Source organism: Oreochromis aureus, linkage group 13 (assembly GCF_013358895.1).
Source record: "Oreochromis aureus strain Israel breed Guangdong linkage group 13, ZZ_aureus, whole genome shotgun sequence".
Taxonomy (NCBI): Eukaryota; Metazoa; Chordata; class Actinopteri; order Cichliformes; family Cichlidae; genus Oreochromis; species Oreochromis aureus.
In genome coordinates this window covers 30,991,463-31,063,551 of record NC_052954.1, presented here as the reverse complement: position 1 = coordinate 31,063,551, position 72,089 = coordinate 30,991,463, and the positions used below count along the sequence as shown (strand labels likewise).

The following is a 72,089-nucleotide window of genomic DNA, read 5'->3' as shown; positions in this document are numbered from 1 at the left end:
GACATAGTGTTCCGGAGATTTGGAGTCAACCATTAGCGGAGCGGGGGTGGCTTACTGGGCTTAAGCCCGGGTCATTTTTTTCAGAAGCATGGGGCACCGTCGTAAATTCCCCTAATTTTGGTATGATCCGAGCTCAGGTACTAGGCGACTGAGCACAGCACGCATGTGAGCGAGGGGAGAAGCTGCTGCCTGCGAGTTTGCTGCAGACAGAGGAGAGCTTAAGTTTGACCAGGTACCAAAGCAAATCATTCGTACTGAACTAATAATGTAAATATGACGGTGTATCACAAAAGATTGATATCAAACTGATCAGTTGGTTGCGTTATTTTGCTCTTCGAGTGAATCAACAAATGGATAAATAAAAAGCCGAACAACAACAATGCTGATTTTTAGAGAGTCTTAGCCTACATTTCATATTTTCAGTTGTTACCCTCCACGGCTAAACAAACTCTCTAAATCGGTTTCAATTGTGTACTGATGAACACAACAATGGACATAAGAAGCTTCTTTCAAAGAAAAACTCAGGTAGATGTTATTTTATATATTATGTTTTGTATGTTGTTCAGTATATCTATGCAAAACAAGAGAAATTTCAATACACAGCAGTATATTCACAGATGAAACCAGATATTTACATACACTTTAGGTAGAAAACATAAAAACTATTTTTACTGTTAAACATTAATTTAGAGTAAACTTTGTTTTAGATAAATAAATGTTGAAATATATCTTTGAATTAGTTTAATGACAGAATAAAGAGAGACAGAGCTGTCTATTTTTATCCCTTTCATCAAATTTAGGAGAACATATACACTAAGTTTATTGTTAATTAATAAGAAAAACTCCAGACATTCCATTCTGAGCTTAAGAAGCTTCTGATAGGTTAGTAGAGTCCATGTGAGTAAATTGGTGGCACAGCTGTGGAAGCATATAAGGCAAAACACAGAGCCTGTTTCTGTGACATGTGAAAATCAAGAGATGTCAACCAAAACACCAGGAACAGAATTGTGGAGCTCCATAAGTGTGGCTCAATTTTGAATACAATTTGGTGCCATTTGCAATTAAGAAATACATATAGTTTTTCTCTTTACTCTTAAAGTTAACAAATATGTTTTTATATTTATCAATCTAAAAAAAAATAAACATTTAGTCTGATTTGATGTTACAATTAAAAAGTGTTTGTGTTTTTATCTGAAGAGTATGTAAATATCTGGTTTCAACTGTATATTTGATGATGTTGGTGTTTGGCTTGATTGTCAGCACAAAGAGGGAGAGAGAGGAGCAGAGAGGAGATGGAGAATGAGGACAGAACAGAGATCGAACAAGAGCAGGTGAGACACACATGTTAGTCAAATGGTTGTTTGCCAAAACTCATCAGAACATGTATCTAGTACCTGTTTTTTTAGATACCATTTGTTACTTTTCAAATTCTATATTTATTAAGTTATGCAGGCTTGTTTGCACAACAAGGCTAAATAATTATATAAACTTTTCAGAATCTAAATAGTGTACTTTGGTAGAATTAAAAAAATAAGTGTAGTGCAGGTCTATGATGATTTTCAGTGCTACTATCATCTAGTTCTGATTCTGGTTCCGTCTTGGTTAAGTCCTAAGTAGTCCTGATTTTGAACTGTTGTAGTCCTGTTTTAATTCGGATCAGTTCTGGGTCTGGTTGAATTGGGATTTAGTCCCTGTGTCTTGATACAGGCCCGACTTTGTTCTGCCTTGCTGCTTAATTAAAAACTAGTTTAAGGTGTCCTGCATATGTGATATTTATTTTTTTCCTATATGAAGTCATTCTTTTTGAACAAAACTCAAAACAGAGCCTAATAATCTTTCAGTCATTTCTACCCTCACTTAATTTCCTTTTCGCTGCTCAGCTCTCACACAGTGGCTCAGTTATGCTCCAATCCCTCCATATTGTTGCCAATCACATGCGAGGATATAGGATAATATCATTATGTGAAAAACAGAGAGGGTGAGAGACGCGACAGTCAAGTGGAGCGTGCGTCTGTCCTCTCAGTAAGTGAGTGAGACAGTAGACAGCGGTGAGGAGGGCTGTGCGAGTGCATCGCAAAAACGCATAAATATGCCTGACACCCGTAAACGAAGCAGCATCTGGCTGCAGTTTAAAGACTTTTTTTGTCTCGGTCTTGGTTTTGGTCTTGGTCTCGTCTCGACTCGGTCTCGGTCTTGGTCTCGTCTCAACTTGGTCTTGGTCTTGGTCTTGTCTTGGTCTCGATACCCTCTGGTCTTGGTCTTTGTCTTGGTCTCGATACCCTCTGGTCTTGGTCTTGTCTTGGTCTCGGATTAGGCGGTCTTGACTACAAGTCTACAGCTAACACAGCGCTTTTTTCCTTCTTATTGTATATGTGTGGTCCTTAATCCCCCTCATGCCACACCTGAGAACATTCCAGAGTCACAGGCCCTCAAAAGTGCAACTACAGTAACAATGATTTGATGTCATTAAGAGGAATGTGCTAGAAGATTTACATAGCATGGATCAGATTACTGGATCACAGATCACAGAATTATAGATTTATAGCTCTTGTGGTGACTTAACTCAATTGGATGTCCTCATAACTATAGAAAAACACTAATCTGTGTGTGTGTGTGTGTGTGTGTGTGTGTGTGTGTGTGTGTGTGTGTGTGTGTGACTTTGTAATGGTGGCTTTCAAAGACAAGTGGACATGAACCAATGGTTAATTTAATAGTGTTTGTGGGAGACAAAGCCGATTTTTTTTCTTCTAAATTGTGCCACTTAGGCACCAGAATCAAAAGGATTATAGTATGAAAGGGATTAAAGTCCTTTTGTGACAACAAATTAAACAACATGCATGAATGTTGGAACACAGTTCTTCGTGTTCATGCAAATGCATAAAAACACACACACATGTAAAAAGCCCCAGGAGTGAACCACATAGCTCCAGTACAGAGTTTGAAACAGACTGGTTCCCTTTCAAAGGACAGATGGCTGACAGGAACACACTCTCCTAAAATCTATCCAGTCCTGCTCTTCATTTCTTTTTTAAAATTAATCTCACTTCAATAGGTTACTCATAGATAACTCCTCAAAGTGTGGCTAAATAGTGTAGCATTTGACACATTGGTTTAAATCATCAAACATCTGGCACTACTTGCTATGGCAACCCCTTTTAAATAAGAGTGCAGCTGAAAGTAGCTTCATAGACAATGCCTAAAAGTCAGGATTTGTGGATCTTTAATATCATCAATCACAGTAATTTGTTTATTATAACTTGACCAGACATGGAACAGTATGAGAATAAAAAGAAATAAATCCTCTCTCTGCAAGTGTTCTTTAATTTTTCAAGTTTGGTCCTCTACGAGAGGCCTGGGAGCTTAAGGTGCCTGTGCACCATCTTTGCTGTATCTAGGACTGTGTTCTGCCAGACAGAGATCTCAGGTGTTGTTCCTGGGATCTGCTGGAACCACTCACTAAGTATGCTTGGTCATTCTCAGCCACACTAAGGGGCGTCTCCCATTTAGACCTTGGGACTTCCAGGCCACACTCAGCATGGATGGCATACTATGCCAGCTACTTGGTTATGTATGTGGTCCATGAATGATCTGCCTTCTATCTCCTTCTTGCACCCTGCTGTTATCTGCTAGATTGTCTCGGGGAATCTTTGTACAAACACATGTGGGGTCTTGCCTGGTGTCATAGACCAGCCTCTATGGATCTTTTGCTCAGAGCTTGTTCCTGTGCTGCCATGATTAGTGCATCTGTACCGTCTTTCAATCTAGCCACTGGTAGGATTTCTTGATATCAGCAACTTCTTCCATCTGTTGGCGGTACATACTGTTCAGGTGCCTCTCCTCCCATGATGGTTCCTCTTCTTGCTCCTCTTGTTTCTCAGGCGTCTGCTGCCTGAGGTATTCTCTAAGCATGTGATCAGTTTGGCCATCTTCCTGATACACTCATGGATTTTGTTGTTGATCCTGGATAGTGGTTTTGTCACTCAATAGTCCTTGGCCTCATTCCTCCTCCTCCCTGCTGTCTTATTGCCAGTGGCTTCTATCTCCTCTTTTGGTCAGTTTATTATCCCAGCAGGGTATCTAATGACCGGCAGGGCATAGGTGTTGATTGCCCAGATCATTTTTGTCACATCAAGCTGACTCCTCAAGACATGCCTAACATTCGGTAGCTATTTGATTAGAACAGCTTTCCTAGTGGCCTCTTCATTGTTAACATTTGCCAGTGCGATATTTGTAGCTATATGTAATTTATATGTAAAACATGATATATGTAAAAATAAATAGGTAAAATAGAAGTTTATGTCATCATGTTTATTGAAACCTAAAACATTTTGTATTTAATTATTACATTTTTTAACCTTGAAATTTTAATAAGTTCAGTGGGTTAGTCAAATATAATACAATTAAAGGCTGACCATTAAGCTACAATGCTTTAGTAGTAATTCTCTGTGGATTTTTCACTTTACATCCTCTACCACAATATTAAATAATGATAAAAATAAAAGGTATTTTTGCAGAATTGCCCATGTTTTTTTTTTTAGTAAAAGCTTAAGTTAGCTCACATGTTTGTTTGTTTTTGTTTGTTTGCTTGCTTTTTTGTCTTTTTTTGCAAATTCATACACAGCTATAACTTGGTTGAACAAGAGAGCTTAGAGCCATTCACTGAACGTGTTGAAATCCATCTAGACGAGTGTATGCAGTCTTGTTTCCTCACCTCAATCCCTTATTCTCTTCATCCCTGAGCATCTGTTTGCATCCCTTCTCTCAGCTTCCTGTCTCGGCTTCTATATTTTTTTTTCTTTTTCGTTTCTGTTCCCTGGTTACCATGTGGGCACAGTGTGAGATGAGTTTGTTTGTCTCCTTTGGCAATATGTTTCCCAGACACAGAAGAAAACTGGAGTAGCGTGCAAACTTACATTTATACACACATCAGTACTCTTTTTTTTTCCACAAACACACATGCACTTTGGTGTCGAAGACTGCAATATGAAAAACTGTTACATACATACTGTTACATATAAGTATACATTATAAATGTTTATGGTGAACATATTAATATTCAAAGCATAAAAACAGGTCACCTAATACTACAAGGGGCCAACCACATCTGAAATCACCATAATATCTGAAATAATTATTTTTTTAAAACTGCTTTAACTAGATCTTACGTATTATATTTTAGAGGGCGTGGTGGAATTAAGGCACGGCAGCTGGGCAGATGTCCGGCATGCACCGGCCTCTGGTGAAGGTGAGGCCGATGTGGCGAGCACGCCAATTTTAAGCTTGGCGCACACCTCGCTCGCCAGCTCCAATTGAGCAGGCTCACCTGGCACCAGGATCTCCGGCTCCTTGCATGGCTCCTCCATCACCACATCACACATCACACCACAACACACACCAACCCCTGAGTCCCCATGTTTTAACTCGGCAGGCATGATTAAGGATGCCGTGCAGGTGCGTCCGCCCTCCCTGCACGGCACCGCAGACCACGTCCCACCACAGAGGGTTTTTTCTTAGTGTTTTATAACTGCAGCAGGTAACACTTAACGTTTTAAACTAAATGTTTCAGAAATACAGACGATTGTAAGTATGATGTGATCTCACTTCAATATCCTGACTGTGCAACTTGTGCAAATTTTGGTGTCTAACCAAATATGTGTTGAGGTGAAAAGAGCTGACATTATTTGCTCATCTTTATTGTTTTTTTGGTGGCAGATGACTCGGGGCAAATTCACCGACAGTCAAACTTAATATAAATACTTTCAGCAAAATACCACAGCCGCCTGTCAGGAATACATATGCATTATCAATACTGGACAAACAGATTCAGAACTACCACTGAAACACAGAAAAATCTGTGTGTAGTGCAGACAACATTCAGAGCAACCCAAACCTTTTCTTCACTTCAGTTTTTTGAAAGAAAAACAATAGATTGTAATTCTCAAGGATGTGACTGAAAGACCTCATCTTGAAAACAATTTTTTACTGCGGGATGAAGCATGCTTTCAATTGGTCCTGTCAGATATAATGAAATTCTTTTCAATATATTTATAATGATGGCAGGCCAGTGCCTATTTAATGAGATAAAAACATTTCAGTTTGACTGTCAGTATGACTTGTGCACCACCTCCTTTTGTGTCTCACAAAACACGAAGAAAGGTGAGTTATCATAAAAAATGAATACTGATTGTGGCATTTTTGATCAACTGAAGGCAGAGTTTACTTGATGAAAACAAATGAACAAATCTGACACATGCCTATACAGTCATCCATTCTTCCACCAATGACATTGTGAGGTTTGCAGATGACACCTCTATAGTGGGTCTTATATCAGATAATGACCAGACCCACTAAAGAGAGGAGGCCCAGCATCTGATCCAAGCAATCTGGTCCCAAACACCATCAAGACCAAAGAGGTCAATGTGACAACAGGAGGTTCAGCAAGGCACAGCAGGAGGTAGAACAGGTGAACAACATCAAGTTCCTGGATATTCACAGCACAGCTGACCTGACCTGGGCCTTGAATACATCTCACCTGGTGAAGAAGACCGAGCAAAAAATGAGTGTATCATTTTTCCTGAGGAACCTCAAGCAGGCCGGGCCTTTCTCATAACTGCTGGCAAACTGCTACAGTTCCACTATAGAAAGCATCCTCTGTCTCAGTATGACAGTCTGACATGGCAGCTGCACAAAACAGGACAGGAAGGACTTTGCCCGAGTAGTGAAAACAACACAGGGGATTGTGGGTCATCCTCTCCCAAACCTCGACTCGGTGTATGCTGACCATATCCAGAAGAAGGGCAGCCGCACTGCTACAGACTCCACCCTCTCAGGAAATAAACCGTTCACCCCTCTGCCTTCTCAAAGACGGTACAGGACTCTAAAAACAAGAACCGCTGAACTGAGGGACAGCTCCTTCCCCATAGCTATGAACTCCAGACAACTGCACTTTACCACACTTAATACAACACTGTTATTTAAAATTGTTTGCCTATTCCATATCCTATTGTTTATGACATTTCCCTATTGTTTACGTTTATTTATTGTGTGTTTTTCTGTGTTCTAAAACTGTATGTTCTACACCGAGAGCACAGAATTCCATCACACAAAGACATAATGATAACAAAGAATTGTGAATCAAATATATGCATTGCTGTGAGAACAGATGGGAGAGGTGCTGTGCTTGTACCAAACACACAGCCACATTTGTATAGTTTCCCACAAATCTAATAGTTGCGTTCATTCAAACAGACCTGATTTTATTGTCAAAGCACGAGTAAAGGCAAATGTGAGCTTTGTTGAGCTTTTATAACAAAGGTAAGGCATTCTGTAAAGGCAGAGAAAATCAAGGTCAATATTGCATTTAGGTAAAAATGATGAAGCTATCAAGTCTCTGTTAAAATTACTTTCTCATCACTTTGTGTTTTCAGATTGATTAAAATTATCACACATTTGCTTTACCATGGAGACCAGTAAAGATTATAGCTCCTGAAGGCTTCTAAATCTGCCCCTAAACTTGAACCGACTGAATTTTCTTATTAATTACTGCTCCAACTGCACATATGTATCCATGGGTTACATACACACACACACACACACAGTGTGATGAGTGATTGATTACAGCTCTAATCAGCAGATGAGCTGCAGCTGCTTCCCTGATTTTAGGAGCAAGCAGACAGATGTTCAAAGAGCGTTAGGGTATTAGGTTTTGACGCTTTCTCCATCCATCTCTTCTAACCTGTTCTCTTATCCTCACTCTCATCTGCTTTCCTTCCTACAGTTGCTTCACCTCTATGTTACCCCCCTTTAATAAGATTCCCCCTATTCAGAAGCAAGGTGATTCTCTTATTTCAACGTTTTCCTGTAGGGCGCTGCAGTCGTGCTGTGCATGAAACATTGCCTCTCTGTTCAGGCTGTCGATTCTGCTTTGGTTTATTATGTCATCTCACCAAAGCAAAGTGTGGCTGTCAGAGTCTCTCTAGTACAGTGCAAGAACATTTTCCTCAAAATAGATCTAAAGTCATTAGTCACTGGACTTTGCAAAGAATGAGCAGTGACAAAAGGCTTATTAAGAAAATACAAATGTACAGCAGTTGCAATTTGTGATAGTCTTTTTTTTTTTGTGCTAAGATGGCATTCTAGTCCCAATTCCTCTAACAAATAAAAACAGGACAGAGGTTGAAATTTAGAGAAATAAAGGTCACCATGACAGCATGATATTGTCAAGCAATGACCTGAAGCATGCACTGCAGTCGTTTGCAGTATGAAGCATCTGTGGTAAGAATGAACAAATCTATGGGTCTGCTTCTCTTCTAGATTGCTTCAGGTAGCCTTAGTATTTGCCTCAAGTGCCAGAGTTTAACTACCTTGTGGTCTTGGATAGCAGTGGGACACTGAAAAAAATGTAGCAGAAGATAAATAGGTGGACCCGCAGTAATGATCTTTGTTCTCCCTACACAAACCATGAATCATATTCATCTTAATTCTCTGTATACTGTTCCCCCTGGCCCAAATCCGACAAAAGATGTGTTTCCCCCAGGGGAGTCAATCCCACCACAGTGGTTTAGAAAAAGGGAAAAAAAAGTCCCAGTCACTCTCAAAATGGATTTTAATAAACAGTTTCTATAAAGTGCTGGTGAATTTGCTGTTTTGGGTTGGGGCAGTTTTTCATTGTGACTATATCAGTGATTTCCCTAAGCAGTTTTGCCTGAAAAATGACAACTTCCTAAAGCCTTAACATAACATAATATCATTTCATACAAGTCTCCAAATTAAATAATGATTTTTTTTCTTGTGTGATATCACAGTTGAGTAAATGCAAGCTGTTTCAACAGGAATTCCACAAATTTGGTATAAGTTTTAGGTTTGGGGATTTCTATCTTAGCCATCTGCTGGTTTGCCTGTATTTTTAAATGCTTATTTCATGCATTTTTGTGTTCTGTTTTTACTTCTGTTGGAACTGAAGAAGGTTTTGTATGAACTTTCTACTCTGAAATCAAATATCTTTTACGTGGTCTGCTTTATTAGCTTTAATTAAATTGAGAAAAAAAATCCCAAATGTCAAAGCCATAAGGATCCAAACTGAATTCTTTGTAGGTTGTAGTTGCACATCACATGGCAATCTCCATGTTGCTTTGAATACCTTCTAGAGGCTCTTTATGCTCAGTTGCCAGGACAACAAAAGTAATGGTAAGCAACTTAACAGTGACTGATTGACCATCCTTTCATGAAATTGGTTCAATCAACAGGAAACCTCTCAAGGGTTCATCTGATCTCTGCTCATCTGCTATAAGCATGCATCCTCAGGATTTTAAAATTTCACACCTCTGCACACATTTTTGTATCGGTGGATGCGAATGAACTCTGTGGGGGCCAATAGGGCACGTACTTCGTGCTCTCTCATCAGGTCTATAAATATGTGTGTGCTTGTCACGTCTTCATAATAAACACAGATTTGTATTTTCTAGTTTGTGTAAACATTTAAATGCAAGTTTGGACATTCACCTGAGTTAAGGCACTGCAGTAACTAGTTGCTGTAATAATAATAATAATGATGATGATAATAATAATAATAAAAATTCCCCTCCCCTCATGGAAGGACAGGCCCCAGCACGGTATGTACCACCAGCAGATAGAGGGAGTGGCTGACATCCAGAAGTTCTACCAGTGGCTGGACAAATCTGGAATGAAAGGCAGTACAGAGGCACTAATCATGGCAGCACAGGAACAAGCTCTAAGTATAAGATCCATAGAGGCTGGGGTCTATCACACCAGACAAGACCCCAGGTGCAGGCTTGTAAAGATGCCTCTGAGACAATCCAGCACATATCAGCAGGATGCAAGATGCTAGCAGGCAGGGCATACATGGAACGCCATAACCAAGTGACCGGCATAGTATACAGAAACATCTGTGCCGAGTATGGACTGGAAATCCCGAGGTCAAAATGGGAGACACCCCCAAGGGTGGTGGAGAATGACCGAGCTAAGATCCTGTAGGACTTAAAGATACAGCCGAACAAAATGGTGATGGCTAACCAGCTGGACATAGTAGTGGACAAACACAGGAAGACAACTGTAGTGATAGATGTAGCGATACCGAATGACGGAAACATCGGGAAGAAGGAACACGAGAAGCTGGAGAAGTACCAACGGCTCAGAGAAGAGCTCAAGAAGATGTGGAGGGTGAAGTTAACAGTAGGTCCCAGTGGTAATCTGCTCCAGCAGATCCCAGTAATAACATCTGAGAGCTCTCTCCAGAAGAGCGCAGTCCTAACACCTGAGATACTGCGCAGGACCCTCAAGTTCCCAGGCCTCTGGTAGAGGACCCGAGCTTGAAGGATAAAGACCACCTGCAGGGGCGAGAGGGGATATATATCACACAAAGGTGAACTCTAATATTATGCCTGTATGGTGTTTTTTTGCACTGACTAAATAACTGCAAACTTTCTCTACCAAATACAGCGATGCCACAAGATAAAAATTTATTTTTTATTCCTGTGGGGTAAAAAAAAGAAAAGAAAATTCAGTATGTTCTCTTTTTTCACTTGGTGGTCAGGTTTAGGAGATAGGTATGTGGACTACAGGGAATAACATACAGTAAGCGTCCTTAGGCATGTGGACTACAACTCTAAATTGCAGTAGTACATAAAATAAGGGGGTGCATGAATGGAAGAAAGCAACTTGTAATATAAGCGTGAGCTACAAAAATGGCAATCTATTTCCATTTAATTAAAAAAAGGCTTTTAATCTGTAACTTTGATCCTTAACCAGACCAAAAACTTGAGTGAACTTCTATTTTCTGTGAAGATAATACAGAATGAGCAGCACAAAACTCACATGATAATGGATAGCTCAAATAAAATGGGGACCGATTACGTTCAGTTAGCTAAAATACGTATTTGAAGCATACTCTTGTGTGTGGGATACCTCAGTAGGCCAGTTGCATTGGGAAATTTGATTGGTAATCCAGTGTCAGTAATGAAAATGAACCATTAAGCTACTGTCAGTGCATGTAGAGCCAGTGTGGTCTGGCTTGAAGAAATCGTATTGACCGAATGGCCCACAATTACGTTGGCACACTGGACAAATGCCCAGTATGCCAGATTACCCACCCAGCCCGGCTCAGAGACATGGCCAAGGTAAGAAAGGCTGAAAGACGACCACCACTGAACAAGACACACAAGCTGAAACGTCAAGACTGGGCCAAGAAATATCTCAAGACTGATTTTTCTAAGGTTTTATGGACTGATGAAATGAGAGTGAGTCTTGATGGGCCAGATGGATGGGCCCGTGGCTGGATTGGTAAAGGGCAGAGAGCTCCAGTCCGACTCAGACGCCAGCAAGGTGGAGGTGGAGTACTGGTTTGGGCTGGTATCATCAAAGATGAGCTTGTGGGGCCTTTTCGGGTTGAGGATGGAGTCAAGCTCAACTCCCAGTCCTACTGCCAGTTTCTGGAAGACACCTTCTTCAAGCAGTGGTACAGGAAGAAGTCTGCATCCTTCAAGAAAAACATGATTTTCATGCAGGACAATGCTCCATCACACGCGTCCAAGTACTCCACAGCGTGGCTGGCAAGAAAGGGTATAAAAGAAGAAAAACTAATGACATGGCCTCCTTGTTCACCTGATCTGAACCCCATTGAGAACCTGTGGTCCATCATCAAATGTGAGATTTACAAGGAGGAAAACAGTACACCCTCTGAACAGTGTCTGGGAGGCTGTGGTTGCTGCTGCACGCAATGTTGATGGTGAACAGATCAAAACACTGACAGAATCCATGGATGGCAGGCTTTTGAGTGTCCTTGCAAAGAAAGGTGGCTATATTGGTCGCTGATTTGTTTTTGTTTTGTTTTTGAATGTCAGAAATGTATATTTGTGAATGTGGAGATGTTATATTGGTTTCACTGGTAAAAATAAATAATTGAAATGGGTATATATTTTTTTTTTTGTTAAGTTGCCTAATAATTATGCACAGTAATAGTCACCTGCACACAGATATCCCCCTAAAATAGCTAAAACTAAAACAAACTAAAACTACTTCCAAAAACATTCAGCTTTGATATTAATGAGTTTTTGGGTTCATTGAGAACATGGTTGTTGTTCAATAATAAAATTATTCCTCAAAAATACAACTTGCCTAATAATTCTGCACTCCCTGTATCATGGTTATGGCAAAAAGGATAGATGTTATATCTTGCATCTCAGTAGAGCATATATGTCTGCTTTTCCTTATTTCTATTTTATGATGTATGTCTCTGTCAAGAGCTTTTTTTTATTGCACTTCAGCCACACATGGACAATTAGCACTGCTTGTTCTAACAACTAAGTGCAGTATGTCTGTGAATATGTAGCGTATGTATGGTTCTGTGTGTGTAGGTGGATGTTGTTTATGTCACTATTTTGGTGGCTTGTTATTACCTCAAACCTCTGATCCAAGAACCACTACACATGGTAGCATAGCAACTTCTGAAAAGCTAAGAAAGAAAAATATTTCATTTAAAGACAAGAATCGAATCTGATGTGTGTTTTTAAACCATTTTTATCAAAGGAGACAAGAAAATCTGTGTTATCAATATATTAATATATATATTTTTTTAGAATCATTTAAGTTCTCAAAAAGAGAAAGTGTGTGTGTGTGGGGGGGGGGGCATCAAATCTGAAGCTATGTAAAATATTTTAACAATACGGCAAATAAAATAGTATTTGCAAATGTTTACTCTGGTTTTTCTGCAAGTGTGCGGTGGATAGAAATGTTTCTGTTATTATAAATAAACAAAAAACCACTATGATGATTTTCCTACAACTGACAAAAAACAAAGAAAAGAAGGTGAATTTTGCAAATTTTCAAACCAATACTTTGTCCTTTTTCGTTTGTCATAGAAATTGAAAACGGCTCATTTCAAATACTGATCACAACACTGACGACAAACACAAGACAGAAAACATCAGGACAAAATGAGAGGCATCAAAAATCATAGGCCAGAAGCAATCTCCCTGACTGAAATCTACATTATTAGACTGCAAATAAGGGGACATGGAATTCTTCACAACTCTTTCACCCCACTTTGCATCTTTTTAACTTTCTCCTTCTCTTAGAAGGATCAAAAAGTATCAGAAGCAGTACAGCCAGTTTCTTTACTTACTCTGCGCATACTTGTGTCATAAAGTGCTGCTTTTTAAAATAAAACGTGTGTATATATGTATGTGTATATTTATATACATTACCAATATTACTCTTTTTTATAGGATTCCTAATTGAGCCCTTCAAGTTTTACCAGTAACTAACTGGTAAAACATTAGTTAGAAGAGGAAATGCAGACATGTGATGTGAGAGAAGATGATGCTAGGGATAGGATGAGATAGAGGTAGATGTGGCAAACCCAAAAGGGAACATCCAACTTCATATTACTGTGTCTGATCTAGGATTGGTTGTATCCTCTGAATACAGAAAGTTATAGCTCAGGGCAGCTGTCCCCAACCTTTTTTGTGGACCGGTTTATGTCCAACAATATTTTCACAGACCAGCCTTTAAGGCGTTGCAGATAAATACAACAAAATAAAACCAGTACCAGTACCAAAAAAAATGAAGTTTTATTCATAACACACGGGAAAAGACCGAGGGAAATAGAGTTAATGATAAAAACAAAAACATATCGATATAAACTGATAAAAACCATAAATTTCACACCCGAGCCTCAACTCTCGCGGCCCGGTACTAAACAACTCACGGACCGGTACTGCTCCGTGGCCCAGAGGTTGGGGACCGCTGGCTTAAGGCATTTTTCTTCTAGCCAGGATACAAAGTGTGACAGATGCCATGTGCCACCTTAAAGGACTCTAGCAGGTACTTCACATAATGGAATAAGACTGGTTTAAGCTGGAGGCGTGTAATGATGTGTACACTCACACAGCTATTTGCATCAAACTCACAAATCACTTGATTTAATCAAAATGTCCTATTTTTTGATGCACACATCCCTCAATATTCACTCCCAATATCTGTGCCAGGAGTATTATTATTATTTTGGAGAGTAATGTCTTCATACTGCTGAGCATTTTGACTCAAACGAACTCTGATTCCTCCTGACAGACTGTTCCTGCTGTTTGTCAGCTGGTGAGAAAGAAAAAGGTCAGCTAACATGGAGCGTATTATCACTCAATTCCACTGTCCTCTCCTCTTTCTCAATCTCAACACCACTGGCCTCGGACAGACAGATACACCGTAAGTGAGGAACCAGTTTACAAAAAAACCAAAAAAACACAGCCGGTGTTGTCCATTGTATTGCATTAGCATTTTGATAACTCAAGGCAAGTCCCTTTGTGTCACCTAGTTTCCTTCCTCTGTGTGTGTGTGTGTGTGTGTGTGTGTGTGTGTGATGGATTGGGTGTTGTAGTCTTAACCTCATCTTGTCTCTCTCCCTGCTTCTTTCTTTTCTACTTGTGCACGTAGTGATGAAAAATGACAAAGTTTATATTTCCCTCTCTGCTAATGAGAGATCTTTGCCTAGAGAGGTTTTCAGAGACATTATGTTGATTTGATTGTTTGTTTGTTTTATACTCTATAAGAGTAGCCAGGAGTGAACAAGCAGAAGTCTGGTTATGATAGTCTGTACTGTTCAAAGGAGTCAGAAGCTGAAAGCATCAGTCCAGGTTTCTAGATTTTTACCCAAATTCTGTGAGTAGAGCTTTTGTTTATCTACATGTGCTTTTATCATGGTTAACTAAGACAGACTATATGTCAGGCAATCAATCAATAAATATAAAAAGCACACTGCAATGTGGAGTAGAAATCCCTGTTAGTTATATTGATATGTAGATTCATAACTGCAGAGATCACTTTCAGATTGAACACTAATAAACTGGACAAAAAGTATTTTTGAAACACAAACATGTCCAATTGCCTCAAATATGTTTCATCAATTTCTCAGTGAGTTTTTTAGATTTAACCCATTATTTTCCTTCTGTACATCTTTTAACCTGTAAATCACTTAATTTGATCTTAATCAGGTTGAAATGTTTGATTTTTGTTCAAGGCCTGTAGTTTATGTTTAAACTACCCTCAGACCACCAAGAAATCTCAATGACTGTCCACTGCCCAGGAGTAATATAAACCACAAACTCCTCCTACTGATGTCCATGAGTACATTTTGTATTGCATTTTTAAGCAAGGATACAGTCTATAATAGAAGCCCTACTTGTATATACTCTGGCTTGCTTTGAAGACTAAAACAGTATTTTTAAATGACACATACAAGTAAACAACATGATAGGAAAATGGCATATGATATAGAGTTATACAAACAGCCAGACAAACCTAAAGATTGCTTCCTATCAAATTCCTCCCGCCCCCCTCTTTGTCTCCATTACACTACTCCACCTTCCTCTATTGAACCTATAATTCGCTGCCGAGGAAGACACATTTCAATTTCCTCACATTTATTTACAATATTGACTTCAGTCACCACTGGAATACTACTGAGCTAATTATCCCTCACATCTTTGAGAGCTACTACTGAGATCAGCTGTAGGTTTTAAAATGAGAGTGCATTGGTGGATTTCACTTGTGAAGTGTATCTCTGTAATAGTAGTACTGGTAGTAGTAGTAGCAGCAATCATCATCATCAAAATAGTAGCAGTTGTTTAAAAAACAAAAACAAAAAACAAATGGATTGTTGAGATAAAATCAATGGTTTCCTTAGGTTGTCTTTGTTGGATTTATATTTTATTATCAGAATCAGAATCAGAATCGTGTTTATTGGCCAAGTATATGTGCAGACAAATACAAGGAATTTGGTTCCGGTAGATGGTGGCTCTCAAGCACAGCAATGTAAAACACACACACACACACACACACACGTCTATATGTACATTACACATGCATACACATACATACACAAAGCTGTGTAAACCAACTATAAATAACTAAACTTATGTACATAAAATACAGAAATGAAATGAGGTGGAATGAATACTACAGAATGTACATAAGGTGCAGTTGCAGTCTGGCAGTGGGGAGCAGTGTGACAGGTCAACTGTTTAGGAGGGAGATGGTGAGGGGAAAGAAACTGTTCCTGTGTCGGGTGGTCTTGGTTTGCAGGCTTCTGTGCCGTCTGCCAGAGGGCAGCAGGTCAAAAAGTCTGTGTCCAGGGTGTGAGGGGTCTGTGATGATTTTCCCTGCCCGTTTCCTGGTTCTTGAGAGGTACAGATCCTGGATGGAGGGCAGGGGGGCACCGATGATCCTTTCTGCTGCCCGTACAGTCCGCTGCAGTCTGCACCTGTCCTGTTTTGTGGCTGCACCATACCAGACTGTGATGGAGGAGCACAGGACAGACTCAATGACCGCAGTATAGAACTGGATCAGCAGCTCCTGTGGAAGACTGTACTTCCCCAGTTGTCTCAGGAAGTACATCCTCTGCTGGGTCTTTTTGAGGATGTCATTTGTCATTTGTATTGGGAAATATATAACCATATATACTTAGAGGTGTTTAATTGAGTGTGTAGTGATAGGATGTGTGATCTTTAAGTGGTCTGCAAAGATTCTGTGTGCATTCCAGAGTGCTCTGGCAGTCACACCCACATCCTGGGAGCATGGGAGAGGTCGCACCTTCTCTTAGTGTTTTATGGTAGGATAAACGTATATATGTCTGTTTTAGTCTAAGTGCCTTTTGTTTAGATGAACTGCTGGACTTCCAGACCAGCAGGTTTAGGGAAGTCATTTATGGGGTCACACTCTGACACACACACACACACACACACACACAGAGAGACAAGGTATTCTTTGTTCACATGTATACCTATGTAAGATGTTATATGTTAATGACCCTATGCATATTCATGTAACCACAATAAAAGGAGTGCTATGAGGAACCTGGCTGAGAGTCTGACGGAGGTCAAGTGGGTGGAACGACACTTGGCTCCAGGCAGGTCTCCCTCATGCATGAGTAACACAGAGAACTTTGCCTACTCGTGTCTTGCTTTTGCTGTGTAGTAGAATTGTCTTGAATGTTCCAGTGAATAGGTTTATGCTACAAACCTATCAGTCTTCATATTGCTTAGCACATTCATAGAGATTTGTACAAAGATCAAGCTAATATCCCTGTAAATATCTGAGGTATAAATGTTCTTTACGTTTTTGGTTCTTTCTTTACAAATTACTTACTTGCCAAGCCTACAGACTAATTAGACTACAGGTAGTTGTGGACACCAACACTGTCACCATGATGAAAATTAAAGTTGGTGAGATTTTTAAGACTTCTAGATACTGAGGCCTATTTTGGCAAAAACCAATGAATAAATAAACTAAACTAAAGACTTATTTGTAGGACATGGTATTAATTGATCTGAATAACTGGACTGCCAGACGTGTCACGACATGTCCTGCAGTCACATTTTCTGGAATTGTCAAAAAATAAACTGCCAGCCCCAAATGGCAAGGAATATTCAAAAGTGTTAAACTGCCATACAGCTTTTGGCTGTAGTTTCCACATGGCTAGAGGTGTTGATAGGGATCAGTGAACTGTGTCATTTCTGATCAGCATTCATGCTGCCTGAATATACATGCTTGTAGTGGTAGAATATGCAGCAGTGTATATCCTCTCTCTCCTGGTGACAGGTGTTGCCTCAGTATGACAGTGGATTTGAGAATGTTGTGGGAAAGTCAACCCTTCATCTCCTATTGCTTTATGAATAAATGCAGCAAGGAATTTAAATCATATTCAGTGATGCATTGTGAATTATGGGTATATACTCACTAAATGATCGCTAAAAACCCCGTAACCACTTCCTTCCACTGCGGCCCGGGCCAAATTTCCTATTAAAATAAGTCTGGTGCCATTTTAATAGCTTGTTAACCATGCTACATTTACTGAAGAGCCCCCCTACAGACTAAAATGAATGTGGTATTGTTGTGCTTTATTTTTCTCATGAACCTTTTCAACTTCGTCTCTACCAGTTTTGATACAGTTCAGCTCAGTTCACTTCTATTTATACACTCCCAAATCACAAGCCTCAAGGCGCTTTATAACAGTATAATCGAGCGAAAACCCCAACAATAAGACAAAACCCATATCAGCAAGCACTTGGTTACAGTGGGAAGGAAAAACCTCCTTTTATCAGGAAGAAAACTGGCATCACCAGGCTCAGGGAGGGGCAGTCATCTGCCACAACTTACTGGGGGTGAAAGAGGGAGACCGGACAAAAGACACACCGTGTAAGAGCGCCAAATTTTATTAATAATTAACAGTACAAGGGAATGACACTAATTTAGTTTTTGATGGTTGGTGTTTTATTCTTTTGTTTACAATTATGATTAGGTTGCTGTAAAATTGTCAATATTTGGTGGCGACTACAAAAGGGAACTTAATGTAATTCAAATTTCTGAATTTATCTATGATTATAAAGAAAAGTGGAAAAACCCATATAAATACAGTTCATACTAATGCAGACATCAATCCAGGTTTGAGCCATCCCGTAAGGTTTCATCCATCCCATAATCCATTCTTAAATAATTCACTGAAATTCAATAAGGAAAGTAAAATGATTACTAAAGTCAGATGTATTTATTCTGTGGAATCTGATCTGTGTCCAGAAATTCTGTGGCCATGCAGTGAAATGATTGTTACAATGTGTCGGTGAAGGGTCTCATTCATCCAGGTCATCATAGTCTAAGGAGCTTGGAAAGAAAAGCATCTGGACTTTAAGTTTCCTTGAAGATGTTTCACCTCTCATCCTCTAGTTGTGGGTCACAATCAACCAAAGTTTTGGGTGAATCTACTGTGAAGTCTTGGGTAACCTAGGTCTAGGCTGAGGTTCACCTGAGGTTCACTTTCAGGTCCACCTGGAACCTTGGCTTATAGTGACCCACACCCGTTTTCACACCTTGGCTCGTGTGATTAGGTAGAGGATCAATAGGGGGTCCATGACCCTCTTGGGGACACTTGCATAGGGCTTAAAATCTGGAACTCTCCACCATTTGAGAACTGAAGAAGCTTCTCAGATGAGATGTGAAATATCTTCAAGGAAACTTAAAGAAGTCCAGATGCTTTTCTCTCCATGCTCCTTAGACTATAGTTGCAATGCCAATTATTCAAAATAGAGTCCTTCTAATTCAACTCAAATTCAACTTGTTTCCACATTTCAATGAGTATATTTGTGTTTCTTTGAAGAGGTAATGTTAAAGTATGTTTTTGCATGTCTTTTGCATTTTTCATGCATGCATACATGATGTAGCATGCCAAGCTAACATATGTGTAGCTTCCTGTGCTATAAAAGGATATGAAGAAAGTATGCCAGAACTTGCCTGGCAAAAACTAAAAGCTACTCTTGATGAATCCCTACCCATTGTTCATAACAGGCCACAAAACCAATTTGAGCCTTCAGTATGGTGCCATGATACATCAGATTAATTTGACGTAACCAATTTAAAATGTCACTGTAGTGGAGTGATGTATGGCACCCATCTTGACATGGTGGGTGAAAACAGTGAAATACACATGTCATTTATCTCACCTTACTGCTGTGCCTTGACCTGCACTTTATGTAGCAGGAAACTCCCCCTGGAAAAGTGAGGATAATGTGTGTTAAAGAGACATGGTTTGGAAACCCTCTGCATATCTGGGAGACCTGCACATTTATGTAGGTTGTTTGCCTTGTTAGGGTTCAATGTTGAGAGAAGAATCCATAAAAACCACAGATCCAGGCGTGTGCAATTTAGACGGCATTTTAATGAACACATGTGTGAGTTCAACAACCCAATCAGTGTTGAACTGAACTTACAATCATGAGACAAGGTTTTATATGGGTACAATAACAAAGCCCCCTCTTTACAAAAATAGACAATAGTACAGCTTACGTCAATCCAAACCACAAAATGTTCCCTGACCTTTAACATTGCTCTAAAAACATTGTCTTCGGTCGGTGCTTCCCCTCTTCGCTGTCGCTCGTCTGGTGCACTTCCTCTAAGTACGCCGGCACACTTCTGCATTTCTGTGTGTATGTGTCTGCAGTGTATGCTACGCACGTGTCATGACCTCTCACTATTTGTCTGTGTGTACGTGCAGAGTTTGCATCTGCTTTCTGAACCTTAGTTGACCTCAACTTAAGCAACCAACCAGGCTAAGGCCATCCTGTGTGTAATGATCTTGACTTATATGTGAAATATATAAACAACTGTTTCAATCTACCACAACTGCTTAAGGCTTAATCCGCAATAAATGCATACTAAACACCCTTGCACTTAAACTTCTGGCTTCAGTTTCACTTCTGCAAAACATGCTCTGCAGACGCGTTTCGTTTCCTGTCTCATTTTGGCACAGAGAGTATTTTCCTGTCTCTGCCCCTCTACACAGAGATCATAAAAGCATTAATAACATTTAAATTATAGATTCAACAGAACCATTTAAAATGGTTCTTCTTTGGACCTGTAATAAAGGCTATAACCATATATTTGAACATCTGAATGCATCTAACTGCAACCTCACTATTAATACTGAAATGTTAATGATGATTATAAAATAGCAGCAACTAATAGCAGGACAATATTTCTATTCCTGACACTCCCACTCTTGACCTCTTGACCACAAGAGGTCACCATACTGGGTGTTGGGTCACTCCTTGGCCCATTCAGCTGCTCCCCTGTCCATCCCAGACATCATGGACATTTAGGATCACTGTTCTTAGCTCTGACCTCTCTTGGCATCCTGTGACTTAACAAATCAGACAACCTCATGTCATCTAGGTGGTCTTAGTTATAAAATGCCCGCTCCCACTTGAGAACACTTCATGCTTAAGTGGTCTCTGCTCCTCTTCTGGGTCCCACTCTAGTGGAAATCTGGCCACCTGCAAAGGAAACAAAACACTTTCTCCCTACTATGCTCTAAGTTACTCTGTTCCTCGATTGTTCTCAAAACATGAACCTAATTTCGTATTTGGTTTTGACTTTTATTCCTATATAATCTTAAACATCACTCATCTCAATCTACAGCTTTCTAACAGTCTTACAGCACTGCTGTCATACGTTTCCTGTTTTTCCTTATCTGATCATCAACATCCTGTGCACAAAACTGTCCCTGCTGCTGCAAGTGCCTCTCATCTAAAGTCACCTCTCACCAGCAAAATCATCATAAAATCATTATAACGGCTTATTCTACTAAAAGGATCAAAGAAAAACAACCACTTTAATCACTAAGTGTAAGCACCTAGTTAATTGCTCCTAGATAAACTTCATCATAGCTAAAACTGAACTCTAACAGTATTTTGAACTCCCATTTTCTGGGTAATAACCTGTTTGAATATATCATTTTATTTCATTTTGCTGCTTTTAATGTAATGACTCCTCTAACTTAAACTTTATCAGACTTAACCAACATATATAAGCTTTCTCCCTTTGCTTCTGTTTTCTGTATTTCTGTATTCTGTAACTGCTTTTTATATAAGAGGACTAAGTTAGAGCTGCATCTGTTATCTCAATATTTTATATGTCACTCAGTTTAGTTACAAGCAAAACTCCTATTCAGTTCCTCTTTCTGTCATTTGTTATTGGGCCAACTCAAATTCAGTTAAAAGCTAAAGGAATTTCAGGCCCTAGGCCTCAAATCAATACTGTCCTGTGTGTTGATGAACTCTGTATGTCTGTAAGCGTGTGCAATCCTTCAAAACTCAGGTCATTCTCACAGTAGATTGGCTAATCATAACGTTAACCAAAAGTTTATGACCCTCAAGAGACGACTCTCTGAGCCACAACTCCGTTAAAGGCACAAAATGCAATGTGTATGAAAAATCATTTCTACATATATAATCTCGAATATTATTCATTTGAGTCCATAACACTTTTAACATCCTCTCATAAAACTCTCCTCTACCCTAAAAATAACAACATTCTAACATTATGTCACTGTTACAACTTATCCTAAAAATCAAAAAGAAATCACACTTTTTCTACTCATAAAATGTTCACTATTTTCCCCAAAGCATATCCTTTATTCCCACAGTTTCCCCTTTAAATTTGGTGTACAACTTCTTTTTAACCCCAGCAATTTATCTTCTAAACAGAATTCAGTTCATTTTACTCCTTTCTTTAGAATTAACAATCTCTGCCTCAGTTTTACCATCTCTAAATTATCAAACAACCCCAATATAAAATCCTAGTAAAACCCCTTTCAAATTAAACACATTAAATCTTAAACCCCTCTCTTTTTTGACACATCTCATGTGGCAAAAAACTCAACATGCTCCACCCAAGCTTAACAAATCAAAAGGAAAAAAGGTTAGTCATTTCATTTCTCAGAACAGCTCAGCAATTCTCCTCTCCGGTGTTTTGCTCCAGCCCTGAAAACCTGTGTTTAAGGAACAAAATCAATTTAATCATCATGTCAAATCTCCTTCCACTCGTTGCTCCATGCAAGGTCTGGATCCTTGGAATTTCCTGAAAACAAAACCTGTAGTTTACATTTCATACTCAACTCTCCCTTTATGATCCCGTCTATGTCATAACAAAAATAAACTTGAACAGAACAGTTATTAATCCTGAGTTACCTCAGTTAATGGTAACTTGAATCTCATCAAACAATGTTTCCTTTTAGCATTTAGCATTCTCCCAACAATATAATGTAATCCCATAATCTAACCCCGTAAAAAGAAATTTTCTCAAAGCAAACATCAGCATCCCAAAATCAGCCTCCCAGATTTAAGTCTCCCACTTGTCCTGCCTATGGCAAAAAGCAAAACAAAGCATCCTCTTTCTTTTCCTCACATGGTAAATTTGTCCACATTTATTCATTCCCACCTTAGTCCAGTCACTCACATTCACTCACATGCATTCACACATGATATTTTTGCTGATCTGCAGCCTCCTGCGCACGTCATCAGATGCTCCACATCAGCAAAATGAGCTCAATCATTTGTTTTATTTCGTTTTCCTTTTTAGGAAAATAGTTCTCTATACTTTTGACTGGATTGAATCGATACAACCCATTTTTAGACAGAGACTTGCCGCCAATCAGTCTCTGATTGTAATCAATTATAATTCTGTAATGCCCACCTGATTTTTTCGTATTTGGTAATTTTGTCAACGCCGTCCGCTCACTCTCTTCCAGGCCTGCTTAGAACAAAAATGAAAAAGAGAGCTGATTATTAGCTCCTCAAAGTACAAAACAAAATCACCTGACAGGTTTTTTCTAAGTGCACTGTTATAAAAACTATGGGCCCTTTTAGACATGTCCATGTTTATCAAAACTCCCTCTATTAAAATGAAAACAACAGCCCCAAAAATCTTAAACCATCTTAAATTTCACCCATTCAACACACCGAAAACCTCGCCAAAAGCTACACCGTTTCAGTACACAACAATAACCCCGGTTAAGCACTTTACCATACTCAGATTCAGCCTAACACCTTACAACAATGTGTCAACACTAATTTATAAACCTCCTAATCAAATTTGCACCTCTGAACAATCTACCCCTCCTTTAAGGCCTCAATCACACACACACAGCAAGCTCCTCTGTCCACATTCACACAAGCTCTCAAACTTTTCCATACTCAGCCATATCTCAACAATTTAACTTGGCAAAAGAAATACATGTTTAAACTTTATCACATTATTTAATTATTTTCATTTTCTTTCTATACTAATCACTTACTTTGATCAATCAGTGCAAGAGCACTCCTGAGTCACTCTTATAAACACTTTTCTTTTGTTTTGTTTTTTTCCATCTCTTTTAAATCTTTCCATCAATTGTATTAACCATTCACACCATTCTCTCACTCATACAAGCAGCAAGCAGATCTTCATTGCATATGCTTATGTTCTTAGCCAGGTTTTTAATCAATATCTGTTCATTAAGCTTCAGGAGCTTGTCTTTATAAGGTTAATGCATTTTCTGTTTGTGTGTGTATGGGTATATGTTATTTTATGTCTATGACTTCACAGTCTCCCAGACTTCTTCCCAACTCTCCAGTTAAGCAGTCAGTTTTCTTTTTTCCCGAGTTACTAACCCACATTTTGATTTCCCACCTTAAATTACCGCCTCCTGGTCTTCAGCCAGGAGCTGGGGCTTGCTTTTCAGGTTCCTGGACACATCATGCTGTGAACAATTCAACCAGAAACTTGCCTTAACTTATCCATAGATGTTAACCTCTAACTTTCTTCCGACTGCTGCTGTGGAGAGCCGGTCCAAGTCTGCTTTACTCCTGAAAATAACAAAACTAAGACATTTTCATTATTATCACCAGTGGTTAAATAACCCATTTCTCTGTCTCTGGTCAGAAACACCAATTATGCCATGTATGTAAGCGTGTTCTTCCTTGCGTTTTATGTTAATTGAGTGTAAACTGCTTCTTCATTAAATTAATTCATTGAGTTCTTCGTTGCCTTGCGATGTATTCATGTTAATGTACACTACGTGTAAGCTGTTTCTTCATTGCATCCTATATATTCATATTTAATTTATGCATTTCACCACTGAGCTTTAGATTCAAACTATCTCACTTCTGATTCATTTCAAAAATAATCTCACATGTAACAATTTGTATGTGTGTTTTCTATTCATTAAGGTAATGACAATTATTTCTTTCATTATTCTTACCTTTTCTAATTTTTACCTCTTTGTTATGCTGTAGTGGACATCCCTAAACAATTCATGAGTTCAGGCTTCAATTTTCAATCCAATTATATCCTATATTCTCGCAGTCAAACTCGTCCAGCTTCATCTCTCACTGGTCCTCTCTGCACAATGTCCTGTTCGGGCTTCAAAGCTCCAGCAAACACAGTCTCAACTCAGCTGTTGTCTTCTTCTCTGTTTCTTTACAGTCTTTCTTTCAGATTAAGTCCCAGCATGGCAAAATATCACTCAATGTCCAGTGCTCTTCCACAATTCTTTATCCCACTGTTCAACTGCCCAGCCTGTATTTTCACAGTACATGTTACATTACTCTTACATGCTGCTGCTGGTCGTCAGTCGTCATCAGGGTTAATGGATCAGTGGCACTGCCGTTTGCCTGCTGTATTCAAGTTCACGATGTTCTATCGGTCTTCATCAGGCGATTGACTGTCCTTTGAACTTCTTCTCCGCTTCAGGGACAAAGTGAGAGATCCGCCGCACAATTTCGAGAGCCAAAACTGGCTTATTCTCCCAATTCTTTTAATCTACTTTTCTGCTGCTGAACTCAAGGTTGCAAAGTTGAAAGACGCCCACCTGTATTGACCATATAATTAGTATTATATTCATTTTTTTTCTTAAAGGCTTCATTTGCTCCCATTTCCTCGTCTGTCTCTCTGTGTTCTTTCTGCACACACTCAGTTCCCATATATGGGCATGCACAGTTCCTGTTCACTATTTCCTGTTGCTGCAGCCCCGATACACAGAGCAATATTTCCTGTTCCTCAAACTAATCTAACTCCTTTGTTTTTGTTTTCTTGAATTAAAACACTTTCAAACTTTAGCACATCCTACTTTTTCATCACCCAAGAAATATATTTCACACTCCTTTATTCCATACACACCTTTAAAAGTTCTCACCTCTTTCAGACGCCATAAATCGTCTCACACGCACTGCCTTTCTCTCACTCAGAGAACTCACGCAGAGTCACTCAAATCAAATACTGACAGCACTCACACAGTTAAAATCACACAAAATACGCTTTCATACGAGTATTTTGGACATGCCTTCCATGATCAGAAAGAGCAAGTCAAAAGAAAAAGAAAAAGAAAACTGAAACCTCTCATCATCCTCACGGCTTCTCCCCACACACACATAACTGAAAAATAAACCACCCCATTTATGGCTCACGAACTATACATCTATCAAAATTCAGTCATTTACTATACATCCACACTAATATATTCACACTGTATTTACACTCTCATAATAAGCAAAACCAACCTCTTATATACAGGCCTTTAGCAAAAAGCTCAGTCCTCTCGAAAACTGAAACCACCCTCTCTGCGCGTCACTGCTGCTCATTTGCATTTACACACACAATCAGTGCACATCCGGCTGTGCATTGGTGACACAGAGACTGATCTTACTCATAGATCTCATATTTTATATTACAGACGTCTTTAATTACAACTGCACAGATTTTTTTTTAGGCCTTGTCGCTCCTACAAATTTCGAAAATTTACCATAACCGACTCGAACGGGCAAACCTCAGGTTTTTGCAATCAATTCACCAGACCAGACTCGAACTGCTCTGTCCAGATTTCTAGCCTAACTTAATTTACCGGTAGCCAAAAAGCGCAAGAATAGGGGACTTGAACCCCTAGCAATTTCGGAGTTTCCCAACCTCTCCCCGTTGTCGACGGTACTATCCCTACTGTCCTAGTAGGCCTAAGGTCAGCGTCCTGCCTTAGTGCAAGCGTTACCAAGGAGAAAATGCGCTTCTTAACAGACGCCGCTGTCGTTCTAGAAAAATTTAGAGTAATTTGAACCAACAATCTACATCCAAACCAGGATTAAGATTGAGGCAGGTCTACCTTTGTGGACATAGGGGACTTGAACCCACGAGATGACCATCACAAGATAGACCCAATGTCCAGCGGGACTTGAACCCACAGAAATGACCAATTTCCTACTTTCTACATTTCTTTGGGACTTGAACCCATTACTTTTACTTATCACTTATCCTTACTTCATCCAGCATGCTCATGAAATTCCCATCAAACTCAAAACAGACCTTCACCAGTAATTACAGTGACCAGGCTTTTAATTTGACATGCCCAATGTGACACCTTTTTGAAATATATTTCAACAGGCAGTGTCTTACCTTTAATGCCCCGGGAATGCCTGCTCACTTTCACCACTGATTACCGTCTGCCCGTCCAATTGCCACGGACCCCGGATCTCACCAAAACCCCACCCAGGGTTATTCCCCTCTCTCACCGGAACGAGCCCCCAAATGTTAGGGTTCAATGTTGAGAGAAGAATCCATAAAACCACAGATCCAGGCGTGCAATTTAGACGGCATTTTAATGAACACATGTGTGAGTTCAACAACCCAATCAGTGTTGAACTGAACTTACAATCATGAGACAAGGTTTTATATGGGTACAATAACAAAGCCCCCTCTTTACAAAAATAGACAATAGTACAGCTTACGTCAATCCAAACCACAAAATGTTCCCTGACCTTTAACATTGCTCTAAAAACATTGTCTTCGGTCGGTGCTTCCCCTCTTCGCTGTCGCTCGTCTGGTGCACTTCCTCTAAGTACGTCGGCACACTTCTGCATTTCTGTGTGTATGTGTCTGCAGTGTATGCTACGTACGTGTCATGACCTCTCACTATTTGTCTGTGTGTACGTGCAGAGTTTGCATCTGCTTTCTGAACCTTAGTTGACCTCAACTTAAGCAACCAACCAGGCTAAGGCCATCCTGTGTGTAATGATCTTGACTTATATGTGAAATATATAAACAACTGTTTCAATCTACCACAACTGCTTAAGGCTTAATCCGCAATAAATGCATACTAAACACCCTTGCACTTAAACTTCTGGCTTCAGTTTCACTTCTGCAAAACATGCTCTGCAGACGCGTTTCGTTTCCTGTCTCATTTTGGCACAGAGAGTATTTTCCTGTCTCTGCCCTCTACACAGAGATCATAAAAGCATTAATAACATTTAAATTATAGATTCAACAGAACCATTTAAAATGGTTCTTCTTTGGACCTGTAATAAAGGCTATAACCATATATTTGAACATCTGAATGCATCTAACTGCAACCTCACTATTAATACTGAAATGTTAATGATGATTATAAAAATAGCAGCAACTAATAGCAGGACAATATTTCTATTCCTGACAGCCTGAACTATCTACTGCTGAAGTGTCATTGAGTTCAGTTTTGTATACAGTTAATTCTTCTCAAAATGTTATTGGTACTCAGCTGTGGCTTAAGTCCAAAAGTACATAAAAGTATTAAATAAAGTACTTGACAATCATTCCCTGAAGACAAACGGCATGCAGCATATTTATTCCATGGATACAGCTGGAAAAGGTCCAGGAAATAAAACTACCTGTGAACTGAAGCAATGAAGCACAACATAAAGACCTTGAACCCAAAAGGCAGTCTATATATTAGCTTAACCTTCCTGTGTATGCAAAATGCCAAAGATAACACAGTGGGACTGGCATAACGTAGGTAACAAGGTTATTTCCAAACCACTACTGGCCGAAAACTTGGCAGTGTGTCCTTAAATTATTATGTGGCTTTATGGACAGGTCTTATTAGAGGTCAACAATTTACTCGTAATACTTTTCCAGTAAATAATAATAATAATAATGATAATAATAATAATAATAATAACAACAATAACAATAATAATAATAACAACAGTAATAATAATAATAATAACAATAATTTTATGTTTATCCTAATCACAGTGGGTTTAAACAAGATGAGAAGATCAATGAAATAAACCCCAACGAGGATGAACATATTTCTTTTTAAAGAGATTTTTCAAAAGTATTAAACCTTCTGCAAATTCTGTCTCCCCCACCCTAATCCTGAATGCTCTATTTTCCAATTACCAAAAGAATTTTTCAGTTTATAGAGTTATGAACTGGTTTTGATCATGGGAAACTTGGTTGTGATTTTGTTTCAAAGGTTTTATTGACAGGATCATTATACTGATCATTTGGCTGAGTGTGTGCAACAGTCACATTTGTGATTCACTTTAAACACTGAGGTTTTGAGTTATGATTGACAAATTCATATTTCCACTGCACCATCTACTTTCATTTCAGGTTAATGTTAACTCTGGACCTTAGTCAAATGGGCCTCACATTTTCTCAACTGGGCAGTATAAAATGCAATCAAGTTTCTGTCTCCCTCTTTCTCTCTCCCTCTCCTCATTCTCATGTCTGCCTGGGCGGAGCTCATTATGGGCTCCCACCTTTGGCCCACACCTGTCCTGATTATCCACCTGCTGCTGCTCATTGACCCAGTTTTCCTGCCACTACTTAAGGCTGCGCCTGAGTCTGTTCTGTCCTCCTTGACAACACATGCTTGTAAACAGCAGAAGCTGTGTTAGCAGCATAATGTGGTTGTTTCTGTTTTGAATGCAGTTTGCACTTTACCATCTTGCTCTCACCCTTTTGTCCAATAAGGATTAAAGTAACATCCACATCCATGCTGTAGAGTGTGCCATTATTTTCTCCATAAATTTTTCCAAGGAATTGAACAACTGGGAACCAGTTCTCCACACAAACTGGTTCTTGATTCCAATTCAAAAGTTGATCTAACTTTTAAAAACCAAAGATATTTTAAAAGTTTTTTTTTAAATTTATTTTATTTATTTATTTATTTTTACATTGTACATGGTACATTGTAAATGCCCTATTCGGGCCTGATAGTCATACCTTCAAAATAAGGACATTAATTTTCTTCAAATTTCAGAAGACTTTTGTCTTGATTCTCTTGTTCGATTGTCTTTTTGTCTTTAGAACTAATGGAAATACTGAGTCTACACCACAGGCCATGTGACACCAAAAATGAAAGATGAAAATGGACAGTCTAACTTGTGGAGAACAAGAGCAAAAGTGGGAAGTCAAGCCAAGAAGAAAAATAGAAACCCCAAATGGTTAACTTGAAGGCAATCCTTTTATTCATTTACACGCTTGGCTAAGCCAAATAATAACAGCTTCTCATATTTTAATTTAAAAAAAAAATCATCTGCTCTCATTTCACAATATTGATGCACTCCACATCAGAATAGCTCATCCCATATTTAGTCTTCTGCAGTACCAACTTCAGTTCAGTATTTTTTTTCTTTCTGGCCTGAAACTAAAAGTTTAAGTAGCTGTTGCTAATGTCTGGGCTGGGTGCATACACACTCATAAATGTGATATCCAGACTCATGCCTTCTATTTCTTTTTGCTTGTAGTGTGGCTTGTATTCATTTATTCTTCATCTATGTTCAGCTTATCTATTTAATTATTTATTGTAACATTTTTTTTCATATTGCCCAAATTTATCTGCCTTTAGTGACTGGTCAATGAATCCATGTGTTTTATCCAGATATCCTGGGTACATTGCAAAATACTGTCCCCAGAAGCTAGGTCAGCAGACTAGCTACTAGATCCACACTTGATTCCCACTATGCTCAATTCAAAGGAAATCATCAGTTAAAAACTGCATTTGTATTTATTCAGGTTAATTTTGTGTAATAAAATTAGAATTAGTTTGCTGATCTGAAACACAAGTGCAAGAAATCAGCAAAAACCTAAATGGTTCCTTTGTAGCATATTATTAAGACAATGCTAAACCGCATACTGCAGCTTTTATAACACCGAGGTTTCAGAGTAAAAGAGAGCAGGTACTATAGCAGCCTGCCTGTAGCTGAGACCTTTCACAAACTCAAAATGCATGCAATGAAAACTACAATAATGACCCAGGACTTTTGAGCAGGTAGAATCCAATATCAGACAAGAATGGAACCATTTCTTTCCAAAAACTCCAGCAACTGGTCTCCTCAGTTCCTAGACATTTATGGACTGGACTGGTTTATGGTCCTGCTCCAACTTTTCGAATGGTGCGTATTGTTATCAAATTCAAAATGACCTTTTTTTTTTTTTTTTTTTTTTTAAACTGGCTAATTCCCAGTTTAAGCATATGATATGAGTTCTATGTTCTAGTGTGAAGAGTTGTTGGACATTTGAAAATCATTGCATTCTTTTTTATAAATGTGCATTTTCATCTTGCAACATCTGAGATTATGAGAAAAATCTCATTTAAAGCCTATTAATGATTCAATTATTTCGTTGACTCTCAGCTGAGCCTTGAAACTCTCCTCAAATCAAGATATATTTTTTTTCCTGCTTCACTGAGATTTGAGCATCCTACATGAGGAAGGACGGCAGCAACAAAAATAGCAAGAGACATCAAAACAGAGGAATCAATTCAGAGATTCAAAGGTGTTCCTACAAAAGAGAAAAGGGCCAATGCAATTAACTGCAAGGCTACATTGGATGTCAAGGTCAATCTAACACTAATTGTATTCAACGTGTATACATTCATACACTCCTCCGTTCTACCAAACGACAAAAACAAAAAAGTTTCCCTTTCTTTCATGTGGCAACATCATCCTTGTTGTTATGCATAATCCACAGAAGTAACAGTTAATCCTTTTGAAAACATTTTTATTTATTTATTTATTTTTAGGGAAAAGTAGCTTGAATAAAAACAGCTCGATGTGATGTTTCTTAGACAGATCAATACTCAGTGGGTGTCAAGCTCTCTGCTCTGGTAAGGAATCACATGAGCTAAAATTCCCTACAGAGAGCAGACAAAAATGCAAACAATTAGTAAAAGAAAACAACTTTGAAGTAACCAAACCATAAAGTCTGCAAGTTGTACAGTAATATTTGTTAATCCTTCTATAATGTCCAAGTCTTGCACATTGCCGATTGCATGGTTTCAATATAGTATACTGAATAGTTTCTATGTACTTTGTACTCTCTTTCTTTCCCCCCTGATACTTAAAAAAAGAAAATCAATTTCATGGTCCCAGGCTTCTGTTTTTGAGTTTGGGATTTTTTTGGTAATTGATATTGAAACTGAAATTTTTGGTAAATAATTGATATGTATTTCTGAATGGGTTTTATTGTTATTTCAAATTTTCCAAACTATAAATTCTTTTTGGATTCCTGTTTTGATTAGTTATTATTCCAGTATGAGTGTTAGTCTTTTTTAGTATAGTTACAGCTTTGTCTTGTTTGTACTTATTTTGGTGAATTCTTGTTTTGTATTCTTTCATTTACAGTTCAGTCTTCCCTGATTCCCTTAGTGTTCTCACCCATGTTAATTACTCTTACAAATGCTATGTTCTTTTTTCTAGTATCCCTTTGGATTCTAGCTTTGGGTGCAGTTTTTTTCTAATACAACTTTTTCAACTTTTGTTTTTTTTAATCTGGCTTAGCCAATCGCCCCCAGGAACAGGCTGGGTCATGACCAACAATAGCTTGGTGGAGGACTACTGGAGCGGCACTGGATAGCATGGAGAGACGATATCAAGGGTAGGAAGGGTTGGCAGCCAAACCTGCATCTTCCGTGAGGAAGAACCCATTCAACATACAGATCAACCCATTAAGACATACCCAAAGGTTTGCAGAGAAAGGAGTGAGGGTGGGAGCACCCCAGTTGGGTGGATCTTAAGATGATGACCTCAGATAATGGACTATCAACAATGGTAAGCGGATATAGCTGCAGTAAAAGCTGTATGAACGAGATCTGAAAATCAGACAGGTGCAGGCAGGCTGGACGTGGTGAGCTCAAGAGGGGATGGAAGTGACAGACTGTTGGCTTAGATACAAACCCCTTGTTGGGCACAGTGGCGACAGGACCTGCAGGGCTGGGATCCAACTCACAGCTTTGGTACAACAAGGTACAGGGCAATAAAAATCCAATCCTCCAAGAAGAGAGAGCAAGCATTGAGGAGGTCACGACCAGCAGAATGGTAGGCATACAGCATCAGAGGCCATTGAGGAAATAGGAAGACAAACTCGGGAAGAGGCTGACCTGTGATGACATTTGACATGCAGAACCTCAGCATATCCGGTTTATGCTCAGAGTCCAGTCCAGGAAACCTGCATATCTGAGGCAAAAGTGAGCACATGCCCTCTCTGCCCAAAGGGTACACTGGAGCATTAAGGAAGAAAAACCTGGACCAGAAGCTGCTGCTGGTCATCTACCACTCCTCAGTGGAGAGCGTGCTCTCCTACTGCCTGGGTGTTTGGTACGTAGGGGGCACTACTGAGATCAGAAAGGCTGCACTGAGGGTAATTAACACTACCAAAACAATCATTGGCTGCCCTCTGCCAGCCCTGGAGGCCATCGACCGGATCCTCATGTCTCAGGAAAACCAGGGCCATCACAGGTGACCCCTCACACCCTGCCCACAACCTGTTTAACCTCTCGCCCTCAGGTCAGTCAGGTCCCACACCTCCAGACTCACAAACAGCTTTTTCCCCTGGGCCATGTGGGCTGTTAATAAACACTATCGCCCCACACCCCACCCACCTCACCAATCTGAACGATGGCATGAGTAACTCTCACATTCAGGCTAGTTGCATACAGACTCCATAGTCAGAGCAAGTCCTTTGCTCTTCTTCAAAGCATTTTGTTTCTAATGTGTGTCTTTCTCTTGTTTTGAATATATTTCTCTTGATTGTATATATTTCTCCTCCCTGTTATTTATTCCTGCTGTCTTACTATTTATATTTTATTCCTTCACAGTTGGCATGGAGTACCCATAATTTGTTTGTACATGTACAATAACAATAAAGGACTATTCTACTGTATTCTATATCCTGACCACTGTCCAATAGCCCTTGGGGAGGACTACTATCACTTGCGCTATAACCAGGTTTATGGTGAATGCCATCTTCAATGTAGTGGCCACCAATAAGCAGGTCTGCAGCCAAAGGACACTCTCCTTTGTAAGTGCTGGAGTGAAGCCTCAGCCAAACTCGAAACCATCAGTCAGACTATTCTCTTTAGACTGAATGGATTTGGGGAAGCAGCTGAAGTTTCCAGAACAAGTAACACCAACTTCCATTCTTCCAAACAGGTCCTTGTAGTTAAGCTTACAGTTCCCTAGGATATGGAAGAAGCAAATTGATGCAAATGGCTGAAATACAAAGAGGAATGAAGAGCTAGAGAACATACTGTGAGCCAAAAGAATTGTAGATGGATTTGGATCAAAAGGTCCAAATTGTGGGCCAATGTTGCTGGGACACAAGTCTGAGCCTGATCACCTATGACTGGGTCACGTGAGTGAGGTGTCTGATGTTGCGAGATCCCAAACACCTGATGACCATCACTGATGAAGTATCCCAGTGCATCTATGGACGTATAGATGTGCTAACCCAGTGTATTGTTGGTACACCTCAGATATATATCACTCCTGTCATTGTTTGCACTCTCCTTATCTTCTTTGTTCTGCACTCCCCTATTGACGGACTAGCTTTCCTTTACCTTTCATTCAGATTTATATTAAAAATAACTTACCAATATCTCAGAAACCTCAATAACTGTGAGAGAGAAACTGTCAGGCTACACTTTAACACTTAAAGTGTAACTTTTCCTATAAATTGCTAAGTTAAAATACAATTTTACTGAGTCATTACTCTGAACTATGCTGTTATCAAAGTTCAGAAAAAGTCTGAGGTGGAAAAAAGAAAACCTGACATTACAATATTAAATTACAGCATCCAGCTCTCCAAACATAGGGATTTTTGTGAGCAAAGAGATGTGTTTACAGCATACTCTGCAAGGACGAGTCACAGCTGTGTTTCAGGAATCTGAATCAGTGGAGTCAAACAGATCGTTGTGCATAAATATTCCCATCTAAAACTTATTTTGATGAGGAATATTAGAATTTCAGAAGGGAAACATTTGCTCCGGATTCTTTAACTCCTCTGTCCAGCTTTCCATTCTCTTGATAAAGGAAAGATATTTATTGTCTGACTCTTTTGTCACTCTCAGCAAACAGCCAATGTCAGCACCTATTACAAATTCCCACAAAGGCATTACCACAGGAAAGGTGATTAATTAAAGCAATTAAGGCAATGACGGTTTCAATTAGGGGAGTTATGAGCTCTGAGTTGAGTAGTGTAGAAGGGGCCTTTGGGCTGGGAAGGTGGCAAAGAGAGAGAGTGAGAGAATATGGCCAGCTGAAAGTAATGAAATGAATGAGGAAAGCCACCTGAGGAAAGATGGGGAGATAGAAAGGGAGGGGAATAGAGACAGAGCGAGAAAAACCAAGAAATTAATTAGTACTGAGTTCATCTGTTACGCTTTCCCTGAAGCTGAGATTGTGATCATTTTATCAAGCAACGTATTTATTTCAACCATAGATTATACATATGTTTGTGTGTTCACACAGTTGAGTATGTTAATCTGCATTCACTGATGTTTTATATAGTTGTCTTTCCTGACTTGTAAATGTATTCTTGTGATAATGTAGCTTCTGATTAACATGCATGGGGACAATAATGCAACCGTGCAAACTGACAAGTGATCACTTTACAAGTTATTGATGTGAGAAAAAGTGATTTACAAACTCATGCACAGTAAAAACTATCGTGCAAAAAAAAAAAAAAAAAATACTAAGAATAATAAATCAAAAACTTAAATGTGATAAAAACAGGACAAAAAAATGATTAACAATAATTTTATGGATTAAAAAGCCAAATAAATGCTATTAAACATACTACTATAATGCTAAAATAGAAACAAGAACAAGAAAATTTAGATTAAAAACAAAATAAAAAATGATAAACAAACATTGTTGCAAAGGTGGCGGAACTGATTAAACAGCTGGTGAAATCACAATACGTTTGTCAAAAATGACAACAACATTTCTGCATTGAGTTTTTTTGAGAGTGAACATACGCTGAGATAAACTCCTTGAGGTGTGACAAATCAGAATTATTAATATGATCAAGGCAAATGTAGTATGCAGTACTTTTTAGATCTCTCTCTCTCCCAGACCTGTAATACTGATTTGTCTGTCCGCTGTTTAGTGGTTTGGATTCTTAGAAAAGGTAATTTCACTCCAAAAGACTTTACCATTAAATATGTTAAATCGACCAAAAAGACAAAAGATGAGGCAGTGGAGGGAACTACAGATGCTGACTAAAACTACAAAGAAACAGTAATAACACAAGGCACAGCTGTACCACTATACGAATGTGATAGATGGGTATAAGTGATTTGGTAGCTAGTATAAAGAGCTTGGAAAAAAAAACAACAACTGGACTTCTTATTCCTCCTAAAGAAGTCCAGTTGGTTTATTTCAAAGCTCCTTAGACTGCCATGATCTGTCAGACACATTTTGTCAGAGAACCTACACAGATGATTGAATGAGTCAGTAATTATAAAGTATAATTCAAAAAGCAGTTGATGTCAGCCAGCTCATGTAAGTGCGACTTCAATGCTTTGAATGCCTTAATGCTATTGCACCGCTCAAGGCTGTCACATAAAGTTAGAATACCACTATAATTACACAAATTAACCAACTGAAAGGTCATCATATGATGTGTTATGAGTGTGTAATGATGCGGAGCATCATTAGAAGAAAAGGATAAAATGTTCTGGAATCTAGATATTAATTAAGCCACCTGATGAGTGCCGTGTGTCAAGTTGCACAATATTATTTTTAGTTTTTTATTTGTATTTACTGTTGTTGTGTTTTGGCGCTATATAAATAAAATTGAATTGAAAAGATTCACAAGATTAGGGATAAATTGATTCTGTTCATAATTTTTATGGACAGGATTTCTAGGCGCAGCCAAGTGGCGGAGGGCTTTCACTTCGGTGGCCTCAGAATCTCATCTCTGCTTTTCGTGGATGATGTGGTTCTGTTGGCTTCATCGGGTGAAGGAACGACACTGGAACGGTTCGCAGCCGAGTGTGAAGCAGCGGGAATGAGGATCAGCACCTCCAAGTCTGAGGCCATGGTTCTCAGCCGGAAAAGGGTGGAGTGCCCACTCCGGGTCGGGGATGAGTTCCTGCCCCAAGTGGAGGAGTTCAAGTATCTCGGGGTCTTGTTCGCGAGTGATGGGAGAAGGGAGCCAGAGATCGACAGACGGATTGGTGCTGCGGCTGCAGTGATGCGGACGCTGCACCGGTCCGTCGTGGTGAAGTGGGAGCTGAGTGTGAAAGCGAAGCTCTCAATTTACCGGTCGATCTACGTCCCTACCCTCACCTATGGCCACGAGCTGTGGGTAGTGACCAAAAGAACGAGATCGTGGATACAAGCAGCGGAAATGAGCTTCCTCCGAAGGGTGGCTGGCCTCTCCCTTAGAGATAGGGTGAGAAGTTCGGCCATCCGGGAGGGGCTCAGAGTAGAGCCGCTGCTCCTCCACATCGAAAGGAGCCAGCTGAGGTGGTTCGGGCATCTGACAAGGATGCCTCCTGGGCGCCTCCTGGGTGAGGTGTTCGGGCATGTCCCACCGGAGGAGGCCCAGGGCAGACCCAGGACACGCTGGAGAGATTATATCTCTCGGCTGTCCTGGGAACGCCTTGGTGTTCCCCCGGATAAGCTAGAGGAGGTGGCTGGGGAGAGGGAGGTCTGGGCTTCTCTGCTTAGGCTGCTGCCCCCGCGACCCGGCCTCGGATAAAGCGGATGAAGATGGATGAATGGATGGATAAAAAATAGTTCTCAGTATATGCTATGGGGCCCTTCACAAGTGATATTTGTTATAAAACCATCTGACTTTTTCTAAAACCCCGTGCATAATGGTACTGATGCCAGAGACATTACAGGTTTTGAAAAAAATTGGGAATGAAGAACTGCTAGACTCTATGAAAAGGCTGCTAGAGTGAGATAAGGATTTCTGTACCATGTGGATTTTTTTTTCCATTTATGGATCAGATGTTTAACGCCTTAAAATACCTTTGGCTGGCTCATTTGGTGGAGCAATTTTTGACTGGCCTGACAAATACTCATTATAACTTTCTCACAACAGCTGGCTGGCCAGCTCCCCACTGCGTCCTGCTCATCATCACAAACACAAAGTCATGAGGGGATGTGACCAATCTCTCTCACACATACACGCATTCACTGACATATTTCCATAAATATACACGCACGCACGCACGCACGCACGCACGCACGCACGCACACACACACACACACACACACACACACACACACACACACACACACACACTAGAAATGTTGTGAGAATGCATACATTCCCACTCATCATCCATCTGTGGAGGTTCTACACTTTCTAGAATGATCAGCTTGAATGACACCCTGACAGATTTTGTCCTAGATTAGCCATATTTTTTTCCCCACCTCTGTTCTGTTCTATAAGTGGTGACGTGACATCACATGCAAATGGGGGAGTGAGAAATTGCCTCATTACTGTTGTAACTTAGAGGGAAAAGCCATAACACCAATTAAAGGTGGATGTTCTGCAATTAAATGAGAGAGGCAGTGTGTGTGTGTGTGTGTGTGTGTGTGTGTGTGTGTGTTCTTGTTTTTCCTACCTGGTGAGGACTTGACCCTAACTACACACCGACCCGTGGGGACCCATTTCACCGTGGGGACCTCAGTCTAGGTCCCCACGGGCACAGGCCTACCAATAGCTCTAAAACAGTATTTAAAGATGGCTGGTGAAGTTTTCTAAGTAGGTCCCCATGTGGTCAATTTCCAGACAAATTGTGTGTCTGTGTGAATTCATGTGACCCTAATGGTGACACAGCGGTATTGCAGTCCCCATTAGGTTTGGTGTTCTGGAACTGTGCGTAGTCATTTGTTCACTCTATAGCGCCCCCTATTGAACAAGACCAGTATTATACTTTGAAAATGTATTGTAAAAGTGTTTCTTTTTAGCAAAGACAGACATTATTACATAAATTTGTTGAGAATAAATGCATCCATACAAACATATTTAATGCTGTGAATTTTATAAAGTAATTGCAAACATGCTCTGTTATTAATTAATGTAAATTTTAATATTACAATATATTTGCAGTTCACTTATATATGAACAGAAATAATGTATTTTAAATATTTTCAAGTCAAATTAATTATGGTAAGTAACTCAGTGAATAATTATATTGTTGCAGTGAAACTATTAAAACACAATTTTTAAAACAGGAAATAAAGTAACGATGATAAATAGGGCATTAAAAAACATTAACAATAAAAATAAAATAAAATACAGAAGTAGCAGTAAAATACATACAGTATGCAGATGAAGGTATGGGGTATTTGATACACTGTTCATAAATTAATTAGAGGAACTCTTTGAAAACATCAGATCTCATTTAGAAATAAACATCATGCTGGATATCCATACTGATATGGAATGGGTAATGAGTTAGGAACAAAAGGATTCTACATCAGTTGATGGAAATGAAAATTATCAACCTAATTCAGTCACCAAGAAATTAAACTGAAAAGCTGATGCAGCAGGCTAGATCAATTTGCTGAAATTGGTCATTGCAGCAACTCAAAATGGTACTCAGTAGTTTGTATAGCCCCCACATGTTTGTATGCATGCCTGATAACTTTGGGGCATGATCCTTATGACATGACACGTGGCGTCAAGGATTGTCTCCTCCCATATCCTGACCAGAGCTTCACTGAACTCCTGAATATTTTGAGGGCAACCCTGCTGATGTAAGATGGAGCAAAACATGATGTCCCAGAGATTTTCTATTGGATTTAGGTCAGGCGAGCGTGGATGCCAGTCAGTGGTATCAATTCCTTCATCCTCTAGGAACTGCCTCCATACTCTTGCCAGGAGGCATTCTCATGCACCACCTAACTACAAATGTCTGCATAAACCTTCATCTCACTGCCAATGTTAAGCTACACTACCACTACAGTTATTCTGTACACATCTTGCTTGCAAGAAGCATGTAAGCATACAGTCGCATTCAAACACTAACAATGCGCTGCTCATTGTGATCACTGTGTACAGTGATTATTCTGCCCTTGCACTTAACCAGGCAGATAGATAACCATCATCTCATTAAGAAAAACCACTCTGTTGTTCCTTTCTGGTTGTTTATTTCCAACTGGATGTAAGGAATGGATTTTGACGAAAGAATGAATGGTAAAACTGGAAACAAGACACAAAATATCATGTGTGAGCTGAACTATGCAAACATTTATACAATTAGAAGATGCTATGACCTGTTACCATGCAAAGGGAAGTAAAACAATCTAACATTAGTGATTAGCTACTGCTAATTAGCATCTAGGCTAATGTCAAATAAAGCACATCATTAGGTGAACTCACTTGCTCAAACTATCACAAGCCACTCATGGCAGTTAGTTCCAAGCACACACTGGTAAAATACAACATTACTACCTCCATCAGGACACCTGTAATGCCTTTTCCTATACACTCATCTGTTGAGTCTTCTGTACTCTCTCTGGACCTCTACTCACGTCTTTGTTCTCTCCAGACCCTGCACATGTGCCATCTACTGTTGGAAGTTCAAAGCCCCCAGGGAATGAAGCCCACACCACCATCACTCTCCATTTTCTGTGGTCATCTATTGAGTTTTATTCAAATATCTTAAAACACACCCTGCCTTCAAAATTCCCTGAATGGGTTATGAGTTGTACACAGCAAATAGTTGGTGCCAGCCTGGAACCAGCTTTCCTGGCTAAAAGCTGATTCTCTAGCAGTGTAAATGCAAACAAAACTAAGTTCCAAGTTTAGCATGAATTGATACGTGAACTGGCTTTGTGGAAAAGGGGTAATGGGCTTTTTACATAAGAATAAAGGGCACCATGAAAGATGATTAATTGGGGTTATCTTTTTAATTCATTTTTTCCCTGTGATTAGTTAATCGCAATGAGGTGTCATAATGTACTCTCTGACCTCTCTCTAGCTACTACTACTACTACTAAATAATAATAATAATAATAATAATAATAATAATAATAATAATAATAACTAGAAAGCTAAAATTTCAGAAGAAATATTAAGTGTGCCCATGCCGCTGCTAATCAGTGTAGTTTGCCATTCATACGGCTACAGAGAGCAAAACTCAGCAGAGCAGCCATTCTCCACCATGAACTATGGTAAAAACAAACACCGCTCACGCTTCACAGATGACAGCTTACAGTTTTGTGTAAAGATGAAGTGACTTCGTACAGCGCCGATTTGCAGACGCTATGCACACAGGTTCATGAGCAGAAGTCCCTTTGTACCACGGCAGACCCGACAATGTTTGCATGAACACGCTATGTAGCATTACTTTATGGACCACAGTCACATATGGTTGGTGTACCCACACAGCCGGCTGTAGCTTTTCAACTCACAGCCCAACACACACCAAAAAAACAGCCGAGAGAGCACAGACTACGCCCGAGAGGCGTGATTGCAGATGCCGCTGAGGTGGGTCCACCTCCCCTGCAGCGGCACTGCAGACCACGCCCCGCCACACACATCAAACACGTAAAATAAATATTTATGCACTTTTGCATTCACTTTTTGTTTTTTGTTATTTTTACACTGTGTTCTGAATGATGAACAATGGTCTACAGCCAATCTTGTGTATTATTATACAAACTTTGGTTGTAAGATTCAGATAACTATTTAATAAAAGCTAAATATTTTATATGAGAGTAAGAAAGAAAAGTATATCTTTGTGTCCACCTTTCTCTGTTAATGGCCTACCTGGCCCCTGGCAAAAGCTTTGCTAGATCCGCCCCTGCACAGTTACCAGCTGTCAGCTACACAGAAAAGGAGCTTGGTGTTATTTGTCTCTCAGAAACCGTTCATAACTTCCTTCAACTCATTCATGTCACCTAAAAGGTAAACCTGTTTCTCCATCACCAGTTCAGCTCTGATGATTCAGTAAGGACATCTCCTGGTTTCCACCAGCTTTTACCGCTGTGGCTCCAACAAACATCAGCTGATACTAGAAATTAAAATCAAATGAATTCTAACAACAGCTGATCAAGCTTAAACATGCTGCTGTTGTTTAGCGCGATAAACAAACAAGAGAGAAAAGCCGATCATTGATCAGTTTCATGACTGAAGTTGCAACAGGCGAGAGAATGACAGGGGAAGCAGCGTAATGACAGAATAAATCCAGCTTTGTGTCTTTTTCCATTCTACCTGAAGTACGGGACAAACTGTGTTCCTTTTCAGCTCAATACCAGACGCATAATATTTTCTCTGAATGCAGGACGATTCCGTTTGTATGGCAACTCTACGAACTAATCCTTATGAATAAAATAAAGTTCAACATCAGTAACTTAGTGCGCACACAGCTGTATAGAAACTCCGTCGTGCTAGCTAGCACGCAGTATGAGTTATTGTAACTGATTGTAAAAAGTCAGCACAACGAAAATAAACTACAACTAAACTCGGTATATATCTGACCCATATAGAGTGCAGTTCATAACTTCTTACCTGAAATTCAGTTCACCTCACACTCCGACTGGCAGCCGACTTGGGTCTCCTTCTCCTGCCTTCGGTTTCCCTGATCCACGGCTGCCCTCTGAGATCCGCGTTAGCCACCACCAAACAACTGAGTTATTTTTCCACATCGACCAGCATCTGGCAGATCCACCACCTTTCACTGTTTATACCGTTACTAAAATGAATAATCAGCCCATATAAATGAAAAATATGTCCAGCTGAGAAAAAGAGTCCTTGCGTTGAGACCCGCGGTCACTGTAAGGCACCCGGGTCGCTTTTCACCCAAGCGCGCTAGCCAGCTAGCCAGCTAGCTGTCAGGCGGAAATGACATCATCAGAACGCTGCTGCTAATATGGGATGTTTTGACAAAACGAACAGATATTTGAAGTTTACACAACTACATTCGCGCCTGAAAATATCTTAAAAGTTTATTTTGTGACCTAGAAACACGAATAAAAGCATTATAAAATCGAAGTGGTGGCCGCCATTGTTTGAGTCATAGAGGCGTGCTATGAATTGTGGGATATGGAGTTTTCCACCAAGCATACACCCTTTCGCTTACCGTAAGTATTCAATGGTTCGCGCAACCTTAAAACTTCCAATGGTTCCTCAAAGCAGTGACGCTGTGCGCACCGTTGATATTGTGGTCACTACGGTAATCCAAATAAGGGTAGACAGGCCTTACTACTCCCGGCATAACACTAGAGAGAGCCAACACACGACAAATGAAGTTTGAAATCTGTTTCTATGGGTCCAAAAGATCAATCTTTCCCATGGGCCTAGAAATGGGCCAAAATTTGCACTAAAATCTAAATATTTAAAAAACTATAAAAGTCATAAACACCAAAAGTCATAGCATACTAGTCCAGATCCAGCCGCACAAAATGATATAACATATGTGAACCTTGTCTTAAAACTGTGAGGCGAGTTACGCGTAACAGTCTCTCATTACATTATCACCAAATCATCCAGATTGTAGCCTGTGCAAGATTTTCTGGAAGACTTCCCATTTAGATATACAATACAGAGCTTGGCAGTGGCTTAAAGTGTCTCTATGTGCTTTAAGTCATGTGCTGAATTATCAAATTAAAATTGAATGTGATAAAATACTCTTTATTATCACCTGTTTTTATCCTCATCTTTCTTTCATCTGCCACGTACTTGCATTTAGTACATACCTGCATCTTGAAATGTAATATGAATATATTTTTAGCCAGAAAGTTTTTTTTGTTTGTTTGTTTTTTAAGTTGGGGTTAGTTCTAATGTTCTTCAAGCTACATGCCAGTGGTAAATGAACATAATGACACAGATCTAAACCATTAAGTTCTGTTGTTCTAATAACAACATAGCAATGTCACTGAAACTTGATATGTAGTCATATGATAACAAAGAGAGGGAAGATGTTCAGAATTGAGGGAATTGTATGACCAGAAGGGAACATAGCAACCAACTACCTTGGAATCCCACATACAAAAAGAAACAAAAGGCCACAAGGAACCATCTTAAAACATACCTTGCCAGGTGGCTAGCACTAACTACAGCCTGACAACTGAGGACGGTGACCTCATCACGTGCTTCAAAAGATTATCTATAGTCCCCATGCCAAAGAACAAGCCCTCATGCCTTAACGACTACCGGCCGATTGCGCTGACTTCTGTGGTTATGAAGGTGTTTGAGAGGCTGTTGAAGAACATTATTTCCTCCTACATCCCCAGCACCACAGACCCGCTCCAGTTTGCATACCGACAAGATCTACAGAAGATGCCATCTCCACGTCCTGCACACCACCCTAAGCCACGTGGACATGAAACGGGTAACTATGTGAGAATGCTGCTTGTAGACTACAGTTCAGCATTCGACACAATAGTGCCCCATAGACTGTTCACAAAGCTGAGGGATCTTGGACTCAACAACAGTTTGTGTGCATAGGTGCTGGATTTCCTTACTGGTAGATCGCAGGTGGTGAAGGTGGGTAAGTGTGTCTTTGACAGCATCACTACCAACACAGGAGTGCCACAGGAGTGCGTACTCTTGCCACTACATACTCCCTCTACACCTCTTGATTGTGTGGCCACTCAAGGCTCAAATACCATCGTGAAGTTTGCTGATGATGCTGTGGTGTTGGGCCTCATCTCCAACAACGATGAGACAGCCTAATGGACGAGGTGAAGAACCTGGCATCTTGGTGCAGAGAAAACCATCTCCAACTGAACGTCTGCAAGACCAAGGAGCTGGTGGTGGATTTTAGTAGGAGAAAGCAGCGAGACTACAAGCCCCTGGCCATCAACGTGGAGAGGGTGCTGTCCTTCAAGTACCTTAGGGTTGACATCTCCTTAGACCTGACATGGACTGCTCACAGTCCAAAAGGGCTAGGCAGCGCCTGTATCACCTGAGACAACTGAGAAAGTTTGGAGTCTCTCCAGGGATCCTTAGGACTTTCTATTCGGGCGCTGTGGAGAGCATCCTCACACAGAACTTTACATCCTGGTATGGGAACAGCTGTGTTCAGGACGAAAAGCCCTTCAGAGAGTGATCTGTGTGGCAGAACACTGCTACAGGTCTGCTCTCCCTTCCCTACAGGACATCTACAACAGGAGATGTAGGTCCAGAGCAGCTCGGATTTTTAAGGACTTGTCCAGGACTCCTACAAACAATCCAGCACATTACACTATGGTGTAAGATGCTGGCAGGCAGGGTGTACATTTTAATTTTTTAACCAAGTAACTCATGAGATGCCAACATCAGGCAGAATGAGCATAAGCTTCAGTAATACCAAGGGCTATGAGAAGAGCTAGGAAAAAGTATGGAGGAAAAAAGGCAACGGTGGTCCCTGTGGTAATCAGAACCCACTGACCCCCAAACTGGGGTAGTTGCTCCAGATTTCAGGAACAACATCCAAGACACCTAAGATACCACATAGGACCCTGATTCTCACAGACCTCTGGTAAAGGCCCCAACTTTGAAGGAAAAAAGACTATATATATGTGTATATGCAGGCCAGCCAACAGGTCTGGGTGGGCCCGGGACAACGCTGTCAGCTCAGTTTCTGTTAATCTCTTTGGTTTTTGCAATTGCTGCAGATCACTGAAGGAGTTGCCTTGTCATATAAGGCTTTAAAACAATTACAATCACATTTGCATTATCCTCTATTCACCTGTTGTGTCATCCACTATTGTTTTTGGTTTTTACAATAAACTTAGTTTACCATTTATTGAAACCTGCCTGGCATCACTTTTGAGTCCACACAATTCGATCCTTCACAATAATACCTGTCTAGTGATCACAATGGTTGGTAGTAGTTGATTGGTTTACATGTTTGCATTGTTTCTATTATTTATTCATTCCTGCATTTAATTAATTTTGCTACTGCTTATATTTTGTGTACATTTCAACTCAACAAATATCAGTTAAGAAATTGCATTTCTAATTAAGCAAGTAATGTGTGGATTCATCTCTTCTCAGCAATCATTAATATATTACACAGATCCTGACATTTGAGGTCCCCACTTTGACCATGCCCATACCCCACCCACCTACTGTCTACTGCAGCACGTCAAGATGGCGGAGTGACATTGCAGTTTGTTTTAAAACATAAACAATAATTTCATACATCTACAGTCTGACATTTTTATTTCAGTTATTTTTTTAACGTACATATTAAACCAATTTCAGTTAAGAAATTGTATTTCTCACTTAGCAGGTAATGTGTAGAGTCTTTTCGTTCTCAGCAATTTACACATATCCCGACTTTTGAGGACCCCACCTTGACCATGCCCATCCCCACATAGATGGCGAGTGACGTTGTACTTTGTTTTAACACACCAATGACCCGTCAGTGTCTGGTGCGGTATGTGTAAGAATCAGCGGAGTTAATCTGGTGTTCGCCTTGTCCCAAATCAAGCGCTCCTTTTGTGATCACCACACCTGCTCTCCTTTGGCGCATAGACAGGCGACAGACCTGTTTCAGGCGACAAGCACGTGCGATCACGAGGAGTACAGCTAGCTGTGCAGCATTAACCTGAATGGTAAGTTTTGACTTATGTCACATTATAATATTGTGCTTTTGGGTTAATTTGCGTCGCGTTTGCACATTATATTAACACACAAAGTGTCGTGTGCAGCTGTAACTTAATAGTATGACTTGATGGTTAGCTAATGTTAGCTAACAACGATGCTAACTGAGTTGCTGTTAAATCTTGGTCTGCCTATGCTTTTGTCAAGTAAAATAAGTTTAAAACGGTGCAACAATTGGCTGTAAAAATACTACGGACTGTGGTGATTTTTATTTTAATGCATCTATAGTATTTTCAAAATGAATTTCTGTTATTGGTACTTAGTTGACACGAAATGCTTTGCTTCAACACAGTGTTACATTACACAAACTACACCGTTACAGTAAACTGTTCAAACCAAACCATCAAAATATACTGTTTTATTGTCTTGATAGATATTTCAATTTATGCTAAAACTGTAATGGTGTTACGGCTGTAGTTGATCCGCGATCCCTTTATATCACTCTACACAGATGCGCGTATATGCACGGATTAATTCAAAATTGTAAAGCTTCAGCATCATACATCGTGTTTTAGTGGAACTATTACTATTTAAAGTAGATTTAATGTTTCTCTACGTCGTGTTAGAGCTGCAGTGAAAAGATACCATGTAGGAGGGTTATCACGTGAACGGCGCATAACCGTGACCGTCATGGTCAGCGGAGGAACGTGAGCTGCCTCGCGCATCATTTCATAGTATGTGATCGGTGATCGGTGCACAGGTGATGAGGGACAAACCAGCTTGTATTTAATTAGCACATGAAAAGAGCAGTGAGTGAAATTAGCAGATGTGAGAATATAGTTGAGATTTCTGCTCTGTCCTCAGCACCCGCACGCAGAGCGGGCAGCAGGCACAGAGAGAGCGTAGGTGAGCTGAGACTTTAGTTTGTGGGACCTGACGTGTTACTGCACACACGACAAAGGTCGTGGTTAAGGTTAAAAAAAATTAAAAAGATATTTAATAAAACACTTGTTAAGGAGACACGCTGTCAGAATAATGTTAACGCCGCGTCTGCATTCACCTACGTCACCAAGCTCGTTAACCACAACAAGCTTGTTTGTAAATTGTTAGGAACAAGCTAAAACGAAAACCCGACTGTATGTACATCTGTACTGCATCTGTAATTTACTACACACTTTAAAATTGAGCTGGTTCTGGTCACTGTGTCTGACAACAGCTCTTAGACAATGAGAGCAGTCCCTCCCTCTGCCAGGTGTAGCATCCCTGCTCAGCTATATAAGAATGGTAATATATCACAGGACCACCCGTTCAAAACATAAACCTTGTATGTAAGGGAAAGAAGACAAAGCTATTGCTGTAGTTTTTGATGATCTGTTACATCCCTCAAAATTCTAATAAATCACCATAGAAATTGTAGTAAAATATTTTCTGTCATTGTACTGCTTTAATCATACATCAGAATTTAAGTTAGTAGCTTTGTCACTTGACTGTATATTGGCAATGACTGTACTTTCATAAAGATTTCACAGACAGGAAAATATTAGGAAATGTTGTGGGTAATGATAACCACCATGACAGGCTATCATGTCACAAAGTAACATATATCAATATACTGCCAAATTGTACAACTGGAGCTTACTGAAATACAGTGAAATTTGATTATGTTGGTCCTTAAAATTTGACTAACTGTTTCACTTGTGCTGATAGGAGGATGACCCAAGCTTTGCATCTACCAATGCCAGTGCTGAATGCACAGGTAAGACAGCTCTGTATTACCCTACATTTTGCTTTTTTTCCTTCGTTGTTGGTAAAACTGTAAATTGGCTTCTGTCATTTTTAAATAGCAAATTGTACAATTGGTTCGAAACCTGAATATATCAAATAAATGCAGTTATAATTCTCATTGAGGTAGAACTGCAAATCACCAGAGAAATGAAAAGCTACAATTCAGATGTGTCTTCAGCAGTTACTCTGCTGTCACTGTAGGTAAATAACATGAAATTGTTAGGATGCCTGGGTCGTTGACCCAGGGTTTTTGGGTTTATTATATTATTTATAATTTCTAGTCTTTGGTTTCTTTGAGTTCTGTCTTATGGTTTATGTCTCTGTCTTCTCTAGTTGCTCTGTCTCCCCTGTCAGCTGTATCCCCTTGTCTAGTTCGTGTTTCTGTGTAGCCTTAGTTGCTATATCCCCGTGTCCAGTCAGTGTCTGTGTCTGCCCTGGTCCCATGTCTCTGTTCCCTCTGTTGTAGTGCCTGCCTGTGAGTCTGTGTCTGTGTTATGTTTCCTGTTTTATTTTGAAGGTCCATGTCTTATGTTAATATATCTGGTTTTGCTTCCTTGTCTCGTTAGTCCTGATTTGCCCCAGCTGTGTTTCCCTCCTGTTGCCCATTCCTGATTGCTCCCTCTATGTATTTAAGTCCTGTGTTTCAGTTTGTCATTGTCGCGATCTACCGTTTATTTTGCTGTGTGTTTTGTCTGCTTGCCTGAGTTTATTTTTTTGCACTCTGGAAGTTTGTTATTTTGAGTTCAGCATTAAAGCTGTTGTGAGTTCACCTTTTGACTTGGCGTCTGCACTATGGGTCCACCATTCCTGCCTGCACACAGCCTACACCTAACAGAAATTAGGGCTGCTCGATTATGGCAAAAATGATAATCACGATTATTTTCACTGAAATTGAGATCTCGATTATTTGACGATATTTATTTAACAATAACAATATATTGAATAATGGCTTTAAAGATGTCAAAAATAATATAAAATAGTGTGCAAATACTGATAACTGCAAATGTTTGTAATATAAAAATAAATGAAAAATGTAAACATCTATGTTTAGTGAACTTCAAAATACTGCATAATACTGGTTGTTCACTGTGTTAATTGAGCAGTGGTCTTTGGCGAGGAAAAGCGTTACGCGTTTGTTATCTCCTTGTGTCTCTGGGAGCTGGTGGGATATTTAGTCGCGTTGTACAGGGTAGCGTGAATGGAGGTCTGTGAGGATGAAGCAGGTGTTGTCAAGAGTTTTTCTCTATGTTCCTTCATTGTTTGATCGTATGTCACTTTGTGAGCGGTCTTCAAATGATTGAATAAATTTGTAGTGTTGCTCTGTGGTGCAGCTACGACACCGTAGCAAAGTTTACACACTATGTCTACTTGATCCACGTCTGACTCCGCGAACCCATAATGTTCCCACACCACTTAAGTCATTTTATCTCTCTTTTCAACCAACGGCATTCTTTCTTCAGCAGCCATTATCCTCTCCTCTCCAAAGAACTTCTGCTTAGCTTTCAGAGCTTCCCTCGGGTCCTCTTAATTGTTGTGACGCGTGTTGAAACGCAGAGAGGTGTGCTCGATTTGCCACACGGAGCAGCGCGAGAGGAGGAGCTAATAATCGGCTCAGTCATTTTAAAGATCGTTGAAAGCCCAGATCATAATCACGATTAAAATTCGATTAATTGAGCAGCCCTACATGAAATAATCTTTTTTTGTTGTTGTTAGAAATAATTTTATTTGGTGTAAGTAGAGGTTGTGCAACAACTATTCTTTTCAATAAATTCAGCCTTTCAAGTGTTTAGGCTATTTTAAGGCAAAACTCAATATATTGTAAATTAAACAAATTGCTCAAAGACAGTCTCAACTTGCCATTGTTAGTTCATCTTGAACCAAGTCAACATTTTAATTTTGCAGTTGCTGATGGGACAGATGCCTTTAACCCTGCACACAAGAAAGAGGTAGGATATGCCATCTTCTTTTGGTTCTTAAAATGGACCATTAAACCAGCTGTGCACTTAAACAGCTGTGATAGACATTGCACATTGTTAACGCTGACATATTCACTTTACATTATTATTTAAGGAGCAGTTTAGGGTTGTTTGAGTTCTCATCTACACCTTACACATTATACAGCTGTCAAGCCAATATTGCAATTAATAATCCATTAATATTGAAATTTCCACTGTCCATTTAGTGTACATCATGCTAGAATGACTCTAAGAATGATTGCTGAAAATATCACATGCACACATTATGTTTTTGCCGTTGAAAATAAACATTCTGGGATTGTTTGATGTGTAATAAGTACAGTTTGTTCAGCTTAAAGCAAAGGTTAGACTGCAGTGTGTTCAGGCGGTTAAATTGGTAGAAGAAGGATTTTAAGTAGGCAAACTCCTCCAGTTTGGACCTCCATATAAAAGGTAGTCAATTAGTTTATGCACTGCAGATACATATTCATGATTTCTGATGTGATAAATATTCTTAGTATTTGTTTTGATGATTGGTTCCATATATTTTATTTATGTCAATATATGTACATCTTGTGATGTGAGAGCTAAGTGGAATCAAATCAAATTGTGGCCTTGATTTTTATGTTTTTTCTTAATTTTAATAAAAAAAATTACAAATGTCAGCCACATTAAAATGTTTGAGGACACCGTTAAAAACAAATCATTCATTGCAATACAGTTGTTTATAATAAAATACAAGGTATGATTAGGCCTTGTCTCAGCAGTAAGGCTTCTTTTCGTATCTAGGCTTTTTGCTGTTTGTCATTCCCTCTTTGTTCTGTCTTTTGTCTCTCCACTACTATCTAATAAAGCAAAAAACAATAAAACAAGGGTTTTGATTTATTTCTTTGTTTGCAGGTTCAAAGTCGTGGCTTGCCTCGCCTCCAGAAACTCAGGAGACATCATAGTGTATGTGAGCAACGCTACGAGAGGGCACATAGTAAAAGGTTAAACGACCAGAGGGAGAGGACCTTGTTTCTACACCGTAGCCTCAATACAAAGGTTAGTTGTACTACTTCTTCTTTTGGATCCTCCTTTTAGGGGTCGCCACAGCGGATCATCTGTTTCCATCTCACTCTATCCCTAACATCCTGCTGTCACACGCTCTCTTGACTTGTTAGCACATCTTCATTTCTGTCTTTAATCACCCTAACCTGCTGCGCATCCTTTCCAGCTCGATCTCCGTCTAGCCAATCAGTACAAGTCCTTCCTTCGATCCTCACATACAACTCACTATAAGCCTTTTTCTTCGTCTTTGCCACCTCTCTCTTGGCTGTATGCCTGGCCTCCCAATGCTCATGTCTACTTCCTTAATCTCTCTGACTATCACACTTTTTCTTTGCTAACCTCTTCATTTGGACATTTTCCTGTACTTCACAATACCATCAGGTTTCCTGTCATCTTTTCTCTGTCTAGAGCAGGGGTGCCCAATCCCAGTCCTCGAGAGCTACTGCCCTGCAGCTTTTAGATGCATCCTTGTTCCAGCACACCTGAATCAAATGAATGGCTCGTTATCAGGCCTTTGCCAGACTTGATGGCATGCCGAATTGGTAATCCAACTATTTGATTCAGCTGTGTTGGAGTAGGGATGCATCTAAAAGCTGCAGGACAGTAGCTCTCGAGGACTGGGATTGGGGACCCCTGGTCTAGAGGATACCCCAAGCGCCTTCTTGGCCGTTGCCCTCCCACTTGAGCTGTACTTTCCCAGTCATCTGGTAACTCTTCCATACTGCCCAACGCCTGTCTCAGCTCCGTCATGAACAACCGTCTTCCTTCCTCATTTTCCACCATTTAATTTTTGCCTCTGCCTTCACTTGCTTCTTTGTCATTACGTCCAACTTCATCCTACAGACTGCCATATGATGCCGCTTAGCTACATTCTCCCCTGACACCACCTTACAGTCTCTTATGCACCTTCTGCACACTTGTGTGCACCTATCTTCACTCTCATACATCACAATATGTTCCTCCCTCTTCTTGAATTATGAGTTAACCACAGCCACTTCCATTCTTTTGGCAAAATCCACCAACATTTGTCCTTCTGCATTTCTATCCTTAACACAATACCTAACCAACAACTCCTCATCACCTCTGTTTTCTTCAACTACATGTCCATTGAAATCTACTCCAATCACCAGTCTCTCATTCCTAGTAAAACTCTCTACCACTTCATCTCACTCACTCCAGAACTCCTCTTTCTCGTCTACCTGACATCCAACCTGTGGGACATACACACTGACAACATTCAACTTAGCCTCTCTTCAGCTCTACCACACTATTCACATACTCTTCCTTCAGGATTACCCCTACTCCATTTCTCTTCCTATGAACACCCTGGTAGAACAGCTTGAATCCACCTCCAATGCTCCTGGCCTTGCTTCCCTTGCACCTGGTCTCCTGCACAAACAATTAATCTACCTTCCTTCTTTCCATCATGACTGCCAGCTCTCTCCCTTTACCAATTATAGTCCCTAGAGTCCCTACTCTCACATCCACGCTCCCGGCACTAAGAGTACACTTAGTACTCCCACCCCCCTGTGGCTGAGTTGTACTGCATCTTCTAATAATGTACTTTAGACAAAATGGTGTAATGCTGAAATATTTACTTTTTTTCTGTCATGGTACAGATTATTTCTGGCTTCAGCTGCAGTGTCTGTCTTAGCTTTGTAAGACTTTTTCCAGGTTCTAACAAAGAAAATAAATACTCCAGTGGTTTGAGCTGAAGGAGAGGAGGTTGTCTGATATGTGTACTTATTGATTTAGGTATATTACATCTTGCAGTAGTATAGTTTAGTATAGCTAGTATAGTAACACAGAAGATGATTTTCATACGCTACAGTATGATTTTATTGCTTCACTTGCTTAGGTTGAGGAAGGTGATCATAGCAGTGTATTGTGGTGACAGCTTGTCAGACTGCTGATAATAAAATCTGCGGTTAAGAATGATGCTTTATGTACAGTGCAGAAGCACAAGGAGAAAGTAGTATTATGATAACTCAACATGCTAAACAGTGTAATACTCAGAAAGGTCTTTCCACCCTGCCGGAAAGTGTGAGCATTTCACAATGACAAAAACAAACAAACCCTTGTTTAGAGGTTATATTTTGCTGGCCAAATCAAAACTGTGACCCATCTTATCTGAAATTGACCACAATTGTGATATTGCTAGAGCAACTGCTGCAAAAATGCATTAACACACACATTTACAAATCTGTGTTGTAGCAATAATTCTGTAATTTCTATTAATCTGTAATTGTTATTTGTATCTTTTTCTGTTTACTTTTCAGATGGAACAGCAGTTGTCCAGTGACAGCGACAGTACCATTATCATTAAACCCACTTCAGCTGATTCTGACATGAATACAAGTGTACCTGAGCTCAGAAGGACAGACAGTGTTATTGTAAGTTTATTCGTACAACTCGACTACAGATCTCAGATTTTTGTGCACAGAGCCCAAAGTGAATAGACGGTAACAGTCAAATTTAAAACTAACAACTAAGTGTTGTGAAAAAATATAATTACAATAACTATCCTGTACAATCATGTCACCTTCTTGGATTAAGAGCAAGCCTTGATAGAACGACTGTAAGCTTGAGACAAGGGGTTTCTCATTTATCAATATTGTCAGGGACACTGATGTTTAATGTCTTTTCTAGTGTCTGAAGTTCAGAGGTTTTAGTGCTTCAAGTTCACAAAGGTTTTCAAGGTGTTACAGTTACAGTAATAACAGTAGCTTAAATTCAGTTAGCATTGCATAGGTAGTAATGTATGATTGCATTTAGTTTGCAATAAAAGATTTTAAGGAATAGCTTAAAATGCGTAATGACTTTTGTGATCAACTGTATATTCTGTATGTTCTCATAAAAGGTGATACATGTATTTTTAAGCCTACTTATATTTTATCTGTGACACATTTTCAAGTCTCTTTTGTGTAGTGAGGCAACAGGATTCTTCATTGTGATAGGATCGTTTGGATCATTATTTCTTGTGAGGTGGTTTCAAAATGCCCATTTTATTGTTTATGCGCTATGACTAAAATTTATTTCTTTGAATTTGACAAAAGGAGCTCAACTGACTGTCATGCTTTTGTCGCCTACTAATTAAGCATTTGTCAGTCTCATCCCTGACAATCCTAAAATGCAATGCACTACTAAAATCTTCAGTTTACCTGGAACACAGTTGATACTTGAGTAGATACTATTCTACCTTACAAACATAAAAATGTTCTTCAAAGGTAATTGATCCAGGTAAAAATTATATCATATATTTAAATAAAGAAAATCAATTTCTATAAACATTAGTGTATATATAAAAAAGAAAACAAAGTTCAGCAATTTCCTAGAAACAGTGTTAGCTTAGAGATTACATTGTCCCAGATGTTTAAAACTAACCTAAGTGACTGTTAATGAGTGTGACATCACAGCTGTATTGACAGTCTTTGGGTAATGACAGCATATCCAGACAAAGCCACCCAGGGTTGTTTGGTAAATGTGATGCAGCAGAGGAAAGATTACTTAATATGACTAGTTCAAATTAAGTTGTGACATGTGTGGTACGGTAAATGGTATTAATACCACTGTCAATACCAGTACAGCTGTTACAACTACTACTGTACTACCTCTGGTCTTTAAATGCTTGTGTGAGTGGAAAAATTTAACTAATTTCTTTCTTTGTTTCTTTCTTTCTTTTTTTCTTTTTTTTAGCTTACCAGACAAATGCTTGGATGCCCGTCTATATCAAGTTCTGACATCAGTGAGGAAGAATATGCTCCTCAAACTGCTGAAGAAAGTGACAGTTCTGCAGAAAGTATCATACGACACAAAAGTAAGAAGAAAAAAGCACGGAAAACTACTTCAGGTAACTCTCAGGAAGATGTCCGACAACTGAAGAGAAGGTGTACCGTAACTAAATGCAATTCCTCAAATTCAAATGCTAAAGAATCCTCTTCACTTGATGCAGAAGACACAAACACATCTGCTTCATTTGATGACACCAGAGAGTCCACTTCAGCTGATTGTTCTGATGTGACGGTTATGACACTAAGGAAGAAGAAACATGGTGGCAGATTATACAACAAAAAGTTCTACTGTAAGTTTTGCTGTAAACCTTTCAGCAAGATGGCACGCCATTTGCAATCAAAACACAAAGATAAACCAGAAGTGGCAAAAGCAATGGCTTTCCCAGTAGGGTCTAAAGAGCGGAAAATACAGTTGAGTTTATTAAGAAATCAAGGGAACCGTGCCCACAATAATGAGGTGATTAAAAAAGGACAAGGAATGTTGATACCTCGTCAACAATCCAGTGTACCTGTGAAAGCCAGTGATTACTTGCACTGTATTAATTGTCAGGGTTACTTCAAGAGAAGGTCACTATGGAGGCACATGCAGAGATGTCATCTCAGCAGGAAGGTCAAAGGTTTAAGGCCAGGAACATCTAGAGTCCAGGCTCCGTGTAAATATGCAGAGCCAGTCCCAGACAGTGTCAATGCACAATTTTGGAAATTGGTACAAGTCATGCATGATGATGAGATAACAAATGTTGTCCGCAAAGAGAGTTGCATACTGAAATTTGGGGAGCATCTTTTCAATAAGCATGGACATGATGCCACTAAACATGACTATATCAGACAGAAGATGCGTGAGACAGGGCGACTGGTGCTCCAAGGACAGAAAAATGGCAAGTTGAAAATGGTGTCTGATTTCTTTGTACCAGGTAATTTCCCTCATGTTATTGCAGCAGTGAAAAATGTTGCTGGCTGGAATGAGGAAACAAACACATACAAAACACCATCTTTGGCACTGAAGTTAGGCCACAATCTCAAGAAAATAGCAGATGTTCTTGAATGTGAAGCAATGATCGCTGGTGATGAGAATACTATTCGCAATGTAAAGGTGTTCAAGCAAATATGTGACACTAAATGGAGTGAGTGCATATCTTCAAAGGCTCTCAGAAATCTGAGTGAGGCAAAATGGAATACTCCACAACTTCTTCCCTTTACTGAAGATGTGAAGAAGATGCACCAGTATCTCAACATACGACGGACGGAGTGTCATACAAAGCTCAAAGAAGAACCAAATAAGAAGCACTGGGCAGAACTTGCAAAAATCACATTGTGTGAAGTGATTATCTTCAACCGTAGAAGAGAAGGAGAGGTTTCCAAAATGATTCTTAATGCGTTCACATTGAGAGACACTTCATTGACTCATCCAGATGTTGAATTGGCTTTAACTGACCTGGAAAAGAAGCTTTGTAGGCACTTCCAACGAATAGAGATAAAAGGCAAACGTGGAAGAAAAGTCCCCATACTCCTCACACCTGATATGATGACATCAATGGATTTGCTCGTTAACACTCGCCGAGATTGTGAAGTATTAGATGAAAATCCTTTCATGTTTGCGAGACCGAGAGCACTTACTCACATCAGAGGGTCAGATGTTGTTCGACAGATCGCGCAGAGCTGTGGAGCAAAACAACCAGAAGCGTTGTCCTCTACTAAATTAAGGAAGCACATGGCCACCATGTCCAAGATCCTTAACTTAAAAGACAATGAAATGGATAATCTGGCAGACTTCCTTGGCCATGATATTCGAGTGCATCGTGAATATTACCGACTGCCTGAAGGGACGTTACAGCTGGCCAAGATAAGCAAAGTCCTTATGGCCATGGAACGAGGACAGCTGTCAGATTTCAAAGGAAGAAATCTCGACGAAATAATCATTGATCCACAAGGTAAAAAATGTTAATAAATTGTCTATTTAAAATCGAAGTATTTCACAAATCATGCAGTATTATGCAGATGGCCCATGAGGGATGAGAGCTCCCAGTGGTGTAGAGTAGCTAAGACTGTGCGTCCGTAAGCACGGTGGATGATAAGTTCTGTTCTTCTACACTGTCTACAAATGTTTGATTACTCATGAAAGGAGCTTTTTTCTGAGGAAAATTGGTAGGAGGCCTCAAATAGGAGACTGAAAAGGGCTCATTTGTAATAAGCCTTTTCAGGTCATGTGTGAAATGAAACCAACCTGGTGGATACATTTGTGTTCTACCAACTTTCTGCAGACTGAAGAAACTCTCTGGCAGAGTAATAAAACACTTTAACCTAACAAGAAGTCCAATTGATGCATTTTCTAGAAAACGTCTTGATGCATTCTCAATCATCCAGGAAAGTAAATCTCCAAAAGTTGAATCTGTTCATCTGGACGTAGCGTTTTGTGGGAGAAACGTTTCGTCACTCATCCAAGTGACTTCTTCAGTCTCAGCTGACTGCAGGTCAAGAGGAGCGGATCCGACGGAGACTGACTATGCTTTTAGATGAGCATACTCTTAAAAAGGTGTTTGACTTCACTGAGAAGGCTCGTCTAGCACAGCACAAGAAGTCTAAGACCAGGCAACAAAGGAAGTTTGACTTACTTTTTGTACGTCGGAAACCACCACAAAATACGGAGAGTGTCCTCAGTGGCCAGAAGAGACAAGGATGCGACATGGAGGATGTGGACAAGTGGGTGAAGAATTTGTCTGACAGACAGCTCACCCAAACAGAGAAAAACATCCTTGCTAAAGGGTTGAATTTTGCCGTCACACCGAGACAAATCCCTCTAGTGGAGCTGATCACAGCCACAGGAACAGCAATTCGTAACAACAATATTGCAGAAGTGGAAGCAGAGCAACTACGGACGAAAGTTTTGGCCTGTCTCAGCAATGCTAAGCCCCCAGCATCCAACATCACCATGGAGGAGAGGAAGGCACTCACATCACTTAGTGATGACACAACATTATCATCCTCCCGGCAGACAAGGGTAGGTGCACAGTATTGCTTAACCAGAAAGACTATCATGAGAAGATTTTGTCACTACTCAGTGATGAAAATACTTATGAGCCCCTGAAACAAGACCCAGGAAGTGGTTACAGGAAGAGGGTGATAGACTGTCTGAAGCAGTTAGAACAAGACAAGGCTATCGACCGGACCTCATACCACAGGCTGTACCCAGGGGAGTCTACACCAAGTCTGTATGGTTTACCGAAAATACATAAGCAGGGTGCACCTTTAAGACCAATTGTCTGCATGATCAACTCGGTCACCTATAACATCTCCAAGTTTCTGGCTTCGATCCTCAACCCGCTGGTGGGCAGCTCTGAACACCACATCCAGAACACCCTGGATTTTGTTGAGAAGGTGAGAGATGTTATTATGGAGGCAGATGAAACCATGGTCTCATGCGACGTTACATCTCTCTTCACTTGCATCCCAGTCACGGAAGCGTTGGAGGTAGTCCGTAAGAGATTACAGGATGACCCCAACCTCAGCAACAGGACCACTCTCAGCATCGACCAAGTGTGTTTGCTTTTGGAACTGTCTTCATTCCACCTACTTCACATACAAGGGTCAGTTCTACAGGCAGAAACATGGGTGTGCCATGGGCTCCCCAGTTTCACCCATCGTGGCCAATTTGTACATGGAAGAAGTGGAAAAGAGGGCTTTGGTATCCTACCCTGGAACACCACCAAGCCATTGGTTCAGATATGTGGATGACACCTGGGTGAAAATCAAATCTCAGGACGTACTACATTTCACGGATCACATTAACTCGGTGGACCGACACATCAAATTCACCAGGGAGGATATGAAAAGTGGCAGGTTAGCCTTCTTACACTGTGAGATTTCCATCAGTAATGGGGACATCTAAAAGCTGGCGTGTACCGTAAACCCACGCATACGGATCAGTATCTAAGGTTTGACTCTCATCATCCACTGGAGCACAAACTGGGTGTCATCAGGACACTACAACACAGAGCGAACACCATCCCCACTGACACAGCGGCCAGGGAGGCAGAAGAACAGCACATCAAGAAGGCCCTGAGTAAATGTGGTTATCCCAGCTGGACTTTTGTCAAAGCTGGAAAGGCACCTAAAGAAAGCTCCAGCCGATCAAGGAGAGAAGGACAACCGCTGCCCAGGCAAAAACCTGTAGTGATCCCATATGTGTCAGGAGTATCGGAACAGTTGAGACGCATTTTTTCTAAACACCGGGTCTCTGTGGCTTTTAAACCCCAAAACACACTGCGCCAAAAACTGGTCCACCCCAAGGATCGGGTCCCCCGACACAAACAGAGTAACATAGTGTACGCTGTTAAGTGCCAGGAGGATTGCCAGGATTTATACATCGGGGAAACCAAACAACCTCTGGATAAGAGGATGGCACAACACAGAAGAGCAACCTCATCAGGCCAGGACTCTGCAGTCTATCTACACCTACAGCCCAGTGGACACTCTTTCAACGATGAGGATGTACACATCCTGGACGGGGAAGAACGCTGGTTTGAGCGTGAGTCAAGGAGGCCATTTACGTGAAAAGGAAAGACCATCTCTGAATCGAGGAGGGGCCTAAGGGTACATCTGTCACCATCTTACAATGCTGTGATTGCAACCATTCCCCAACTCTCTGTGAATGGTACTCATGGACATTGATCAGTGTTCTTTGATCAGTGGGTTTTGGTCAGTGATTGTTGATCAATGGTCATGGGAATTTGCATAATTATGATTAAGGAACTGACCTCACAGCCCATTGTTCCTTCAGTGGGCTGGTTTCAGTCATTATGCAAATGTACTGTTTATAAGGTTTGGGGAAACCTGCAGTCAGCTGAGACTGAAGAAGTCACTTGCATGAGTGACGAAACGTTTCTCCCACAAAACGCTATGTCCAGATGAACAGATTCAACTTTTGGAGTTTCTAGAAAACTATCTGGATGACGGACAACCTTCAGACAAATGCGTATACATGTATACAGAGCTTTAACTACAGCTATCCTCCTCTCCCTATACCCTATTGTGTGATACTTCTTAACATTGCTTAGGAGCAGTCTTAATGTTTTTTTTTCCAAATGGTTGCTGTGTTTCCCAGAGAACGTAGCTGTTGACAGTGATGCATCAAACAGTGAAGATGAGGATAACACGAGTGTGACAGATGCTGCGTCATCTGCTGCGTCATCTGCTGCGTCATCTGCTGCGTCATCTGCTGCGTCATCTGCTTCACTCTCATCTGCTTCACTCTCATCTGCTTCACTCTCATCTGCTTCACTCTCATCTGCTTCACTCTTATCGACAAAGTCTTCAGGTATGTTGCTAACTTGTGGATTACTCTGCTGTTGCTAAAGTATTACCATTAACATAAGGGCTATTGCAGGTTAAGAACAAGAAAAAGATACCAGATGTAGGTTGCAGTCATATCATGGATTCACGCTATAACTTGTCAGTCTCTGTCACAAATGCAGCTGTGGAGGTAATGTCAGAGGTGAAGCTTTTATCACCTCCTTTAAAAAATGTAAGTAGTTAAAAAAATGTGAGTTTACTTTAGATATCCAAAGAACTTATTTGATGTATATTTAATATCTCTGGTCCCGTATGTAGGTAGGTAATGAGATGTATAGCAGAATTATGTCACTGAACCGCTGGCTGGCCAGGAATTGAAGGAAGCTGGGATTTCAGTTTGTGGATAACTGGGCTTTTTTTCTGGGGCCGCCTGACCTGCTGAAAGCGGGACGGTCTGCATCCTACTGGAAAAGCTGCCGCTATTTTATCCAGTAACATAGACAGCGGCTTAAAGCAGGTTTGACATTAGGCAATTAGCATTCGGCAGGTCACAGGTGATTAGAGAGCCTGCTAGGTTTATTGGTTGTGCACTGCTGGAGTCTATTAGCTTAGCTAACATGTCCTGTCAGGGAAATCTTCAAAGTATAGTAAGACTGCAAGAGTAACCAGACCTATAACACTGAGATTGTCTGCCACACAAACTGAGTCCTGTGTAGCCTGGAAAGTTTAAGTCCATAGTTTATTACAACTTAAGTTGTAATGAACTTTATTAGCACTTCAAAAGAGCAGTGAGCGAGATCAGTGTATCTGAAAATGCAGTTGTGGTGTTTGTGCAGCAGCCTCTCTTGTGTTCTTTTTGGCTAAAGGCAGAGCTCAGCTCCCCCACACAGAGTACTCTTTCTGTTGAATGCTATTAATTAGATAAACACGCAGGAGATGTTAAAAACAGTACATTTCAAATTGTAGGTAAATCTCTAAGTGGATGTTTTGGTGTTACTGACACTGTGTAACTGATTTAAGTTGGTTTTCATCAAAATAATGACACTTGTCTCAATGTTTTGGTATGTAGTCTCCTGTAACATCTAAAAGAAGGTAGAAGTTGCAACAGATTGTGTCCACATTGTGATGGGTCTGTAGTTCTATTTCCGAACTCTGAAGATATAGGTCCTGTGATTCTCTCTGCAGTCCTGACTGTTCTTTGTAATCTTGTTTAGTTCACTTTTGTGGCTGATTCACACGGTGATGTCGGAACAGAGAACACATTATTGCAGTGTAGAACTGGATGAGCAGCCCTTGTCCCATTCGTAATAGAAGATGTTGTGTTTTATCTTTAGCAAGTGCACTAATAAAGCTTTGAAGAACATTTTCTAAGTGTAGTCTTTGCTGATGACAAGATTGCTTTCACTGTGTTGAATATTTATTTACTAAAATAACTTTTTTTCCACAGAAACAAATCAAGGATGAAAAAGAATTCTACTACTGAAGTTGGACAAAACAAATATCCACAGTCAGACAAAGGTAATATTTCTAGTAATTGTAAGACAGATGATTGTGGATTTTCTTTTGAAAGACATTACTTGTATAGAGGGCACGCTGTCCAGTGTGATTGCTAGCTTTTATTACTGTGATGTCTTTTACTTTTTCTGTCATTTTTATTTAGTACATTCATTTAACATAGTGTATTAGGAAATAGCAAAGGGAAGTTTATTTTGTCAATACTCTTTGCATTTATTGAAAGTCCTTCTCAGTTTTGTTCTTACTTTGACAGGAATGTCAGATGAAGAGATGCCACCGAACATTGAGGTCTGTGTTGAGTCGCACAAAATAACGGGTAAGCTGTGATTATCTTATTTGCAGAGGTGGGTAGAGTAGCCAAAATTTGTACTCAAGATTAGTGTTACTTCAAAATAATATTACTCAAGTAGAAGTAAAAACTAATCCAATAAAATGACTCGAGTAAGAAAGGACTTGGTGAAATGACTACTAAAGTAGTAACTGTTTGATTGTAATGTATGATATATTTTTGAAAAATTATGTAATTAGACAGAAAAAATATATTAAAAATGTGCAAATTCTAAATTTCAAATAATAAATTAAAGAGTAGAAATAAGTAACATCTTTACAAAATAACAAATTAAAGCACAAACACATATTTAATTTCTTGTCACAACTAGATGACATCTCTCTGGTAGAAGAAATGGTAACACAAATCACAAATCTAGTAAAAAGTATTGTGCAGTAAAACTACTCTTAGAAGTAATTTTTTTTCAAAATATTACACAAGTAAATGTAACGGTATCTGGTATAATGGACATTTTTGCTCCAGATATGTCTGGTAGTGCTGCAGGTTCTTCAGTTAATAGTTACTGTATTGTGTGTGCTGCTATTGCTGTGAACCATTATCATTATACCCTCACTGTGACCCTTACAAAAAAAGTATTGTTAAATGCGTATTCATTTCACATGTATCAAATTAAAACTTAAGTCACCAGTTGTGTGACAGTCACAACACCCAGAGTGCTTCATTTACAGCAACTATGTTCATAGTTAATCTGCCAGTCGTGTTCTTTAAGTAAACTAGTAAGTAATTGAGAGGGAAGTTCTATTGACGGTCTCTTCTCACTGATAGTTTTATTTTTTAAATTTATTTCCCACACTCTGTTCAAAAGGTAAAACATCATGTTACAACAATGTTTGACAAATTATTTATTTAAACATCAATCAATTCTTTCATAGTTTGTTTACAGTTAAATCGCTGCAATGCATTATGGGCATTTCTTGTACTTATACTTGAGGAATACCAACAAGTACAAAGTACAGGGAGTGCAGAATTATTAGGCAAGTTGTATTTTTGAGGAATAATTTTATTATTGAACAACAACCATGTTCTCAATGAACCCAAAAACTCATTAATATCAAAGCTGAATGTTTTTGGAAGTAGTTTTCAGTTTGTTTTAGTTTTAGCTATTTTAGGGGGATATCTGTGTGTGCAGGTGACTATTACTGTGCATAATTATTAGGCAACTTAACAAAAACAAATATATACCCATTTCAATTATTTATTTTTACCAGTGAAACCAATATAACATCTCCACATTCACAAATATACATTTCTGACATTCAAAAACAAAACAAAAACAAATCAGCGACCAATATAGCCACCTTTCTTTGCAAGGACACTCAAAAGCCTGCCATCCATGGATTCTGTCAGTGTTTTGATCGGTTCACCATCAACATTGCGTGCAGCAGCAACCACAGCCTCCCAGACACTGTTCAGAGAGGTGTACTGTTTTTCCTCCTTGTAAATCTCACATTTGATGATGGACCACAGGTTCTCAATGGGGTTCAGATCAGGTGAACAAGGAGGCCATGTCATTAGTTTTTCTTCTTTTATACCCTTTCTTGCCAGCCACGCTGTGGAGTACTTGGACGCGTGTGATGGAGCATTGTCCTGCATGAAAATCATGTTTTTCTTGAAGGATGCAGACTTCTTCCTGTACCACTGCTTGAAGGTGTCTTCCAGAAACTGGCAGTAGGACTGGGAGTTGAGCTTGACTCCATCCTCAACCCGAAAAGGCCCCACAAGCTCATCTTTGATGATACCAGCCCAAACCAGTACTCCACCTCCACCTTGCTGGCGTCTGAGTGGGACTGGAGCTCTCTGCCCTTTACCAATCCAGCCACGGGCCCATCCATCTGGCCCATCAAGACTCACTCTCATTTCATCAGTCCATAAAAGCTTAGAAAAATCAGTCTTGAGATATTTCTTGGCCCAGTCTTGACGTTTCAGCTTGTGTGTCTTGTTCAGTGGTGGTCGTCTTTCAGCCTTTCTTACCTTGGCCATGTCTCTGAGTATTGCACACCTTGTGCTTTTGGGCACTCCAGTGATGTTGCAGCTCTGAAATATGGCCAAACTGGTGGCAAGTGGCATCTTGGCAGCTGCACGCTTGACTTTTCTCAGTTCATGGGCAGTTATTTTGCGCCTTGGTTTTCCACACGCTTCTTGCGACCCTGTTGACTATTTTGAATGAAACGCTTGATTGTTTGATGATCACGCTTCAGAAGCTTTGCAATTTTAAGACTGCTGCATCCCTCTGCAAGATATCTCACTATTTTTGACTTTTCTGAGCCTGTCAAGTCCTTCTTTTGACCCATTTTGCCAAAGGAAAGGTAGTTGCCTAATAATTATGCACACCTGATATAGGGTGTTGATGTCATTAGACCACACCCCTTCTCATTACAGAGATGCACATCACCTAATATGCTTAATTGGTAGTAGGCTTTCGAGCCTATACAGCCTGGAGTAAGACAACATGCATGAAGAGGATGATGTGGACAAAATACTCATTTGCCTAATAATTCTGCTCTCCCTGTATAGTCCAAGTGTACCTATAGCTTTTGTTATACTTGTCGACATGCTCCAAGTATCAGATCTGGTCATAAGGGGAGTCATGTGATTACACACCAACTTGATGCTCTTCTTTTTGAATAACACGGTAACTGTCTACTTTATTCAGGAGCATCACAAACCACAAGAAGGAAGTGGACTGAAGCAGAAATAAAGGCTGTGGAGAAGACTCTAATGGAGTACATCAGCTCTGGAAAGGTTCCTGGGAAGGCAGAGTGTCTCAAATGTATTGAGACTTCACCATTAGCATTGAAAGAGAGACGTTGGGAGGGAGTTAAGTTTTATGTGAAAAACCGAATTGATGCTTTAAAGCGAGAGTCTGTGAAAAGAAGGTAAGAAGCTAATGTCAAACAAATGGAACATAAACAGCTTCAGTTACAGCAGTTAAAATTTTCTCCTGTTTAGAGAAAAAAAAGGATTGTTCATTTCAACCAGGCAATTGTCACGGTGCTGGGTCGGGGACCCAGTGTTCTATCTTTGTTATTGCGGGCTCATGTTTTGGTCCTTTTGCCCCTTGTGTTATGCTGTGACCCCTCTGTTCTGTGTCCTGTCATCCCTGCCTGTGGGCTCCCTCTGTTCCAGTTTAGTCAGGTCCCTGTGTTAAGCCCATGTCTCTAAGTCTGTCTTCGCATGTGTGTTTTCTGTTTTACTTTGAAGTTCTGTGCCTCATGTGGATGTGTCTTGCTTTGCCCTCGTCTTTGTGATTTGTATCAGCTGTGTTCCTCGTGTGTTCTGACGCTCCTTGGTATTCCCCTGTGTATTTATGTCGGCGTCTCCCTCAGTTACATGTCGCATCGTACCCTCACCCTGCTGTGTTTCCGCCCGTGTATCCTGCCTGCTATTTCCTCAGTTTATATTCTCAGTTTAAGTTAGTTTGTGTTCAGCAATAAAGCTGCTTTTTCGGTTCACTTTCGTCTCCGTGAGTCTGCATTTTGGGTCCACCATTTCCTGCGCGTCTACACACAGCCATGACAGCAATGGTACATTAGTATTGAAAAGATTGTTTTCTTTGCTGTTCAGGTTAAGTTTGAGCAGGGAGTTTTCTCTCACATTTAACTACAACTATATAATTTGCTGTGGACTGAATTAAAGGGTCTGTGAACCCTTTCTAAAACCATGCAAGTATAACATGTGACCATACTTGTTTATACTAAGTTTTCTTTTCAGTCCATGTGTGCCTTTAGGTTTAGTGTATTAATACTTTGAGTTTATGCAAGCATGAGATGGAGAATTTGTTTTGATTGGTGGTGTCTTTTAAATTATTATTGAATTTGGAAGGCTAATTGTAATGATTAGTAGGGGTCTGCAAAATCTAAAATAAATCTAAAAAAAATTGATAAATTATATTTGGATAAGATTAGATAATATTGGCCACATTAATCATACAATTAAAGCAGAATTGTTGTACTGAAGTAGTCTTAATTAGGCTGGGGTCTAAAATACAAAAGTGATTAAAACTGTCTTAATGTCTTCTCACATTCACTGTTTTTAAATGGGTAGACCACATGAAGCAGAATGTTAAATGTATGAGCACATTATACATATTAAATCTTCAGTATTTGGTATCCCCATGTGGTATTTTGATATTTCAGTATTTCTTTTTATACTGTATATCTAAAAGATAAGTTGGGAAGCTAAGCTCTTTAGTTGAAACATTTTTTATTGAAAGCAGAGGCCATTGCACAAATTTTCCAGTGAACACATACAAGTGGTAATGACAAAATAACAAAAAAATATAAAAATCAATAAATGAAAATATGTAGCAGACACCATTCTCTGAAATCCAACCAGCTTTTGAAAGCTTTTTCATTATACCAGCTTTTATTACTCTGGGTTGTAAATTCCTATAAATAGACCCTCTAACTGTAAACGTGCAACTATGTCACCTGGTGGTGGTTTGTGAAAAGACATAAAAGCTGTGTCCCCACCAGGTAGAAAAACCTGACAAAAATTGGATTTTGTAAATTAAACAAATTGTGGTACCAAAATAGATGTTTGGGCCCTAAAAAAATTAAGAGTTCAAATTATGCCTTAATAATACCTCTATTACATTTAGAAATGTTGTGTCCCCACGCGTAACCTCCTAGATGGAAGTCCCCACGTGGCTGGAAAAACGTGTATGTGTGTGTGTGTGTGTGTGTGTGTTAGAGGAGTACAGCAGCTTAAAGAAAAAAAAATATGAGTTTGTCCTTGAACAAAAACAAAAACGCAGAGCCGTGATACATGGGAGGACAGCCAAGGACATGAATGTTGTTTGAAATTTGTGGTTCTATAAGCTGAGTTTGAATAAGGTTTCTAACAGGTTTGAAACAGCCTCTTAATTAGATCAAACAGCTGGCACATAGAGCCAAGCAAATGCAGCACAGTTGTAAAGCATAGCTGTCATATGTCCTCTAAGCAATATGCCTTGCAACTTGTATTACTAATTGGTACGTTGTGTAACATGCCATTATGTACTCCAGTTTAACACAAAATTGAGACAGAAGCTGCCAGGTGGAATGTGTTTAACACAAGCAATGTTGCTTTATGTAGGTAGTATGTACTCTGTAATTAAAGAGGTGTTTTACATGGGTGATCCACAATCATGGCATGCTGTGAACAGCTTGTCTGACTGCAGCTCAGACCTCTCTTTGGGTGAAAAACAAGCCAATACTGATGTTTTTTTTTCTTTGTTTGTTTTTAGGTATGTGAAGTGGCAGTTGCTAAATCTATGACTAGAAAGCAAATGTTTGCTATATGAAATTCAGATTTTATTGTATAAGTTCATTAGCTTTTGGATATACTGAGGCTACCGTTAGTTGTCTTCAACATTCTCCAACCGCATTTGGTGGCTGAAAAGAAAAGTGTGTATACTGCAGGTAAGACCCTATTATAGTTTAAGAGGTTTCCTATATTTTCTTCCTTTGTCTTTTATTTATTTAATTCCGCGAAAATACATTCCTTTAAATAGAGTTTAATGGGGAGAAAAGGACAAATTTGCTAATATTTTCAAAGTGGGCAGATAAAGATACTTAAAAATACATTTTCATTTGTCTCTTCATAACACTATCACTACTTTTTAATTTCTAAAGGGAGAAGTAGAGTGGGACAAGTGGTGAGAAGAAATCCCATTTAAATGCAGCTAATGAACTTTGTTTTGGCAAGTATGCAATTATCATTGATGCATTGTGTTCACTGGCAATGTTTTTCCTGTGCAGCAGCAACTAGTGTTGTTGAGTTTATGCAACAAAGCCACATTTGACTTCTGAGAAGTCAAAGATTTTCCATCTTATGTTCCATCTTATGCTACTCTGGTTACAAAAACGACTTTTTTATGCCCTCAGTTCTTCATAATTCATGTCTTTCGTAAACAGTTTTCTGATATGTTTATGGCGTCAGTCACTAGTTTGAAGTGATACTGAATACAACACAATGTGTGTTTTGTAAATGATGGTCCCCATTAGTATCCAGAAGAGCAATAAAGCAAGATGTGCTTTTGGGTTACATTGTGATTGAAACTATGTGAAAGTGCACACTCATTTTGTAGCAGATTATAAGAGTCAGATCACCTCAGCAGCTCACTCTTGAAACTTTTGTTTCAAAAAGCTGAAATGGTGAGCAAGAGGCTTAAAAACAGCATCTTGCAAACAAATGAGTGACATCACATTCTGCTTCTTTAAGACCTTTAGATGAATTATTAGGTTACTGTTATCGCAACAACATCTGTAGTATTTCAGCTTTTTGGATTTTCCAATGCAAAGTAAAAATAATTTCTTCTATGGAGGCTTCTGTCTGGCCTCTGTCTTATAATTGTATTCATCTGATTGTTGTTGCAAGTAAAAGTCGGAATGAGACATTAAAATTATCTTAATGCAAGCCTTTAACTGAGAAAATCTGACAAAGCATTGCTGTGAAACAGTCATAATCTTTGATAACCACAGCCTTGAGACATTTACGTAAAGTTTGAACTCTGGGAAATACAAAAAGTCATTTGTTGGCCTGTCAGCTGTGACAGTTGAATAGACAGAACCAAGAGCTGTGAAGTGCTGGGATTTTGAAAATACCCACATTATTGATGCTTTAATGCTACTGCATTATTTTGTTCACTCTCTTCAAAGGCTTAGTGCACGCATGGCTACGTGTATACACATGCACACAGACAGTTCTGCAGCGACCAACTGCAAAGTGATGTTTTCATTGAGCTATTTCCCTTTAGATAACTTAATTCCATCCTTAAATTCAGAAAGCAGTCAGGAACCATTAAAAGCAAAGCACTGGTGCTGAAAACACACATTAAGGCTTACAGCGCAGAGAAAATTGACTCACAATCAAGATGCGTCTAATCCATTTTGAACCGTCAAGGGTTAGCATCCTTATCTCCTATGTAGACTAGAGCAACCCTTTAGGGATTGGATGAGTGTATGAATGTGCCTGTGCCACAGTGTGTTCACAAGTTTTTACAGGCCTAGTTTCTACTTGCGTGTGTGTGACTGAATTTCTTAAGGTATCAAGCAATGCACCAAATATGAGAGACACTGCAGCTGGAAGATACCAAAGTCGGACACTGCATCTATTTGTCATCCATTGTACTTTCTTTCCTTAACCCCATGCACCATATCCTCTCCCTATTGATCTCTTTCTGCAAACCAGTCCCTCTCTTCCTCTTCTCTTCATTGGTCTCACACTTCCCTATCCTCTGTTCAATCCTCTTACCCTCCCCATCATATTATTATTATCTCCACTCTTTCTGTCTCTGTTGTTCTGTCTTAGCTCGCTGACTGACAGTGCAGACATGCCGAGGTAAATTGGGATGTAGCCACAATGACAGGCCCTTTGTATTGATTTGCTCATCTTCATCATCCATCAAAGTGTCCACCCAAGCCTCAAACGCACACAAACAGACACATGCGCACAAACACTTACGGTGCTTGAAGCTAGAGGAAACCTGTTTTGGTCCCAAGCCTAGTAAACTAATCACATTACCTTGATGGAGTGGACCAGTGAACCTCACAAGGCTACAGTGCTGGAGAGAAATGGAAAGAATACCTTTCTGAGAATACTTGAGATCATTTTAAAACAATAAACAAAATGAATGAGCATAAAGCACATTTGGCCGCATTTTCTTTTCCCCTTCTCTGTTCATTAGTGATTTTGTGTTGTGTAAAGCTAGTTTGGCTGAGATAGTCAAAAATGTTTGGGAAAGAGTGCCACAGTGAAGCACAGACGTGGAACGGCTGTACAGTAACTGTCATAGAATCAGGTGACATGAGTGTTGGGGAGATTACATTTAGGTTAGATTATTCAGAGGTTCCCAAAGTGTGGGGCCCGCCCCGCAGAGCCATTGCAGGGGGGGGGCGCGGGATGAAAAGAAAGAAAAAAAAAAAAAAAAAGAGTGCTTGGACACTGCTAGCATAATGGACAGGTTTTTGACGGGGCTCCCACACAAACGCAAAGCAGGAGATGAAGCATCGCCAAATATGTTTCCAAACCAACTTCCTTCCAAGCCAAAGACTGGAAAATATGGTGAAGCATATCTTCCCTTTGGCTTCACCTGCACAAGTGCCAAGGTAGGTCTCCCCTGCAAAATTAGTTTCCCTGCGTGGGAGCAGCGCTGGGCTCTCCAAATCACGGACAAACAGTATCCCACATTCTTGATTTTTAGTTCACAAACACTTCTTGTAATAACTAACTACTCCTGACATTTTGGACATGTTAGCTCTTTATGCAGTAAAGTTACAGTGGGATACAAATAATATCAGGCTGATCCTGCCGTAATTTGTTCCCCCTGTTCAAATCACGGACAAACAGTATCCCACAGCTGTTTATCTGTTTAAACCCATTTTGCACAGAGAGGCATTTTTTGAAAAATGTATTGACAGCAATGTTGAAAATTATTACACAGGAAAAAAAAAACAACTACACGTAAAATAATTACACCGTGACGCCTCTGCCTTTCTAAACGGAGGGACAGTAACTGCGTGTGTCTATGTAAGCGTGTAAAACCTGAAGATAGTCAGATTAACAGTATTTTGTCAATATCTGCCATTCTGCAATTCATCTCATGTAAACAATAACGTGGCGCACAGCGTGACGTGAAAAGAGGCACATACCTTTGACGTTGCGTGACGAACTCTGTAATCCTCGTCCACACGTAAACGCAAAAAAGGAGTTTTAAATAATCTCCGTTTTCGGTGAATCGCAACGCCGTTTACGTGTTGACGAAAAGCCCAAACGCATAGAAACAGCTGAGTTTTCAAAAATACCCGTGTAGGTGTGGACGCAGCGTAAAAGAGTTAGTAGTATATTTTATTACTACCTGTAATTTATTGCCGTTTACTTGTATTTGCTTAATTGTTTACTAAATGTTTGAGGTGTGAAATAAACCGCAATGGAGCAAAATATGGGTGTGTGTGTTTGGAGGATGTGTTTGTGCGAGGGGGGAGGGGGGGTTAGGTGGTGGGGGGGGGGCGCGAACATTTTTCTTGTAAAAAAGGGGGGCCTGGCAAAAAAAGTTTGGGAACCACTGGATTATATTAAGACTATTAAAGATAAGGACATTTTCCTTGTCAGGCATTGCTTTGTAAGCAGCAGCATGGTGTGTCAAGTGATTATAGTGACACTACAAGTATGCCAGTGAAATTACTGATTCTTTGTTTGTTTGTTGTTTTTAAATAGCATTTTGTGGCTGGTCCTTGTACAATCAACTTGTAGCTTATTTTGATGGAAATTAGGTTGTGGCTTATTGTTTACCACAGTGTGCTTGGAAAGGGCATTGTTTTGTGTTTTAAAAACATTTCTCTTACAACTTATTGATTGGGGAGGTTCAAATTTGTGAATACATTTTTAACATCACTGATGTCTTTGTGCTTGTTGTGTTCATGAGAACAAACTTACAAAAGCATTGTGGCCTTAACAAGGGGACAAATTGTATCTTGTGTACTTGCAATAGGATTTTAAGCACTCGTTGTAGTCGTTACTCTCTGCCAGCCATTGGACAGTACAAAGGTGCATAAATAAATGTTCACTTTTTAATCCTCTTAACACTGTGAATCTTGCAAGGAAACACAGTGGGTGGTGCTGGAAGGTGACAAATCAGGTTAGTAGGGCACAGAGTTTTGGTGAGCCAAAACACTGTGCACAGTAGTGCATGATTGCTTGCTGGCATATAGTATATTCAGGTCCCTCCTCAGCACTTTACAGTAGAGCTCATGAACACTGCAATTCCAAGGGAGAAATTCATAGTTCACAAGCACCTGAATGTCAGAAATATTCTCATTGGACCCATGACATTATAACACCCTTTGTCCTTGGGAGTCTTCAACTATAAACGTCTTATTCAGGGACCCAACTGTCATCACCAGCAATGATCAACTTATAAAACAGCAATTATTTGCTCTTTGAACCTGGGCAGCCGTTATATGTGAGTGAGTAACTGCAGTCTAATTATGGACATTCAGGAATTTCAGTACTTCTCCAAGTTCCTGATTTAGAGAACACATGATATATCTCGTTCAGTAAATGAAGTCTGTTGGTGGAGACCACAGAGAATCTGAACTGTCTGGCTTCATGCTTGATAGCAGTGCCAGTGTTCCTACAGTATATCTGCTGTCACTCTCATATTCTACAAATGATTGTCATCTATAACAACTCAAAGAAAATGGGACGTCTAGCAACCATTCAATTACTTTGAGTGTTTTAAGAGTCTTTCTCTGTGACAAAAGCTAAAAACATGTCCCAGGAGTGTACGGGACATCTTCACCTTCACACCTAAAAGACGGGATAAGTGTCATGTAAGAGCTGAAATTATGCCACTTGGTGAAACCGTTCTGAACTTTACCATCCTCATCAAAAGGAATTTGCATGTGTCATTAGATATTTGGTTCATTTTGCAGGACCATGATCAGAGACTCATATTTGAGTGAT

General features: G+C 39.8%; 1 protein-coding gene across 2 annotated transcripts; it reads left to right on the top strand.

Moving 5' to 3' along the window:
- The first annotated feature begins 45,882 nt into the window (after positions 1 to 45,882).
- On the top strand, positions 45,883 to 65,105 carry LOC120443252. 2 transcript variants are annotated; one of them, XM_039621462.1, is made up of 10 exons: positions 45,883 to 45,920; positions 47,617 to 47,665; positions 49,597 to 49,640; positions 50,550 to 50,693; positions 52,979 to 53,092; positions 54,396 to 54,516; positions 59,592 to 59,804; positions 61,229 to 61,297; positions 61,548 to 61,610; positions 64,297 to 65,105. In XM_039621462.1, exons 1-10 carry the CDS (start codon positions 45,918 to 45,920, stop codon positions 64,521 to 64,523), a joined length of 1,047 nt encoding a protein of 348 aa, XP_039477396.1. In that variant the 5' UTR covers positions 45,883 to 45,917; the 3' UTR covers positions 64,524 to 65,105. The 2 variants fall into 2 exon arrangements, with proteins under 2 accessions (XP_039477396.1, XP_039477395.1); XM_039621461.1 differs by having other exon boundaries at positions 54,396 to 56,421.
- The last annotated feature ends 6,984 nt before the right edge of the window (positions 65,106 to 72,089 follow it).

Bases quoted from the DNA above. Each gene is read 5' to 3' on its own strand.
- LOC120443252 (XM_039621461.1), top strand. The intron at 49,641-50,549 runs GTAGGATATGCC...CTTTGTTTGCAG, and splicing joins ACCCTGCACACAAGAAAGAG to GTTCAAAGTCGTGGCTTGCC. The intron at 61,298-61,547 runs GTAATATTTCTA...TTACTTTGACAG, and splicing joins ATATCCACAGTCAGACAAAG to GAATGTCAGATGAAGAGATG.